Raw genomic sequence first — 61,445 nt, 5'->3', positions numbered from 1 at the left:
ATTCAAACTTACCTTCCAATTTACTTGTCCCTCAACCCTACTGAACCTAATAACCTTGCTCTTATTCACATCTACTCTCAGCTTCCTTCTTTCACACACTCTACCAAACTCAGTCACCAACTTCTGCAGTCTCTCACCCGAATCAGCCACCAGCGCTGTATCATCAGCAAACAACAACTGACTCACTTCCCAAGCCCTCTATTCCACAACAGACTGCATACTTGCCCCTCTTTCCAAAACTCTTGCATTCACCTACGTAACAACTCCATCCATAAACAAATTAAACAACCATGGAGACATCATGCACCCCTGCTGCAAACCAACATTCACTGGGATCCAATCACTTTCCTCTCTTCCTACTCATACACATGCCTTACATCCTCAATAAAAACTTTTCCCTGCTTCTAGTAACTTACCTTTCACACCATATACTCTTAATACCTTCCACAGAGTATCTCTATCAATTCCATCATATCCCTTCTCCAGATCCATAAATGCTACATACAAATACATCTGTTTTTGTAAATATTTATCACATACATTCTTGAAAGCAAACACCAGATCCACACATCCTCTACCACTTCTGAAACCACACTGCTCTTCCCCAATCTGATGCTCTGTACATGCCTTCACCGTTTCAATCAATAGCCTCCCATATGATTTTCCAGAAATACTCAACAAACTTATACCTCTGTAATTTGAACACTCAATTTTATCCTCTTTGCCTTTGTACAATGGCACTATGCATGGATTCCTCCAATCCTCAGGCTCTTCACCATGAGCCATACATACATTGAATATCCTCAACAACCAGTCAACAGCTCAGTCAACGCCTTTTTTGATAAATTCCACTGCAGTACCATCCAAACCCGCTGCCTTGCCAGCTTTCATCTTCCGCAAAGCTCTCACTACCTCTTCTCTGTTTACCAAATCATTCTCCCTGACCCTCTCACTTTGCACACCACCTCGACCAAAACATCCTATATCTGCCACTCTATCATCAAACACATTTAACAAACCTTCAAAATACTCACTCCATCTCCCTCTCACTTCACCACTACTTGTTATTACCTCCCCATTTGCCCCTCTCACCAATGTTCCCATTTGTTCTCTTGTCTTATGCACTTTTTTTACCTCCTTCCAAAACATCTTTTTATTCTCCCTAAAATTTAATGATATTCTCTCACCCCAACTCTCATTTGCCCTCTTTTTCACCTCTTGCACCTTTCTTTTGACCTCTTGCCTCTTTCTTTTATACATCTGCCAGTCATTTGCTTTATTTCCCTGTAAAAATTGTCCAAATGCCTCTCTCTTCTCTTTCACTAACAATCTTACTTCTTCATCCCACCACTCACTACCCTTTCTAATCTGCCCACCTCCCACCTTTCTCATGCCACAGGCATCTTTTGCTTAAGCCATCAATGCTTCCCAAAATACATCCTATTCCTCCCCCACTCCTCACACAAGTCTCCAACAGATAGCATCACAGAGACACTTGCTTGTCCTTTTCACTGTAACTGATGCATGACCCAAAGCTAATACATACATATTCATCCTGAAACACTTTTCCAAGCTCACTTACTCTCACCACTCTCTTCCCCCCAACATTCTCTCTTCCTTTCTGAAAACCTCTACATATCTTCACCTTCACCTCCACAAAATAATGATCAGACATCCCTCCAGTTGCCCCTATCAGCACATTAGTATCCAAAAGTCTGTCTTTCATGCGGCTAACAATTAACACATAATCCAATGACGCTGTCTGGCCATCTCTCCTACTTACATACGTATATACTTATGTATATGCACATACTTATGTATATCTCTATTTTTGAACCAGGTGTTCCCAATCACCAGTCCTTTTTCAGCACACAAATCTACAAGCTCTTCACTATTTCCATTTACAACACTGAACACCCCATGTACACCAATTATACCCCCAACTGCCACATTACTCACCTTTGCATTCAAATAGGACTGTTGTTCTGGATTTCCTGAAGCTACCTCACTGATACAGGAGAGACAAATAGGTGAAGAAAGAATTCCCAAAATCTTGTTCTTACTTCCACAAAGTATTATGTAGATTGAAGTAGTGTTGGCATGTGCATAAAAGTTGAAGTACTAGGGGTGGTATCATTCAAAGCTCATGCTGAGGAAACAGAAGGCAGGCCTTTCATTTAACCCATTGTATGAGTATGTGTCAATTTGCATAGAGGATCATCAAAGAGAAGTTATGACTCCATTAGTAGCACAGATCATGGGTGTGGTGAAAGGGTTAGAATTGTACTTTTGAAATGTTTGCAACTTTTTTCTTGAGTTGTAGATATAGTACTCTTTATTTCTTTCTTTGATCAGTTTGTTCTGTAAGCACACAGGGGTTAAGACTTTAGCTCTCGACGATTTCACTGGGAATACACTGGCACTCTTTGGCGTTTCACAACTGATCACGGGTGGTATCACCTGGTCTCATTCACTAGAACCTCTTAGCCAATTCACAACTGCCACAGGCTATGACATTACGTTTTTGAAGGGGTTTGCAGCTTGAGCTGCCTGTTTACTGAATTTGTGTGAATCAATTAATGTCAGCACATTATCACTAGGTTACCTATGCCTCCACCTTCTCCTGGCTCTGCTTCTTCATTGATAGGTGTCCTTTTATTTTGTTAGTATTTTATACTGTATACTCCATGTGTTTTCCATTATTTAGTGTTGGGGTAAGCCTACTGATTTTACTGAACTTAGTTTTTACCCTTTCTTTTAGTCATTGCATAGACATCTAATTTTTAAGAATGTTTATCTCCTCTTCCTCATTTTCCCTTAATCTTTTTTTTCAAAAAGACCCACTTGGTAAAGACAAAACGTGCCCCAATTAAGAAAAAGGCACGAGGAAATGAAAGTAGAAATTAATTAGGGCTCTTCAGGTGTTTGTAGACCTGACTCGTAAAGAGAGAAAGGTTATAAAAAAGGGGGAAAGAAATAAGGAAGAGAATTCCACAGGTTAGCTGTTTAGGGGAAGAAGGTAACAGAAACTGTGGAAGCAGTAGTCAGATGCCTGCCACAGGTCCATCCATTGGACATCCTGTTAGAACATAAACCAAAATGATACCTGTAAAATAGAGAGCAGCAACATCATGGCCTGCAAAAATGAAAATTTCAGAGAAGTGATGCCAAGTTAATCAATGAGACAGAAGGCTTTTGCCTATGTGTGAGCAGTATTCTTTCATTTCAACAAATAAAACCAATGTATGAAATAGCTGCTCACAAGAAAAAAAATATGGCATCTATACAACACTCATAGCTTTTGGGAAGTAGACTTTTATAATGCTGACTATATGTGGTTTCCAAGGTAAATTGGAGGGCATAGTTTTGCCCAACATGTTGATGTTATCATATGGTTGGTGAAATTTTAACTGAAGCTAAATATAAAGTAATGAGGATGGAACAACGTGAAATAAAGCCTTGATATAATTATTACCAACCCGTAAATATGTTGCAGGATTCTGTGTGTGACAAGGTCTTGTGACTAAACATTAGATCCCTAACCTGTCAAAACAATGCCACATTAAGAGAATTGTAAAGGAGAAACTCTGTCTTCAGGCATGAAATTATGCACAGGTCCAAACTGAGAGAGGAAATATGATAGAATAAGCGGAAAAGAACATGTATTAAAGGAAGTAGAGGAGGAAAAGTAAGTTGAATTATGTAGCATGGTGATTGGGTTAGAAGAACAAGAGAGAAGAAAAAAGTGTAGGTGATTGGACAGAACCCGTGAGGAATAGCATTAGTAATAGGATAGGTGGGAGATGTAGCATGGTGATTGGGTTAGAAGAACAAGAGAGAAGAAAAAAGTGTAGGTGATTGGACAGAACCCGTGAGGAATAGCATTAGTAATAGGATAGGTGGGAGATATCACTTATTTGGTGATTGCTGTGATAGAACAGTCAGAGAGGAAACTATGCATTAGAGAACTGAGAGAGTCAGTGAAACCAAAGGAAGGAAGTGTAAAATGCAATGACTTGTGCCACACCTTTTCAAGTGCTCTAGAAACATCGAGGGTTACATCAAAAGTTTCACCAAAAAAGAGATGAAGACCAGAGGTGAGCCACATATGAGAGATCACCAGTAGGCCTTAATGTCCATACTGGTGATCTTAAAATGTTTGTGAAAGCGAAAGTTTAGGGGTTTCAGACTTAGGGGATAGCAGAAGTGAGAGCAATGGACATAAGTTGGAGGGGTTAGGGCATTCTCCTTTCTAGAGATAGGATGCACCAAGGTATGCTTCTAAGCAGAAGGGAAAGTGTGGGTTTTTAGACAGGCAAAATAAGTGAGCAAGGCTTGGTGTTAGCTAAGAGGCACACTTCCCTACCAATTGAAGAAGAATGCCATCTTCGCCATATTCCTTGTCCATCTGAAGCTAGGAGAGTACCTAGAAGACCCTGATGACGAGAATATAGGAGATGGCATAGGTTCAGTGGGAAGAGATGTGGGTAGAGGATTAGAAGCTCAATCATCTAAAGTTGAGCTAAAGGAAAACAAGTTACCAAAAAGAGCAGCTTTATCAGAAGTAGAGTTAGCATCAGACTGATCAGATCTGAAAAGAAGAGGAAAGGTAGAATTACTGAAGTTATTGTGGATGTTTTCTTTTAAGGACCATAGATATTTATTAATATAAAAAGAAGTCAAGTTGACACTTTCTTTTTATGTGATATCCTTAGCTCTCTGAATAACAGCTTTGCAATGATTCTGAACAAAAATGAAAGTGGTATGGGTTTCAGGGGAAGGAGGAGTTTCATGGTCTGCAAGGCATCATCCCTGTTTTGAATAGGCATCAAAGCAGGAGTAATCAAACCTTGATTGAGGAAGAAATTATTTAGAAAAAGATGGAATGAAGGACTTCAACCCAACCAAGATAACCTCTGCCATGCACTCAGCACAACACAAGGTACCCCGACCAGAGAAGTAGCTCCCATCCCAAGGAAAGTTAATAAAGAAACCACAGGGATTATTCAGTGCTCCCAAAATGCCAAAGTTGGCATTTTGAAAGGGGGACATAGGATGGACATGCCCAAGCAGAATAAACAGAAATAATATAGTGTTCGGAGAACCCTAAGAGGGTAGAAATGTATTAATTGTGGCAAGGTTCAGAAGCAAAAAAAAAAAAAAGAGGTCAAGAAGACTGTTTATGGTGGTCAGGAACTTGGGCACGGTGTTTACTTAATTGTTTCAGATCGTTAAGAAGAGGAAAAGAAAAGGCCTTGATCCTACCAAGATTGTCCTGGTTATGCCTTGTGGTGTACAGAGAATTCCCTGCATAGAGTATCTCAGCACTTGAATATGAATCGAGCAGAGCTTCATGGCAAGAAGTCAATAGTCAAAGGGTTGTATTTATTTAGAGAAATTGGGAGGAAGCAAATGAAAAAAAAAATCAGTAGTGGGCTGAGATATTTTGAACCAGATGACATTGAAGTTAGGAGACTCAAGATCCATGAGACAAACAGTAAGTACGATTGTACTACAGTAGGCACAAACTCTACCCTTGGAACAGAAACAATGATAAAGAATACAATTGGAAGGATGATAGTGCAGGGGAGAAGTGGCCTTGGACAGATGGATTTCAGAGAGAAGAGAAAGATCAGAGGAAGAGGTAAACAGGTGATGTTCAACAGAAGGGAGGTTGAAATTAAGACTGTGAATGTCACAGAAAGGGATAGAAAAGAGCCGAGTCTACAAGCTGCAGCAGTGGAAGTGGGATGGATCCCAGTTACATGATGATAGTCAAGTGGACCCTGGGATATGCCCAACCCTTCTTGACAAGTAGCTTCACTCAGAATTAGTGCTAGAAAATTACTTACTGTTGTTCTTGTTAGTTGGATAAAGTTATTTCCTGTATTATAGAGCATTAAGTGTATGGGCACCAGGAGGGTAGCTACACCAGAGGTCTAGTTGATGCAATGACACCGGTTGAAACTCAGGGTAAAGAGAAGCCCAGGGTTGAACATCACCCAATGACCCTCCTCTGTCTTTGGTTTTAATGTTTGACTTCTGCTGGTATTTTGATAGACGAGTTGCTCCTAAGAGTTGGTCAAGGTAAGAAGAGAGTGATTTGATCCATGAAACCTTCTTTTTTTTTTAATTAGGGCCTCGGGAGCAACTTGTAGAAAAAGATTGGCTCCCCCATGTCACAGTTATGTAAAAAGTCACTGAGCCTGTACACAGCTACTCCAAGCCTTAGTCTTTACAGTTCTGTGGAATACCAGGGGAGGGGGTGCTCTCTCCAAGATTAAGATATTTGAAGAATCGTCTTTTTCTTTCATACATGTTCACCATTTCCAAAATTAGCGAAGTAGCACCAAGAACAGATGAAGAAATGGTCTTACTTGCTCACTTCCACTCTCCGCTGTAATGAATAATGCACTGAAACCAGAATCTTAAAGGATTGAAATTTCTATATGAAAACAAATATTCTGAGGCATCTTTGGTCACCTTACTCAAGCACACACCTTATGCCCTTAATAGAAATACACTGCTTATCACAGCTTCCCTCCCACATCATATATTCTAAAGACCTTCTCCACATCCATGAATGCCACATACAAATCATTGTTTCTCCAAATATTTCTCACATTTAAAGCAAACATCCTCTGCCACTTCTGAAACCACACTGTTCCTTCCAAAATTTATGCTCTCCACCTGCCTTCAATCAGTCAATCACCACTCTCCCATACAATTTAACAGGTATCCTCAACAAACTTATTTGTCTGTAATTCAGATACTCGCATTTGAGTGTACTTAACCTGTATGTAATAGCACTCTACATGCATTCTGCCAATCCTTGGGCACCTCCTTATGATCCATAGGTACTTTGAAAATCCTAAGTCACAGTCACCCATTTCTTAAGAAATTCAACAGCATTTCCATCCAGTCCAGGGGCCTTTCCTCACTAGATCTTTTGTAAGGCTTTCACCACCTCTTCTCTCTTTACCAACCACTTTCCATAACTCTTTCACTAAACATAATTCCCTGACCCAAACACTGTATATCAGCCACCTAATCATCAAACACATTCAACAGTCCTTCAAAATACTCATTTCCTCATTTTATCTCTTCCTGTTACCACTTTCACATTTGCCCCTTTCATTGATTGTTCCCATTTGTTCTCTTGTTTTTCTCATTTTAATAACCTCCTTCCATAACATTTTATTCTAGGAGTTTACTGATAATTGCTCATCACAACTCTCATTTTCCCCTTTTTCATCCCCTTCATCTTCTTCTTGAACTCCTGTGATTTTCTTTTGTATATGTCCCAATCATTTGCACTCCTTCCCTGTAAGTACCACCCATACACCTCTTTTCTCTTTCACTAGCAATTCTGTTATTCCAACACTCACTACCCTTCCCTGCCTGCCCACCTCCCACTGTCTGCAGGCCACACACTACTATTGCTTCCTCACACGTTCCCCTTTGCTTACTCTCACTTTATGGCATTCTACACCCAGTCTCTTAGGGTATTTCTTCATACGTCTCTTTTTCCAAGCTCATTCACTTTCACCATCCTCTTTACACATACATTGCCTTATTGTTTTTGGAAACCTGTACAGACCTTTAACTTTGCCTACACCTTGTAATGATCAGACATCCTTCCTCTCACAGTTTATTCACCCCCAAGAGTCTATCTTTTGCATGCCTACCAATTTGTTTTTCTTCCAGTAATGCCCCCTTATCATATTTCCTGCTTGCATATATATATATATATATATATATATATATATATATATATATATATATATATATAGGGTATAGGGGATTAAGAATAAGAATTAAGAATAAGATTAAGAATACTTCCCACGTATTCCCTGCGTGTTGTAGAAGGCGACTAAAAGGGGAGGGAGCGGGGGGCTGGAAATCCTCCCCTCTCGTTTTTTTTTTTTTTTTTTTTCCAAAAGAAGGAACAGAGAATTGGGCCAGGTGAGGGTATTCCCTCAATGGCCCAGTCCTCTGTTCTTAACGCTACCTCGCTAATGCGGGAAATGGCGAATAGTTTGAAAGAAAAGAAAGAATATATATATATATATATATATATATATATATATATATATATATATATATATATATATATATACTTATGTATGTCCCTCGTTTTAAGCCAGGTATTCCCAATCACCGGTCCTTTTTCAGCACACACCTCATCAAGTTGTTCATCATTCCTATTCATCTTACAGAATATCCCATGTCCCTCAAATACACCCTCAGCGGTCACATTTCTCATGCTTGCATTTGAATCGCCCATCACTTATACCCTATCTCTAGCATCAAAACTGTTGACATACTCAGCAGCTCCCAAAATGTTTTTCCTTCTCCTCCTCCTCTTCCTCCTCATGTTCAGAAGCTAAAGCACCAATAATCTCCAGTCTTTCGCATCTCACTTTCATTTTTACTCACATCAATATGGAATTCATTTCCCTACACTCTTACATTCCCACAGCTCCTGCTTTATCAGTAATGCTACCCATTCCTTAGCTCTTTTCCGCACATCAGCACCTGACGTTACCTCTAAGACATTCCAAAACCATTCCTCACCTTTACCCTTGACTCAGATTCAGAACATCCAGTTTCCTCACTTCAAACATACTACGTATCTCTCGTTTTTTATCTTTGTTACATCCACACATTTAAACACCCCAGCTTGGGCCTTTGAGGAGGATGAGCACTCCCTGCTTGGTCCCTTATTCTATTCCATCTTTTAGAAATTGAAAAATAAGAAGGGGGAGGGGGCTTCAGCCCCCCATTTAGTCACCTATGACACAGGGAATATGGAGGTAGAATTAATTTTCCCCTATCATGGGGATGTGTGCATGTCTTTTGTCAGCGTTATATTTGTTGGGGATGAGGGGATTTGAGAACAGAAGTTGTTAAAGGATGAGGCAGGAGTAAGCTTTTTATTTCTTCCTAGGGCTTGGTACTTAGTTTTGTAGTGGTTTGGGAGGGAGGGGTCTAGTGCTATTTAGTGAAATTGAATTGGGAGCATGTTTAAGCGAGATCTTACTAGGGGATCTTCTTTTACTTTGTTTCGGTGTTTAGTGTTAGTGGTTGTTGGGCAGCCAGTAACTGCTCTGAGTGCACAGTGTGCTGTGCTTCTAGCTTTGTTACATTTGCTTTTGAGAGATTGGAAGATCAGGCAAGTAAGGCATAGATTAAAATTAGCAGACGAATTGTCTGTAGGGAGATGGTGAGGGATTCTATTTCTTGTCCAAAATGTGGTGCCAATTAGTGTGCTGAGGGCATGTAGCTTGTGGTTTGCATTGATGTTATTTTCTTGGGAAGTGATTATCACTTGTGTGTCGTATGTGGTGCCTAGAATGGTTGGTGTTTATTGCACAGAGGGAGTGGTTGTTCAGTTAAAGTCACAGGAGGGTGTGACTTATATTCTTTTCTGTCTGGGGTTAAAAGGATGTTTTAAGACTATTATGGCGATACAGAAATTTTGTCCGGAGTGTAATGTAATGCTACATGTTTGTTGTGGCTGATGTTGGTAGTGCCAGGGTGTTGTGGTTGTGAGGTTGTCTGCATATGAAGGGACCTTCATGTTGTTGAATCCTATAGATTTTGGGGGGTCATGTAGGACAAGGTTGAAGATGGTATGAGAAAAAAAAATTCTAGAGAACTCCATTATAGAGTTAGAGTATGGTAGAGTTGAAGCAATAGCCAGCCGGCTGTATCAGAAATGGTCAACCACATTTGGTCTTTGTTGTGGTGGGTAGAACCAAGGTCTGAGAAGTGAAGGCGATAAGTTGGACCCTCGCTGATGTACCCACACACCCATCTGATAAATATGCTAATCGTTATCTCAAGTGTTACATTTCTGATAAAGATTAATGTTGTAATATCTACCGGGCGACCGTACCAAATCAGTCATGAGCCAGCAAAAGAAAAAACTATTGCCATTTCTTTAGTAATATGTATGTATATATATATATATATATATATATATATTTTTTTTTTTTTTTTTTTTGCTGTCTCCCGCGTTTGCGAGGTAGCGCAAGGAAACAGACGAAAGAAATGGCCCAACCCACCCCCATACACATGTATATACATACGTCCACACACGCAAATATAGGTACCTACACAGCTTTCCATGGTTTACCCCAGACGCTTCACATGCCCTGATTCAAACCACGGACAGCACGTCAACCCCGGTACACCACATCGATCCAATTCACTCTCTTCCTTGCCCAACCTTTCACCCTCCTGCATGTTCAGGCCCCGATCACACAAAATCTTTTTCACTCCATCTTTCCACCTCCAATTTGGTCTCCCACTTCTCGTTCCCTCCACCTCCGACACATATATCGTCTTGGTCAATCTTTCCTCACTCATTCTCTCCATGTGCCCAAACCATTTCAAAACACCCTCTTCTGCTCTCTCAACCACGCTCTTTTTATTTTCACACATCTCTCTTACCCTTTCATTACTTACTCGATCAAACCACCTCACACCACATATTGCCCTGAAACATCTCATTTCCAGAACATCCATCCTCCTCCGCACAACTCTATAGCTCACGCCTCGCAACCATATAACATGGAGCCACTATTCCTTCAAACATACCCATATATATATATATATATATATATATACATATATATATATATATATATATATATATATATATATATATATATATATTTAATTTTGTTTAATTTTTAAGACTGTGTTTAATTCCATTCAAGTAAGTTTGACAATGATTATGCCCATTGTGATTATTTTGTGAAATGCCTGGGGATATAAATGCCCCTCTTACCCCCCATCTTCGGACTTTATACATAGGATATATTATTATTTTTTTCATGGAGTACATAGTTGGATGAACAGCCTAGGTAACGGATGATCGAATTTCTTTCGGCATTTTTATATTTAGGGTAAAACTTTATACTGTAAAGAATTTGGTATATATATATATATATATATATATATATATATATATATATATATATATATATATATATTTATATTCATATATATATTCATATTTATATTCTAATGTTTACGTGGCTCGACTTTTATCCGAAAAAAATAAAATTATTTGTATGACTTCTGATATCACAGTAACTCACATAGAAATTGTATATATACTTCATGATCCATGAAAATGGTTTTAATTTTTTCATTAAATATACATAGTGCAATAATAGTATGTTTAAGTAGGGTATTGTTTGACCCTGTAGCCAGTCGGCATCTGGCCATCGACAATATAGGTGTTAAGAGGAAGAGAAATGGCGAGTATTCGTGCTGTCGGGGCCTTGTGCCGGCTCAGTGCCACACAATTAAGACAATGCCAAGGTGAGGATGTTGTGATGTACAACCCAAAGTAAAAATATGTCGATGTTTTCTTTCTTTTTCACAGATTCAGGAGGGAAAGTAATTAGGGCACTACGTGGCTTAGCCGGTGTAGCTTATTTTTGTCGAGTAAATCACTTCCAACTCAAGTACTTGAACAGTACATTACATATTTGAGAGCCAACTTTACTTCTGTGGTATTGATCGGTCTTTCATGTGTCTTTAGGATTCATAGGAAAGTGTGGGACAAGCAGAGAGAAAAAAAAAATATGTGAATGAATACACGAACCGTAAACCACATCCAGTTGTTGGGTACAAATGTTATTTTTAGAGTAGTACACCAGCATCCATATATTGGGGGAGAAAAAGAAAAGATATTATGCATATGGGAGCGAGGAAAAAGGAATCAATAAGTTAAAGGTACAAGGTCAAAGGTTATGGTTGGGGTATTGTATGATTGGAAGTTCTCGTACGCCATCATGGAGGACGAATTGAGGTTGATGAAAAATATTTAATCTTAGCCCTATCATTTACTAATACTCTTCACCTCTTCATTCATGAATGGGTCTTTTTTTTTTTTCTTCTGGCTGCCTTATCAGAGTTTGGTTGATAAGAGAGAGATAGACTGGGTGTGGCCGGAAAGATGCTGCCATTCCTAGATCTGGTGGGAATTAGGGTTAACAATATGTCCATAGGAAGAACCTACTCCACACATCTTACATACTACTCCTGAAAGCAAATTATTTCTCCCTAATCTGATAAACCTACACACAACCACCCTCTCGGTTACCCCACTCTCTCGCACACCTTACCAGTTTAGTGGTATCGTGCCATTACCCTTAGCAAATGTTATCTGTAGTCGTTCATTTTTAGTAAAACTTGAGTACTTGTTTTACAAGGGAAGATAAGGTGTTGGTGTGAGGATTGTGAGGGAGGGGAAACATTTGTAGGTATTGGTAAAATTCTGTGTACACTCTCTTGTCGCTAATAGTCTCTGAAATGTGCGAAAAGCATAATATTAAACTTTCCTGCTTTTGGGGATGGCATGACTGCTTGGTGTGTCATGGTTGCTGTTAAATTTTCCATAGTACTCAGTCATGGGTTTAATTGGTGGGTTTGATTAGAATATTGAACATTAAAGATCAGTCTGGACTACTAGCAATGTGTTAGAGAAGGTTTTCATTTTTTCATATGTATTGCTAATTAATTTGAAAACCCCCACAGTTTCCCTGTTATGCTAATAATGCCATGTTAAACAGCTTTCATTAAAATGAACAAGTACATGCATTGACATTGTTGTATTTTGTAAATACAGCTCTAGCATTGCAGAACAAAATCTTATTATATCCTAAGCTATTAGCACATAAAGCATATATATATATATATATATATATATATATATATATATATATATATATATATATATATATATATATTATACTTGATTGCCATTTCCCATGTCAGTGAGGTTGTGCCAGGAAACGGATGAAGAAAGACCCATCCAATCATATACACACATATATACATTTTTTACTCCATCCCTCCACCTCCAGTTTGGTCTCCCGCTTCTTGTTCCCTCCATCTCTGACACATTTATCTTTTTTGTCAACCTTTCTTCACTCATTCTCCCCATATATCCAAACCATCTCTCCTACTCTCATCATTTACTCAATCAAACCACCTCGCACCACATGTTGTCCTCAAACTTTTCATTTCCGATTCATCACCCATGCCTCACAATCATATAACATTGTTGGAACTACTATTACTTCAAACATATCCATTTTTGCTCTTCAAGATAATCTCTCCTTCCACACATTCTTCATCACTTCCAGAACCTTCTCCCCCAAGGGAAAGGGGAGGAAGAATACTTCCCACGTATTCCCTGCATGTCGTAAGAGGCAGCTAAAAGGAGAGGGAATGGGGGGCTGGAAATCCTCCCCTCCAGTTTTCACTTTTCCAAAAGAAAGAACATAGAAGGGGGCCAAGTGAGGATTTTCTCTCTTAGGCTCAGTCCTCTGTTCTTAATGCTACCTCACTAATGCGGGAAATGGCAAATATATGTATGAAAAAAAGAAAATATATATATATATATATATATATATATATATATATATATATATATATATATATATATATATATATATATATATATATATATACACACACATACCGGGGTCGACGTGCTGGCAATGGATTGAACCAGGGCATGTGAAACGTCTGGGGTAAACCATGGAATGTTTTGTGGGGCCTGGATGTGGAAAGGGAGCTGTGGTTTCGATGCATTATACATGACAGCTAGAGACTGAGTGTGAACGAATGTGACCTTTGTTGTCTTTTCCAGGCACTACTTTGTGCACATGTGGGGGAGGGGGGTGTCATTCCATGTGTGGCGGGGTGGCAACGGGAATGAATGAAGGCAGTAAGTATGAATTATGTACATGTGTATATATGTATATGTCTGTGTATGTATATGTATATATTGAAATGTATATGTGCGTGTGTGGATGTGTATGTATATACATGTGTATGTGGGTGGGTTGGGCCGTTCTTTCGTCTGTTTCCTTGCGCTACCTCGCTAACATGAGAGACCGACAAAATATAATATATATATATATATATATATATATATATATATATATATATATATATATATATATATATTTTTTTTTTTTTTTTTTTTTTTTTTTTTTTGTCGCTGTCTCCCGCGTTTGCGAGGTAGCGCAAGGAAACAGACGAAAGAAATGGCCCAACCCACCCCCATACACATGCCTTGATTCAATTCACTGACAGCACGTCAACCCCGGTATACCACATCGATCCAATTCACTCTATTCTTTGCCCTCCTTTCACCCTCCTGCATGTTCAGGCCCCGATCACACAAAATCTTTTTCACTCCATCTTTCCACCTCCAATTTGGTCTCCCTCTTCTCCTCGTTCCCTCCACCTCCGACACATATATCCTCTTGGTCAATCTTTCCTCACTCATTCTCTCCATGTGACCAAACCATTTCAAAACACCCTCTTCTGCTCTCTCAACCACGCTCTTTTTATTTCCACACATCTCTCTTACCCTTACGTTACTTACTCGATCAAACCACCTCACACCACACATTGTCCTCAAACATCTCATTTCCAGTACATCCATCCTCCTGCGCACAATCTATCCATAGCCCACGCCTCACAACCATACAACATTGTTGGAACCACTATTCCTTCAAACATACCCATTTTTGCTTTCCGAGATAATGTTCTCGACTTCCACACATTCTTCAAGGCTCCCAGAATTTTCGCCCCCTCCCCCACCCTATGATCCACTTCCGCTTCCATGGTTCCATCCGCTGCCAGATCCACTCCCAGATATCTAAAACACTTCACTTCCTCCAGTTTTTCTCCATTCAAACTCACCTCCCAATTGAATTGACCCTCAACCCTACTGTACCTAATAACCTTGCTCTTATTCACATTTACTCTTAACTTCTTCTTTCACACACTTTACCAAACTCAGTCACCAGCTTCTGCAGTTTCTCACATGAATCAGCCACCAGCCATTAATTTTTTTCAATGTTTTTTTTTTTTTTTTTTTTTTTTCCAAAAGATGGAACAGAGGGGGGGGCCAGGTGAGGATGTTCCCTTGGGCCCAGTCCTCTGTTCTTGACGCTACCTCGCTATCGCGGGAAATGGCGAATAGTATGAAAAATATATATATATATATATATATATATATATATATATATATATATATATATATATATATATATTTATATTCTTTCTCCCCTATCCCTGGGGATACGGGAGAAAGAATACTTCTCACGTATTCCCTGCGTGTCGTAGAAGGCGACTAAAAGGGAAGGGAGTGGGGGGCTGGAAATCCTCCCCTCTCGTTTTTAATTTTCCAAAAGAAGGAACAGAGAAGGGGGCCAAGTGAGGATAATCCCTCAAAGGCTCAGTCCTCTGTTCTTAATGCTACCTCGCTAACGAGGGAAATGGCGAATAGTATGAAAAAAAAAAATATATATTATATATATATATCTATATTATGATAGACAAAGAATAACAATGAAAGTACAAAAATACAGTTGAACTAGATAAAGAATGGATTGATTTCAGAATGACTGAAAAGTAATGATAAAGAGCTAAGCACAGTTATGAGCCCAGTGTAGAACTGAAAATTAGGCACGTGTTTGTAATAAATATTTATTGAAAATAAACCAATCAGGATCATTTTAGTAGAGGCATTATACTTTGGTCTCATGTACAATGCATTCTAATGCAAATATTATGCACATATTTTATGCCAACTATTAGAGGTTAGATGAATGCCCTGATAGCCTGGGCCTTGAGCTTGTAGGCAGCACCTGTAACATGGGTCCTTGAGAAAATTGAATATCTAGGTGATGATTGGCTGCAAATTATTTCTTGCTCAGGGTGAAAACAGCAATATGCAGGGGCCAGGGGAAGGGGAGGAGAGATGGCATGGGATTACTAGGTATGTCATAACAGAAAATGAGAATCTGAGACTAGAAAAAGGGTTAGAAGAGAAAATGCAGTGTTTGGTAGAAAGAAGCTGAGATATGTATAACTCTAGTTACAGTTTGGTACTTGCATTTGAAATCCAAAATGAAATGGAAACCCCATATTCAAACAGAATTAGGGACTGAATGTATATTTGGATACAGTATGCAAGCTTTAACTTAACTGCCATATGCAGTATGATAAGGCTTGTCAGTATTGCATATGATTTATCTGTTTTTTTGGGGGGAAGTTGGTAATCTAATACCCTCAAAACTGGACTGTCCAAACAGTCTGAAATGGAGGTGCACTGATAGTACACATTTTCCTGTTTACAGAAACTGTTAATATTTCTTATAAGTTTTATTTGTTATATGCCCTTGCCTTTCTTCAATTAATTGGTATGAATTTGCCATGGCTTGAAAGAAAGATAAGTTGTATTTTTGCTGTTGATCCAGAGTATGCGCTGATAACTTTATTTTTGATATTATTTGTTCTGAGAGAGAAACTAAGATATTCATATTTTGCTATTTTTGTTATTATTTGTTCTGAGAGAGAAACTAAGATATTCATATTTTGCTTTTCAGTGCCTGTTTTGAGCAGAAGACTCCTGTCAACAACGGTGAGAGCCATGGGTGCACATGCTAACCTCGCAGTAAAGGATGGAGTGGGTGTGGTCACCCTTGACTCGCCTGGAAAGGTCAATGTTTTAAATGAGGCACTTATGAATGAGATGGAGGAAATAATTAATGAGATTGAAAGCAATCCAGATATTCAGTCAGCTATAGTGATATCTGCCAAGCCTGGCTGTTTTATTGCTGGAGCAGACATCACAATGATAGAGAAGACTAAGTCAAGTGAAGAAGCTTCAGGATTAGCCAAAGCTGGTCAAGACATGCTTCATCGCATTGAGAAGAGTAAAAAGCCCATTGTGGCAGCAGTAATGGGGTCATGCTTGGGTGGTGGCCTTGAAGTTGCAATGTCCTGTCACTACCGTCTGGCTGTAAAGGATAAATCTGGTCTTGGTTTACCCGAGGTGATGTTAGGCCTGTTGCCTGGTGCTGGTGGTACTCAGCGCCTTCCCAAGCTTGTAAGTGTCCCTAATGCATTAGATATGATCCTCACTGGAAAAACAGTTAAGGCAGACAAGGCGAAGAAAATGGGTTTAGTAGATGGACTGGTCAATCAACTTGGTCCAGGCTTGGGAGCATCTGATGCATCTACATTGACATATTTAGAGGGGATAGCCATAAAAACAGCCAAAGATTTGGCAAGTGGAGATATGCATGTAAAGCGTGGCCCAAAAAATTTAATGGAGAAGATTATGGGAGGAGCACTTCAGTATGATTTTGTGAAGGATCAGGTCTTCAAAAAGGCAAAGTCAACTGTAATGAAGCAAACCGGTGGTGTATACCCAGCTCCTCTAAGAATCCTCGAGGTTATTCGCACTGGTTTGGATAAAGGACCCAAAGAAGGTTATGCAGCAGAAAGTAAAGCTTTTGGTGATCTAGCAATGACTTCAGAGTCAAGAGGTTTGATTGGTCTTTTCCATGGTCAAACAGAATGCAAAAAAAATAGATTTGGGAAACCGGAGCTACAGGCTAAAAAACTGGCTGTACTAGGGGCTGGATTGATGGGTGCTGGAATTGCACAAGTTTCAGTAGATAAGGGTTACCACACCATCTTAAAGGATATGAACCATGTGGGTCTTGGGAGAGGAATTAAACAGGTTCAGGGAGGGCTTGATAAGGCTGTGAAACGGAAGAAGATCTCTAAGTTTGTGGCCGACCAGCATATGTCTAACTTAGAACCATCTCTATCCTATGATAATTTCAAGGACTGTGACATGGTGATAGAGGCAGTGTTTGAAGATTTGGCCCTCAAGCACCGAGTAATTAGAGAGGTTGAGCCCCATCTACCTGATCACTGCATCTTTGCTAGTAACACCTCTTCACTGCCTATCGCTGATATTGCAACAGCAAGCAAACGCCCAGAAAAGGTTTGATTATCAGTACGCATTATTTTAGTTGTTACTTCATTGCTTAACTTGTTACCTACTGTAATCATTGATTGATAAAGCATGGTTCAGTGTCAGTATCCTCAATTGATGATTTGATGCTTCCTGCCTTCATTCAAATTCCCAACTAATGTTTGATTCTACGACTTAAACATATATGTCATTTAGCTATTTCGAACCATACCTCAGAAAGAAAAATCACTTGCCACTTTCGCTCATATACCTATAGTCATAGATGGTGTATATTAAATAACCTCGTATTCTTTTCCCCAAATTAAACATCAATTATCTATATCTGATGCCCATTTCCTCCAGGAACTCCCATCAAGGAGGTGACCACAGTGGAAGAGCCTTCACTTATCCTTGTCCTTACATGCCTCCCTCACATATACCTTTCCAACTATTCTTGCCACATTTCTCTCCCTCCAGTACTCTTCCACTGTTTTTCCATGTCACAGGTGGTGGTCCTCACACACCAATCCTTTTAATTGCACTTATCATGGGCAAGTATGAAGTCTGTTGGGGATGAGAGAGCTTGGGAAGTGAGTCAGTTGTTGTTCGCTGATGATACAGCGCTGGTGGCTGATTCATGTGAGAAACTGCAGAAGCTGGTGAATGAGTTTGGTAAAGTGTGTGAAAGAAGAAAGTTAAGAGTAAATGTGAATAAGAGCAAGGTTATTAGGTACAGTAGGGTTGAGGGTCAAGTCAATTGGGAGGTAAGTTTGAATGGAGAAAAACTGGAGGAAGTAAAGTGTTTTAGATATCTGGGAGTGGATCTGGCAGCGGATGGAACCATGGAAGCGGAAGTGGATCATAGGGTGGGGGAGGGGGCGAAAATTCTGGGAGCCTTGAAGAATGTGTGGAAGTCGAGAACATTATCTCGGAAAGCAAAAATGGGTATGTTTGAAGGAATAGTGGTTCCAACAATGTTGTGTGGTTGCGAGGCGTGGGCTATGGATAAGTTGTGCGCAGGAGGATGGATGTGCTGGAAATGAGATGTTTGAGGACAATGTGTGGTGTGAGGTGGTTTGATCGAGTAAGTAACGTAAGGGTAAGAGAGATGTGTGGAAATAAAAAGAGCGTGGTTGAGAGAGCAGAAGAGGGTGTTTTGAAATGGTTTGGGCACATGGAGAGAATGAGTGAGGAAAGATTGACCAAGAGGATATATGTGTCGGAGGTGGAGGGAACGAGGAGAAGAGGGAGACCAAATTGGAGGTGGAAAGATGGAGTGAAAAAGATTTTGTGTGATCGGGGCCTGAACATGCAGGAGGGTGAAAGGAGGGCAAGGAATAGAGTGAATTGGATCGATGTGGTATACCGGGGTTGACGTGCTATCAGTGGATTGAATCAGGGCATGTGAAGCGTCTGGGGTAAACCATGGAAAGCTGTGTAGGTATGTATATTTGCCTGTGTGGACGTATGTATATACATGTGTATGGGGGTGGGTTGGGCCATTTTTTTCGTTTGTTTCCTTGCGCTACCTCGCAAACGCGGGAGACAGCAAAAAAAAAAAAAAAGAATCATGAACTATCCTTGTAAACTCCCTGTCTTGCATTCTGTCCATATGCTCAGACCATCCCAAAGCATTATGTTTCACCCATTGTGCCACTTCACAATTCACACCAAATCTCTTACTGCCCTTCATTACTTTCTTCAGTCCTTCTAGTTGCACCACATGAACCTCTCAAATAACTCATTTCCACGGCCTGGATTCTTGACCTCAGTTAAGGGACCCAATGACTCTTTTACCTTGTACTGCACTCTCCCTTATCTCCCCTTCCATATCACCAAACTTTCTCAAGATAGCTCCCAAATACTTTACATCTGTCTCCTCTTCCAGTCTTTCTTCTCTTGTATCTTTAAAACAGTTCAGTACACTTTCCTCTCTCTCACTATAGAATTTTTTAGATCTATGATTTTACTGTTTCCTTTCAGACACCTTAAGTTTATTATTACTTACTTTTACCTTTAATCACTTACATTTAGATGCATCTAAAAAACACAAAACCTTCTGCAGCTTCTCTTTGCTCTTGGCAAACAGTACATTATCATCTGCAAACAGGCATGTCATTAGCTACCATACCTTACCACCACATACCTGTTTCCTTGTTTTGCTTTCATCTCTCTTATCACACCATCCATGTATATGTTAAAAAGCCATGGTGACATCACACACCCCTGCCTTACACCCACATATATCCTGAAACTTTAGCTCAGCTCTCCATCCACCCTTACACGTGCATATGTGTCTCTATAAAAGGCTTTCACACCATTTAATAGTTGTCCCCCTATCCACTTGAGTGTCATATGGCTTCTTTAGAAACATAAAAGCTGCATACAGCTTCTTACCTTTTGCTAGATACCTTTTCACTGTCATTCTCCCTGCATAAATCTGGTCCACTTATTCCCTACCTTTCCTAAAGCTCCCTTGCTTTTCATGTTTCTGCATTGTCATTTCCATCACTCTTGCATACACTTTTCCTGGTGTACTTAACTGACATATTCCCTTATAGTTGCGATGTACATCTTTGGCACTTTTTCCTCTGAATGAAGGAACAGTAATAGCTTTCACTGAATCGTCAGGCACAACCTTCTTCCATGATAAATTATTAATCGAATGCATTCACTCTCATCACACTTTCTCCTCCGTGCTTTAGCATTTGAACTGTAATCCCATTCACTTCATGTGCCTTTCCTGCCTTCAACCTCATTTTTACCCTTCTTAATATAGGCCCATGCACTTGTAACAGCCTTTTTCTTTCATCTTCCATATCCATGTGTGTATCAACTGCAGCCTCACCCTCTCCCACATTCATCAGTGCTTCAAAGTACTCTTTCCATCCTCTTCACTTCCTTCTTATGATTCAGTAACTCCCCATCCTTATTTCTCATATTTACATTTCCACTCTTATATCTACCTTTTTCACCTGCTTCCAGTACATTTTCTTATATTCCTTCAACTTTTCTCACAACTTTCTTCCAACATCTTTATCATCTCTTTGTTTGCTTTCCTCTGTCAATCAGTCTCCTAACATTCTGCTTACACATCTTACATTCTTCCCTCGTTCTCTGCTGAATTTTCACTGGTTCGTATTTTTTGACTGGTTTACCATATGCCTTTTCTCTTCCGCAACATTTCTGATATCCTCCATGTACAGTGCATCTCTGCTTTTATTCATTTATCTCACAACCTTTGTTTCCAGCTATTAATTCAACAACCTTAACAGTCTTTACACATTTTAAACACTTAGTTTACACATGACTGCATCCTTACAATTACTGCACTGTCATCTGAAGTTTCTGACACCCTTCTTTCATACTCTTCCTTGCATTATTTTTTATACATATTCTTCCCTACCAACACCTACCTCCCCATTCTTCCCTATGTCATACCTCCACATCTCCCTGATCCTCACCTTTATGAGAACTGCAAAATGGTCAGAATCTCCAAAGAATCCTCTTTCAGACTTCATCAACTTTTCAATTGTTGTCACACAATTAGTCCAGCGCTTTTGTTCTTTCCCATTATATCTCCTCTACATATACCTGTGAATAGTCTTAAGCTGAAAAAAAGCGTTTGCAAGGAATAAACCCCTCTCCATACAGACATCCATAAGATATTGCTCATTCTCATTTATTCCAGCCACTCCCCATTTATTAACTATCTCACCAATTTCACCACCTCCCACCTTCGCATTCATATCTCCCATTAGAACCACCTGTCTCTTGTTCTTAAACCCATTAATACAGTTATTAAGATTTTCTATAGAAATGCTTCATTTCATCCATACCTCACAGTCTTCATATTCGTACTGTATATCTTTATACGTAGAAATTTGTAGCTTTTCTATATTTTTATGTTTTATGAGTGACATATCCATTTTTTTAATCCACCTGTAAAGTCAAACTTATGAACAGTAGTGAGCAATTCTATCATAATTATGACCATGCCATGGAAGGAAAACGAAGGAAAGCAAGAAAGTGGAAGTTTGTCAAGATTTGACCTGTAACAGCTACAAAGTTTTTCGAAATATTGTATAATGCATCTTACACTGTGTGGGAATTAGTCTTCTGATTGTAAATTAACTGTCTGTTTATTGTTTCCTAGGTTATTGGAATGCACTACTTCTCCCCTGTGGATAAGATGCAACTGTTGGAGATCATTACAACAAATAAAACCTCCCATGACACAGTAGCCTCAGCAGTGGATGTGGGACTGAAGCAGGGCAAAGTGAGTGTACTACATATGTTAATTTTCTAATTTGGGGTTTCGGTTGTAATTTGATGACAAAATATGTAGGGGTAGGGAAGAAAGAATTCTGTCTCCATGTCTCCATGTTCCCTGCTTGTTGTAGAAGACAACTAAGAAGGGGGATGAAAATCCTTTCATCCTGTATGACTTTCCAAAAGAAGGATTTGAGGTTAGAGCTGGATGATATTTTATCTTCAAAAGCTTGGTTGTCTGTTCTGGACCCTACCTTGCTCATGTGGGGAATGTGATTGAGTATGGAAAAAGAAATATGTATGAGGCTCCCGACTTACGATAGTTTGACGTATGATTTTTCAACTTTATGATGGTGCAGTATTCAACACTTTATTATAAAATGGGCTTTGTGTTTGATGATTTTGTCTACCTGTAGGCTAATGTAAGTGCTCTGAGAATGTTTAAGGAGACTAGGCATGGCAATGATGTTTGGTAGATTAGATTTGTACAGTATTAAATATATTTTAGACTCAAGATATTTTCAACATGTGATGGCTTAATTGGAACATAACCCCAATGTAAGTCAAGGAGCTTCTGTATATACTTGATCACCATTTTCTGTGTTGACACCAGGAGGTAGATGAAGAAAGACACACCCACTCAAATACACATATGTATACTCATACATGTACATATGCATACATATATATACGCTTTTATATGCAAACATACACATATTCATGCTTGCATTCATCCATTCCTGATGAAGAAAAGCCACATTTGCTCACACTGATTCTTTAGCTCTGTCCTTTGCTGTCTCCCTCACACAAACCTTATATTTAACTCCCTGGACCTTTCCAAACTTTTCTCTTCCCTTGTTCTTCAGTTTTGTTTCAGTGAGTTAAAACAGTTGATCTTGGTTACATCCCCTCCTTCATCCCAGCCTGAGCCTTTGAGGAAGATGACCATTAATTCATTTGTTTTAGCTTTTAGAAATTGAAATACAAGAATGGATGGGTTTCTAGCCCCTCTTCTGCAACATGCAGGAAATGCATGAGAACTATTCGTTTTCCCTATCCCCTTGGCATAGATATGTGTGAAATCATGTCTAGAAAGAAAATAATTATGCTCAGGATACCTGCCTACCTCCACATGGCCCATTCAGAACAAAAAGTAGTACACTAGTATAGAGGAAATTGTGATACTTTTCTAGGGATTTTCTCTGCTTATGGAGAATATTCTTTCATTCTGAAGGGACAAATATTTTTTGCCCACATGGGTTAATTAAAGGCTGCCGTTGCTTTCCACTTACCTGAGAGTTGAGCTTTTGTAGGATGTGGTTGACCAAAAGAAAATATAAAAGGAAGAGATGTGGTGTTTTGGGTGCACTGCCACAGAAATATAGAGCTACAAGAAATGTTTAGTATGTGTGTATCAGAGGACAGCTTTCAATCTTTTTTATTTTTTCTTACTATTTGGGAAAGAATAAGATTAGGCATTTGAATGCAGTGGCAAAATTTCAGACTATCGTTTTAGTTTATAAACATCAGTGGATAAATAGCCATTAGAATATCAAAATGAAAGATTTAAATCTTACAGGTGGTGATTGTAGTGAAAGATGGTCCAGGGTTTTATACTACAAGAATCTTAGCTGCCATGATGTCTCAAGCTCTGTTGCTGATCCAGGAAGGTGTAGACCCCAAGAGGATGGATAAAACCACTAAGGCCTTTGGTTGGCCTGTAGGGTCTGCCACTCTCATAGATGAAGTTGGTAAGAAATTAGTACTTTCAGGTTTGCTGGAGAAAGATGATGCTGATTTGACATTTCAGAAGTGCCCAAGGACTGGCTGAATGCATGTATAGTGCCCGTATGTAAAGGCAAGGGGGGACTAAAGTTAATGGCTTATATACATAGGTTTATATCTGGTTGGTGGTGTTCGGGTCTGGCTCTGTGCCTATCATAGAATATTATTATTTGGACAGGACAGGTAACTGTTTACAAAGTTTGCCTGTGGCAAAGCCATTCAATTTGTATAGACCTTCACTAATGTTCATATTACAATTTTTTGTTGTCTTTTCCTAGCACTACCTTGTGCACATGCGGTGGGAGGGGAATGAATAAAGGCAGCAAGTATGAATTATGTACATGTTTATATATTTATGGGTCTGTGTATGTATATATATGTATATGTTGAAATGTTTTATTTTATTTTTTTATTATACTTTGTCGCTGTCTCCCGCGTTTGCGAGGTAGCGCAAGGAAACAGACGAAAGAAATGGCCCAACCCCCCCCCCCATACACATGTACATACACACGTCCACACACGCAAATATACATACCTACACAGCTTTCCATGGTTTACCCCAGACGCTTCACATGCCTTGCTTCAATCCACTGACAGCACGTCAACCCCTGTATACCACATGACTCCAATTCACTCTATTTCTTGCCCTCCTTTCACCCTCCTGCATGTTCAGGCCCCGATCACACAAAATCTTTTTCACTCCATCTTTCCACCTCAAATTTGGTCTCCCTCTTCTCCTCGTTCCCTCCACCTCCGACACATATATCCTCTTGGTCAATCTCTCCTCACTCATTCTCTCCATGTGCCCAAACCATTTCAAAACACCCTCTTCTGCTCTCTCAACCACGCTCTTTTTATTTCCACACATCTCTCTTACCCTTACGTTACTTACTCGATCAAACCACCTCACACCACACATTGTCCTCAAACATCTCATTTCCAGCACATCCATCCTCCTGCGCACATCTCTATCCATAGCCCACGCCTCGCAACCATACAGCATTGTTGGAACCACTATTCCCTCAAACATACCCATTTTTGCTTTCCGAGATAATGTTCTCGACTTCCACACATTTTTCAAGGCTCCCAAAATTTTCGCCCCCTCCCCCACCCTATGATCCACTTCCGCTTCCATGGTTCCATCCGCTGACAGATCCACTCCCAGATATCTAAAACACTTCACTTCCTCCAGTTTTTCTCCATTCAAACTCACCTCCCAATTGACTTGACCCTCACCCCTACTGTACCTAATAACCTTGCTCTTATTCACATTTACTCTCAACTTTCTTCTTCCACACACTTTACCAAACTCAGTCACCAGCTTCTGCAGTTTCTCACATGAATCAGCCACCAGCGCTGTATCATCAGCGAACAACAATTGACTCACTTCCCAAGCTCTCTCATCCCCAACAGACTTCATACTTGCCCCTCTTTCCAGGACTCTTGCATTTACCTCCCTTACAACCCCATCCATAAACAAATTAAACAACCATGGAGACATCACACACCCCTGCCGCAAACCTACATTCACTGAGAACCAATCACTTTCCTCTCTTCCTACACGTACACATGCCTTACATCCTCGATAAAAACTTTTCACTGCTTCTAACAACTTGCCTCCCACGCCATATATTCTTAATACCTTCCACAGAGCATCTCTATCAACTCTATCATATGCCTTCTCCAGATCCATAAATGCTACATACAAATCCATTTGCTTTTCTAAGTATTTCTCACATACATTCTTCAAAGCAAACACCTGATCCACACATCCTCTACCACTTCTGAAACCGCACTGCTCTTCCCCAATCTGATGCTCTGTACATGCCTTCACCCTCTCAATCAATACCCTCCCATATAATTTACCAGGAATACTCAACAAACTTATACCTCTGTAATTTGAGCACTCACTCTTATCCCCTTTGCCTTTGTACAATGGCACTATGCACGCATTCCGCCAATCCTCAGGCACCTCACCATGAGTCATACATACATTAAATAACCTTACCAACCAGTCAACAATACAGTCACCCCCTTTCTTAATAAATTCCACTGCAATACCATCCAAACCTGCTGCCTTGCCGGCTTTCATCTTCCGCAAAGCTTTTACTACCTCTTCTCTGTTTACCAAATCATTTTCCCTAACCCTCTCACTTTGCACACCACCTCGACCAAAACACCCTATATCTGCCACTCTGTCATCAGACACATTCAACAAACCTTCAAAATACTCATTCCATCTCCTTCTCACATCACCGCTACTTGTTATCACCTCCCCATTTACGCCCTTCACTGAAGTTCCCATTTGCTCCCTTGTCTTACGCACCCTATTTACCTCCTTCCAGAACATCTTTTTATTCTCCCTAAAATTTACTGATAGTCTCTCACCCCAACTCTCATTTGCCCTTTTTTTCACCTCTTGCACCTTTCTCTTGACCTCCTGTCTCTTTCTTTTATACTTCTCCCACTCAATTGCATTTTTTCCCTGCAAAAATCGTCCAAATGCCTCTCTCTTCTCTTTCACTAATACTCTTACTTCTTCATCCCACCACTCACTACCCTTTCTAAACAGCCCACCTCCCACTCTTCTCATGCCACAAGCATCTTTTGCGCAATCCATCACTGATTCCCTAAATACATCCCATTCCTCCCCGACTCCCCTTACTTCCATTGTTCTCACCTTTTTCCATTCTGTACACAGTCTCTCCTGGTACTTCCCCACACAGGTCTCCTTCCCAAGCTCACTTACTCTCACCACCTTCTTCACCCCAACATTCACTCCTCTTTTCTGAAAACCCATACTAATCTTCACCTTAGCCTCCACAAGATAATGATCAGACATCCCTCCAGTTGCACCTCTCAGCACATTAACATCCAAAAGTCTCTCTTTCGCACGCCTGTCAATTAACACGTAATCCAATAACGCTCTCTGGCCATCTCTCCTACTTACATAAGTATACTTATGTATATCTCGCTTTTTAAACCAGGTATTCCCAATCATCAGTCCTTTTTCAGCACATAAATCTACAAGCTCTTCACCATTTCCATTTACAACACTGAACACCCCATGCATACCAATTATTCCCTCAACTGCCACATTACTCACCTTTGCATTCAAATCACCCATCACTATAACCCGGTCTCGTGCATCAAAACCGCTAACACACTCATTTAGCTGCTCCCAAAACACTTGCCTCTCATGATCTTTCTTCTCATGCCCAGGTGCATATGCACCAATAATCACCCACCTCTCTCCATCAACTTTCAATTTTACCCATATTAATCGAGAATTTACTTTCTTACATTCTATCACATACTCCCACAACTCCTGTTTCAGGAGTATTGCTACTCCTTCCCTTGCTCTTGTCCTCTCACTAACCCCTGACTTCACTCCCCAGACATTTCCAAACCACTCTTCCCCTTTACCCTTGAGCTTCGTTTCACTCAGAGCCAAAACATCCAGGTTCCTTTCCTCAAACATACTACCTATCTCTCCTTTTTTCACATCTTGGTTACATCCACACACATTTAGGCACCCCACTCTGAGCCTTCGAGGAGGATGATCACTCCCCGCGTGACTCCTTCTTCTGTTTCCCATTTTAGAAAGTTAATACAAGGAGGGGAGGATTTCCGGCCCCCCGCTCCCGTCCCCTCTAGTCGCTTTCTACGACACGCGAGGAATACGTGGGAAGTATTCTTTCACCCCTATCCCCAGGGATAATATACATATATATATACATATACACACACACACACACACACACACATATGCACATACACACACACACACACACACACATATATATACATATGAAAAATGTAAGAACAATTTAGAAACAAACTTTTAGCTTGAAATGAATGAAAAAAAATGAATGTCACATAATGGTTCAACCTCTGGCTATGGAAATGTATGTTGAAATGTATAGGTATGTATATGTACGTGTGTGGACGTTTATGTATATACATGTATATGTGGGTAGGCTGGGCCATTCTTTTCTGTTTCCTTGTGCTACCTCGCTAACGCGGAAGGCAGTGACAAAGTATGATAATGAAAAGTATAAGAACAAACATTAGTGGGTTTTCTAAATATGTTAAACAAGTTTCCAACCCTATCGATCATGCAATCTTGAAAATGGTAACACAAATATTTTCCACTTCCTTGGTAAATTTGATAGAAGGTATTAAATTGTTAAGCAAATATTTGCTATTTGCCAAACGCAAAGAACATTATCTACATAACTAAACCAGATTGCCTTAAAGGGTGAGGTATCCCTTAGTGATTTTGTTTCAAAGAATTCCAAGTAGAGATTACTGAATACTGGTGGAAGAAGGTTACCGATCACCAGTACTGGTGGAAGAAAGTTACCCATCACCATACCAAATTTCTGAGCATAACATTATCCATTGAATTGAAATACACAGTCTTTTATACACATTTTTATCAGTTCAAGAAACACAGAATTTGAAATGGGTAAATTAAGATTATCCAAGGCATCAACCAGATATTCTAAAATGTCATCACCTGGAACTTTTGTGAATAAGGATGACATGTCAGAACTTACCAGTTTGAAATCAAAATCGCCCAGGGTATCATTGTGTTAGTTAACTAAATCTACATTGTTCTTGATATTAGAATTTGATGTAGTAGCAGCTAGTGAGCTTGCTAAAGAACCTAACCATTTTGATAGCTTATTTTTGGTTGAGCCTACTGAACTCAGTATGGATCTTGCTGGATAGTTTGGCTTTTGTGTTTTGATAAGTCCATATATTTATAAATTTTTTATTTTTTTTCATACATATTTGCCTTATCCCACATTAGCAAGGCAGTGTTAAGAACAGAGGACTGCACCTTAGAAGATGTGGCCACCGCGCCACACATGAAATGAAAACCCCCTCCCCCCGCATGTGCGTGAGGTAACACTAGGAAAAGACTACAAAGGCTACATTCGTTCACACTCAGTCTCTAGCTATCATGTATAATGACAGTGTGTAGGGGATTTCTACTCAGTTTAAAGTATGTTGTATCATCACATAAAAGATCATTCATTTTTTACAAATAATCAGTTTTGTCCATAATCATAATTGTGTTAGCCTTATCTTCAAATTGTAAACGGCACTGATGAATCTTTTTGGACAAGGCTATAGCACAAGTGTGATTATGGACAACATCACTGGTGCTACTTCACTAATGCAGAAAACAGCAATCAGGTATAAAAAAAAGTAATATTATACACTTGATTACTTACCTGTTTATGGCAGATGCTATAAGATACTAAATACTTAACCTGTTTATGGCAGTTGCTAGAAGATAGTGAATAGTGGGAATGAATGCAGTAGAGCCCCCTGGTGCTATGCTTGATGACTGTGCATAAGGCACCAAACAATCAGAATTGACCCTCTGTTGCTTCTAGTGGGATTCTGAGTGCTTTAGGGTGAAGCATGTTTGAGTATGAGAACTTGATGTATGGCTCTAAACAAGTAAGTTAGTCAAGTGTTCTGGTGTGATTCAAATACCAGGCATCAGTTGATGTAGACCACAGTCCCCCAATTATACAACAACTGATATTGACTGCAATTCAAGGAACATGTGGGAGGAGAGGTCATTGGCAAATATGGATGTGTTTGAAGGTATGATAGTCCCAGCAGTGTTGTATGGTTGTGAGTTAGATTTACATGAACGTTTCAGTAAGGCATTTGAGGTATGATCTTACAAGTAGAAATGTGAAAAAGGATGACAGGGAATCTTGAACGTGAAAAAATGTAGGCACTCATAAAGAATGACTGATCAGTGGAGGAGTAAGAAAAAGGCAATTAAAAACTTGTTGAAGGGGGAAAAGAAAATTCAGAGATGAGATGAATTTACCCAGAACATTAATGCAGGATACTAGGAATGTGAGAGTAGAAGACTAGGTCTAAAAATAGTATATATGATAGTAGATGGAATAGTAGAAATTGGCAAAAGTGTGATGTTTCAGAACTGCAGAGAAAATATTATTTAGAGTTGAAATATGACTCTCCAATGTACAGAAACTTTATTCTTTTGTACATTTTTACATTAAACTTCTCTTTTTAATATAAGATGAAGCATTTGAATGGTTTAATTTTATTACAGGCGTTGATATTGCCATGCATGTGGGAGAGGATATGTCCAAAGCCCTTGGTGCACGACTTTTTGGTGGTGAAGTTGGTCTGCTGAAGGATATGGTGAATGCTGGGTTCTTAGGTGAGTGTAAAAAGTCTCTTTTCTTTCTGTAAGTTCTGGTGTAGTCATAAGATTGGGCATTTGTCTCATATTTATTCTTTATGTTATTTTACTTGATTTGCATTTCTCTTTCAACATCTCCCCTTCCCTTTACTGTCATTTCTGACATAAATCCTGTGCTAGTTTTTTCATTAATGCATTCTTCCCATATTTCCAGACCATTGCTGCACCCCCTGGTCAGCTCTATCATTCAGGCTGTATATACCACTTTCTTACTTTGTCATACCTTACACAATCAGTTGTCTTACACCATACATTGTCCTCAGGCATTTCATATCCAGCACATCTGCTCTTAAAACTCCAAAAAACTTGTCTTTGTCTCACTTTTCAGCAGTCTCTAGAGACTCACAGATTCTTTCTCCTTAACAAACTTGACATTACTGAATCACATGGACACAGTAATGACTAGATAAGCAAAAAGGCACCTGCCCTCCCAACCCAAACAACCCATTCAGTGCACTGTTGATTTTTTTGCCACTGTGCAGTGAGGTTTATCAATAGAGTAAGGCATGCTTGTGAGTATGAGAGGAGAGTGAATGGTTTCAAATGAAGGTGGGTCTGTGGCAGGGGTGTGTGATGTTAACATGGTTTTTTAATCTGTATGTGGATGGGGTGCTTGGGGAGCTGGATGTAAGGGTCTAAAAGAGGCAAGGTCTGCAGTGTTGGTAGGGTTAGGAGGTGTGTCAGTTACTGTTTGCTGATGACATGGCTCTGTTGGCAGATTCAAGCGAGAAACTGAAGAAGCTGTTTTCTTAGCTTGGGAGACTGTGTGACAGGAGTAAATTGAGAGTTGTGAATAAAAGTAAGGTTATTTAGGGGAGAGCATGCCTCTTAGTTAGTTCCAATCCTTGCTTACATATGTCAATTTTGTTTCAGATCTTCTTTATGGAAGTATACCTGGTGCAGCATATATCTAAAAAAGTCAGATGCAGAGTTTTCTCCCTAGGTCATCTTATTCTGTCAATTTTTGTGTTCCACGATGTTCTGTGCTATTGTCCACTCCATATGTTTATGTCTAACCCTACTTGCTCTTCAGCTTATAATTCCACTCTCTGTACTTCAGTCCATTTCCTCTCCCCTCTGGACTGTAAGAATTTCCTTTTCATATATTATGCATTTTCCTTTATTGGGACCTGTGCAAAAACTTACATTGGGTATGCAATAATCTAATTAAGTTCAATAGTTCTAAAATTATCCCTGGAGATAGGAGGGAAAGAATACTTCCCACATATTCCCTGTGTGTCATAGAAGGCGACTAAAAGGGGAGGGAGCTGGAAATCCTTCCCTCTTTTTTTTTTTTTTTTTCCAAAAGAGGGAACAGAGAAGGGGGCCAGGCGAGGATATTCCCTCAAAGGCCCAGTCCTCTGTTCTTAACACTACTTTGCTAATGCGGGAAATGGCGAATAGTTTGAAAGAAAAAAGAAAGTTCTAAAATGCAATTGCTATCCAGTTCTCTCTTCAGTGACACTTGTTCCCCAATATTCAGTTATGAAACACCTCTGTGACCTTTTAGTAAATAAATGTGTTGGGCATAACCAGAAAATTAACATAATAAGTATTATATAACCTGCTTCCCAAAAGATGTGGGCATTGTTTAGGTGCCATAATTATCTTTATTAAGATTTTTTTTTTCATATCAAAAGAGTTCTAAGTTGCCCCAATTGCTATTCATTTAGATGGCTTTTCCTCCATGTCTTTATTAGCAAAGGTGGACTTAAAAACTCTGTCTTTCATTAATTCTGCAGACATCACCTCTCTCTAACCACCATTTTTGTCTACTGTGATGATGCTTCCCTCTCTCTATTCTCTAGGTATTATTTTAGCCTCTGCTGTCTTGCGCTGTCTCCATATCTTCTTGCCACCAAGGCTTGGACCCATTAGATAGTCCTGATTCCAGCCTCTCAAAGTTTGTGTGGCAACCATCGACATATGGATTGACCTTTATGATACCTCTCTTGTTCCTTGAACAGTAAAGTGATAGAACTCTTCCTTTTTTCATCTTTTTTCTTATAAACTTTTTTATGTTGAATCAGGTCAAGAAACACCTTTTTTTTTTATTCATTTTTTTCACCTGAGATGGTCATGATTTTTCTATGGCATGCCATTCTGTAATAAAGGAAAAAATGTAGCAGGCGTAAGAAATACTGCATTTCTGATGAACTACCTTTACTCAGATAGAAAAGAATAAATGTTCTCAGTTCTTTCACCTCTGAATTTGTTAAAGGCTTGTTGGTCTTTAGTAACCTGTTTGTTTTTTCTTCTCACATTTTCTTGAAGGAGTTAGTTCCAGTAAAGGTGAAAAGTATCTTAAAATTGCAAACTTCTCTTAGCTGAGTGATGATAGATATGTTTGATGAAATATCTCTTTAGTGTAAATACAGTTCATTTGGTAAAGTTATATTATTCAATTTTAACCAAACATTCACTATACATAATCACTCTTCCATTCTCTAATTTTAGGCCGGAAGTCAGGAAAGGGGGTGTATGTATATGAACCAGGAGTGAAGGACCGTAATGTCAACGAAGGTGCTGTGGAGATAATGAAGAAGTATTCAGTTGAACCAAAGGTGATTTATTATTTTATATTAGATACTACTTCAGTTTTCTGTGGTTGTCATTGGTAGCATTGCTGTGGTAGAAGTGATAATCCTTCCTCCCATTATTAGTTTTGTAACCCCATTTATGTAGCACCCCTATTGCTCGTGTCATATTAACAAATGCAGACCATTCGTATTTTTTTTCCTTACTGTACAGAATTTAGGCCTCACCCTAAACTATGGCTTACCTTCCCCTGAATCTGTCATTCCCAAGATGCACCTTCCATAGGAAGACTCTAAATAATTATTCCCTAGTTGTCTTGCTCTCATCCTTTAAAGACACCCCTACCATCACATTTCTTAACCTCTCAACCCTTTTCAGTGGACATGGCCATCTTTTTGAGCTCTACAGAAAGTTAAGTTAGGTGTTACTGGCCTTCAACTGCAAGTGGTAATACAATTAATGAGAAGTCACTGGCAAGGCCTTATGAAAGTCAGTGAACAGAAAGGAGTGCAGTTTTGTCAAGGACTTGTTCCAAAGGAGTCCTTATTTCCCTGATCCTACATGAAGACCAGCTTCAAAGCTGCAGGAGCCCGGTAAAGGGTTCTGGGGCTGTCATATAGTTTTTTGTTTTTATACCAGTTTGCCATTTCCTGCTTTGTGAGGTAGCCTCACAAACAGATAACAGCCTTCAAGAAAAATGCTTTCCTAATTATCAGTCTTTTTATGTCATGCATCATTATAGGGGTGTGGCACCATCACAACCCAAGTTTTTTAAATATAAACCCTTTGGACATTAGTTGATTTAATTTGTTAAGGTTTTCTATGCCAAATGAGACCATTTTCACTCTTAATTTTGTTAGATTTTTATAACATTAATATTTTATATTCGTATATCATTCATATAATTTTATTTTTCCTTTAGATTCCAGTGACAGATGAAGGAATCCAAATGCGGCTGGCTAGCAAATTCATCAATGAGGCATGCTTGTGTTTACAGGAAGGAATACTTAACAACCCGGTTAGTATATATATAGGAGTGGTAAGAGTTGTATTTTTGTCTTTTTTCTTGTAGGGATTCTTATGCTCTTTAGTATTGTCTGATTCATTTTTATATATATTTTTTTATTATTATACTTTGTCGCTGTCTCCTGCGTTGGCGAGGTAGCGCAAGGAAACAGATGAAAGAATGGCCCAACTCACCCATATACACATGTATATACATACACGTCCACACGCACATGTACATACCTATACATTTCAACGTACACATACATATACATACACACATTTTTTATTTATTTTTATTTATTTGCTTATATTGCTTTGTCGCAAAGTATATTCATTAATTTGAAATGAATTTTTTAATTAAAAGGTAAGGGAAATCTTTCATTGGCCTTAGTGATTTGTATTCAAAAGGCTCACTCCCCTTTTGGATGATGGTGGAACATTCATCTTAACAGTTCATACAGCATTGCTACAATTTTTTTTTTTTTTTTTTTTTTTGCCGCTGTCTCCCGCGTTTGCAAGGTAGCGCAAGGAAACAGACGAAAGAAATGGCCCAACCCACCCCCATACACATGTATATACATACGTCCACACACGCAAATATACATACCTACACAGCTTTCCATGGTTTACCCCAGATGCTTCACATGCCCTGATTCAATCCACTGACAGCATGTCAACCCCGGTATACCACATCGCTCCAATTCACTCTATTCCTTGCCCTCCTTTCACCCTCCTGCATGTTCAGGCCCCGATCACACAAAATCTTTTTCACTCCATCTTTCCACGTCCAGTTTGGTCTCCCTCTTCTCCTTGTTCCCTCCACCTCCGACACATATATCCTCTTGGTCAATCTTTCCTCACTCATTCTCTCCATGTGCCCAAACCATTTCAAAACACCCTCTTCTGCTCTCTCAACCACGCTCTTTTTATTTCCACACATCTCTCTTACCCTTACGTTACTTACTCGATCAAACCACCTCACACCACACATTGTCCTCAAACATCTCATTTCCAGCACATCCATCCTCCTGCGCACAACTCTATCCATAGCCCACGCCTCGCAACCATACAACATTGTTGGAACCACTATTCCTTCAAACATACCCATTTTTGCTTTCCGAGATAATGTTCTCGACTTCCACACATTCTTCAAGGCTCCCAGAATTTTCGCCCCCTCCCCCATCCTATGATCCACTTCCGCTTCCATGGTTCCATCCGCTGCCAGATCCACTCCCAGATATCTAAAACACTTTACTTCCTCCAGTTTTTCTCCATTCAAACTCACCTCCCAATTGACTTGACCCTCAACCCTACTGTACCTAATAACCTTGCTCTTATTCACATTTACTCTTAACTTTCTTCTTTCACACACTTTACCAAACTCAGTCACCAGCTTCTGCAGTTTCTCACATGAATCAGCCACCAGCGCTGTATCATCAGCGAACAACAACTGACTCACTTCCCAAGCTCTCTCATCCCCAACAGACTTCATACTTGCCCCTCTTTCCAAAACTTGCATTCACCTCCCTAACAACCCCATCCATAAACAAATTAAACAACCATGGAGACATCACACACCCCTGCCGCAAACCTACATTCACATTATGTAACTTGTTTGGGACCTGGCCAATTTTAAATGGGCACAGAATTTGTATCGTGGGATGTTCCTTTTAGGGAAAGTTTATGTGTTTAAAGTTCCAAAATAATGTAAATTTGTTGCACTAACCTTTTTGGAGGTCTTTTTTGGTCTTCTTGGATTAGATTAGTTATTTTGTGGCTAAGCAGTAGGTATATTGGGTAAATTTGACGGTAATCATTGAAAGTAAAGATAAGGGAGAGAGCAGTACAGGGTACAAGAGTTATTGGGTCTCTTGATAGAATTAGGAAGGGTAGTGGTGTAAGTATGGAAGTTGAGAAGGATTAAGGGACGGCATAGTCCTTCCATCCCTAACTTATGCAGCCGAAACTTTGACATGGGATAAGTCACAGAGGTTAAGAATCCAGGCTGTGGAAATAAGTAATTTGAAAGGATTATTTGGTATGACCAGATGGATTGAAAAATGTAATGAGGGGGTGTATGAGAGATATGGTATGGCAGAGAATGCAAAGTGAATGAATTGTGGTGTGTTATATTGGATGACATAATGCTTTAAGATGGTTTGGGCATGTGGAAAGAATGTCGGACAGGGAGTTTACAAAGAGAGTGTATGATTAAAGGGGGTTGATGTAAGAGGAAGACCACCTGTGATGTGGGGAAATATAGTGGAAGAGCACTAGGAGAGAATGGGGAAAAATGTGTGGAATGGTGTATGCAAGGGAGGCATGCAAGGACAGAGATAGATGGAGACTCTTATCACGGCCACTTCCTTGATGGGAGTTCCCGAGGGAATGGGTGTCAGTATGAATAGATAGATAGCAGTAGTTGAAGATGACCATGAGGTGAGTGTTGGGACTTACTCATTTCTTTTCTCCATTTATCTGCCAACTCTCCTTTTTTCCCTTTTACTTAGATAATCTTCAGTCCTGGTAACCAGCTCCTTTGTCAGCCTCCCACGTGGGCTAGTGTCAGATTCGAATTTTCTGGCAGTTGAGGTACAAACAGTCCATCCATGTAATTTCCTGTTGTCCTCTGTTTGTATGGCCCTGGGTCTGTATCTATTTAACAGTTGTTGAAATTGCTCCTTCTGTACCTTCCAGCTCATTTTTGTCAAATAGATTTATTTTGCATCCCCTTTCCTACTATTGCCAAAAGATTCAATGTGTGGTTTAGTCATTTCTTTTATTTAAACACCCTCTGGGACATCTAGTAAGGGCCCATCAGACCTTATTTGGCTTTTAATGAATTCACCTCCTTTTCTCTGATTATGTAACTTTCTGAACCCCCACAAAAGTGAATTTTTGTTCATTTCCAGTTGTCATATTTCTTGGATCTGAAAGTTCCTCACATATCACATCACATAGCATCCTTCATGATTCTTGGAATTATTCCTCAGTTTCTTTAACTCCTGCTCTAGTTATGCAACTTTTTTTCCTTTAAAAAATTTCTGTTATCTCTAAATATTTGTTCTCTGGTTGTTTCTCTTCATTTTTGTCTTGCAAATCTCATAAGTGATTGGTCTTTGTGCAAGAGGTCTTAAACTGATTCTCCAGAGCAATACAAGTAACTTGCAAAAAATAGCCTCAGTCATTAGAAGAATTAGATCTTCAACCGAGTGTTGCCCTTTGGTTACATTTAAAGACTGTTTTAACTTTAGTCAAATCAGAGCTGTAATTTTATACAGTGACTTGGCTTCATTTGTTCATTAATGTTGGCCAGTCTGTGTTAAAAAGATATTGGTTCTCCAATGTTATGACTCCTTGCTTCTATATTGGAAGTGCGTTCACTTAAGTGGTATAACCCTCTTTTGAGCGTGTGTATTTGATGAGTATGTATGGAAAATTTTTTTTTTTCCTCCACAGAGGCAATAAATTTACTGCATTCCCACCCATCCCATGAGGGTTGCTGCTAAGGAAGATGAAAGTGCACTGAATGTCCAGGATCTAAGTCACACTGATTGAACTGTTTATCTAGTTATGTAATCAGTCAATTTCTTAGTGTGCAATGTTAGGATTCCTAGCAATTGTTGGGGCAAATCTTCACTAAACCTGAAATGCTTGTAGACAGTGAAGAATTATTGATGTTTGCAATCTTTTTAAGCCTGGTATATAGCTTTGTAGGTTATGAGAGTAATTCTGCTGGAGAAGTTTACATTTTGTCTGCTTAATGTCAACAGCAGGAGCAAATTCTCATGGATTCCTACCCCAGCCCGAGTACAGACCCAATTGGAGATGGATGGATGGCGTTCAAATGGTTTTCAGTGATTGGGCTCAAACATGCAAGAGTAAAAGGTGTGCATGGAATGGAGTGAATTGCAACTGTTATTTCATGTGTGGAGGGCTGGCAATGGGAACGAATAAAGGCAGACTATGAATTATGTACATGTGTATATATGTATATGTCTGTGTGTGTATATATATGTATACGTTGAGATGTATAGGTATGTATATTTGCGTGTGTGGGCGTGTATGTATATACATGTGTATGTGGGTAGGTTGGGACATTCTTTTGTCTGTTTCCTTTTGCTACCTCGCTAACGTGGGAGACCGACAAAGCAAAATAAATAAAAAAAAATATATGATTGAAAAACTTGGTGCCAGTTGGCCTAGATTTTAGTCCTCAAGTCTTTAGAGGCATAAAGTTTAGCAGCACTTGCATTTTTCCTGTTGTGCCTTTTGAGCCCAGTATGTAATGAGAGAGAGAATACCCTCAAAATTCAATATGGATACTGTAGTTCATTTCTAAATTTATAACCATCACAATACAGGTCTGTTGAAGGTAATTTAATGATTTTTGTCCCTTAAACCGTAGCCACTGGAAGACCTGGCTTCCGATGTATATGCAAGGGAAACACTGAAAAATCTTATTGATATATATTTATAAAAAAAACATTTAAAAACCTTTAAAGAATACATTATAATCTTACAAAATTGAATGCTGCAGTATAAAGAATTATAAAACAGATCATTGATCTACTTTTGTTTGCCATGGTGGACTGTTAAAGTGTATGATTCCATTTCTGAATGTTTCAAGGCATGAAACGTATTCCCTGCGTGTCGTAGAAGGCGACTAAAAGGGAAGGGAGTAAGGGGGCTGGAAATCCTCCCCTCTTGTTTTTTTTTTTTTTTTCCAACAGAAGGAACAGAGAAGGGGGCCAGGTGAGGATATTCCCTCAAAGGCCCAGGCCTCTGTTCTTGATGCTACCCTGCTAACGCAGGAAGTGGTGAGTAGTGCGGAAAAAAAAAAAGAACAAAATGCTTGAATAAGTATGATCAGTAATAAGAATTTATCTACCTTTGTGTTGCCATGGTGGTGTTAATGTTTATGAATACATGTATATAAATGCTACACTTGATGTACAGTTTAAAACAATGGTGGCCTGGAAATCTTGTTCCAGGAGATGTATGTCCCGGATGTTTGTGTAGCCACAAATTATTTGTGTTAGTGGAAGGATTACTAAAGACATCACTCACTCTCAGACTGTGAGAATTGAAAACTTTATTTTGGAGAGTGGATGATCAGTCCTTGGTCTAAAATTACCCAGTTCTTGTTAGGAACTGTCAGTGTGGGAATGGTGCTGTTTTTATCCTCCTCCACCCTATCTCTAAGGTTTATGGTATTGGTATAGTTATGTTTGGAGGAGTGCTTGATAATGTAGGTTTTTTTATTCCAACAGCTTGAGGGAGATATTGGTGCTGTATTTGGCTTGGGTTTCCCTCCATTCAGCGGTGGACCTTTCCGCTTCACTGACACCTATGGAGCTGACAAACTAGTTTCCAAAATGAGGGAATATGAGGCGGCATATGGAGAACCATTCACACCATGTCAGTTACTAGTTGACTATGCTGCAGACCCAACAAAGAAGTTCTTCAAGTGAATTTACTCTCAAAAGAGTAGCAAATTGACTGTCTGTGAAGTGTCTTATTTACCTTAGGGGTAAAAGAAATGCCCAGGTGCCAGGTCTGCATAACTTGCATTGTGGTATTCAATTTTTATTTTTTTTATTTTTCTGCTTATGTATATCCTTAGAAACTGTTTCCCTTACACTGATTATAAGTGTACATCCCCAGAAATTGTGTGAAAGACCTCTTCCTCTTGACTGTGAAAGATTTTCTTTTCTTCTGTGCCTTGCATGCGATCATAAATGTATATTTTTATAAATATAGCAGAGAAATATATACACGACTGTATCATGCATATGCACAGAGTTGATCAATGCAATTACATAGGTTAGGTTTTTTTGTAAATCTCATGATAGGCATATAAGAGTTTTTCAATGCAATTATGAAAATAAGGATTTCATAAATTTCTTGTATATAATTTTTAAAATGGGAACAAGATTAGATATTTTAGTCTCAAATGTATTGGATTTGAATTTATAAGAAAATTAATCCCTTCCTTGTGCTTCATTTCCTCGCATTTTTTAAATGACAAGCATTTGTGTGTACCCAGTGTCTTCAGACAACATTGCACATTTTTGGAAAAAAGCTTTGTGCTGCAGTCTTCAGACTAATTATGTCTATTTTGCCCTGCAATTTTAATGTGTACATGTTAGCCATGAAATTTAATGTTTAGCACATGCTGCATTCAAAACTCTTGATAATGGCCTGAGTTTAATTTGGAGAGTTGTCCATAAGTGCATGTAGCTTAAGTGTGAACTTCTCTGCAAATGTATTTATCGAGAAACTACCCAACCTCCCTTTCCGAAATAATGACACAGTCGTTTATTCAGAAATACAAAAGCAATATCAACATCTGGCAAACCTACTTATCATTCAGATCACAAATTTTGTCATATTTCAATTTAAGACATACTGGAGATGGTCCTACATACCTTAGGATGGTCTGTTAATGAAACCTAAGCCTGATCACAACTAAATTTCTAAAATATGGACTCTCTTAGAAACTAATAAAGTTATGCAAAAGGTTAAGGCCCACTTCACTGTTCCTCAGACTCCTAGTAAAGTCACTGGAACATTGTAGTAATGGCGAGATTTTTTATGCTAAATCTACTGCCACTTACAGCCTGTGATTTGCTGCTCTAATGAAAGGACAATTATCAATGCTCAGCTTAGGCATGAGATCAAATATAGCTGTTTATATCAAGATAATGAACTCTTCCAACTGCATGTGGGCTGAGGTCAGTAAATGAATTAATACATACAAATTGGACTTAAAACAGAAAATGAGTTGTAATACATTTCCAGCAGTAGCACATTAGAATATACAAAATAAAGGGAGGGGGAAGTTGAATCCAAACTTTGTAATTTGTGATATTCTCAAAATTTGGGATGGGGCTGTTCTTTTAGCAGGGATAATGACAGCTGCATGGTAAGCCGGAACTTCAGTGACTGTAAAGTTGCCCTTCTCTGACCCAGGCAGCTGTCTTATCTTTCTGCCTCACCCACATGTGAAATCTGTTCACAAACATAAAATCTCTCCTTGTCAAAGTAAAAATTCAGCCTTTGCCTGCGAGAAGGGCCACCATTCAACCACATTGGTTTAGACTGCCAAACAAAAGCATATTACAAGGCAAACTGTGTGTGCCAAGTTTGATAATAGTTAAAATGCATACAAAGGCTGAAAATACAATAAAATGTACAAAATAAAGTCAGTGGGACAGTAATGTGGGAAAGGAGGGAAGTTAAAATCTTTACACTAAAAAAAAAAGGAATTTGATATTCTCAATGGTGCGATGAGGCTATTCTTATAGCAGTCTGTACAACCTCCATTTTGGCACCACATACACACTAGTATGTGGTGCCAAAATGGAACTTGAGAACAAATGATCTCATGGCTGGAATGGCACAGCAGCTTCCCATAATACTGATGGATGTCCAGATGAAGGACGGCAAGAGTTGAGACAAGTGTTTTTATTGCCTCTTATAATGATGCAAAAAGGACCATGCATGATGACCTCGTGCCCTTACTGCATCTTTCTGATTAATCCTGCTGAGTCATGGACGGGAAGCATAGGTGAGTTTGGAAAGAACCAAGGTTGTATATATCCTCTTTTAAGCTCAAGTGCTGAACTCCATACTCTATGCATCTTTGGACAAAAGTTGAGTTTCTTTTTTGTCTCATCAATGTTTTACGGTAATATCAAACAAATTTCTTGCATGATCTTGGTAACTCCTTATCAGTGTGGCTTCCAAGTAATTGTATTAAGTCCTTGGAAAGCTCGATGAAGATGGTGGTTGTCTGCCCAAGGAGAATTTAGGTATGAATCATCATCATCTTCCTGCAGATGCTGTGAGGAAAATTTAAAATTTTAATTATTGTTGGGTATGTACATTCTGAAAATATTTTTTTTCATTACACTGCCTTTAACATCCTCTCATAAGTAAAGTGATTTACATACATATGAAACTGATAAACATAATCTGTATAAATTGGGAAAAGATAATTGAGTCTTGAGGGAAAATCCTGACTTGGCTCCTATGACTCCTAAGATAAACTTATCAAAAATAGCTTATATTTATTTTGCTTTGTCGCTGTCTCCCGCGTTTGCAAGGTAGCGCAAGGAAACAGACGAAAGAAATGGCCCAACCCACCCCCATACACAATGTATATACATACATGTCCACACACGCAAATATACATACCTATACATCTCAATGTACACATATATATACACACACAGACACATACATATATACCCATGCACACAATTCACACTGTCTGCCTTTATTCATTCCCATCGCCACCTCGCCACACATGGAATACCATCCCCCTCCCCCCCTCATGTGTGCACCACAGCTCCCTTTCCACATCCAGGCCCCACACAACTTTCCATGGATTACCCCAGACGCTTCACATGCCCTGATTCAATCCACTGACAGCACGTCAACCCCGGTATACCACATCGATCCAATTCACTCTATTCCTTGCCCTCCTTTCACCCTCCTGCATGTTCAGGCCCCGATCACACAAAATCTTTTTCACTCCATCTTTCCACCTCCAATTTGGTCTCCCACTTCTCCTCGTTCCCTCCACCTCCGACACATATATCCCCTCGGTCAATCTCTCCCCACTCATTCTCTCCATGTGCCCAAACCATTTCAAAACACCCTCTTCTGCTCTCTCAACCACGCTCTTCTTATTTCCACACATCTCTCTTACCCTTACATTACTTACTCGATCAAACCACCTCACACCACACACTGTCCCCAAACATCTCATTTCCAGCACATCCACCCTCCTGTGCACAACTCTATCCATAGCCCACGCCCCACAACCATACAACATAGCTTATTTTGCTTAAATTTAACCCTAGCTATGGCATCTAAGACATATGAGAGTGTCAGTTGTGGTGTCAAACGTAAACATCAGTCCATATCAATCCAAGATAAAGAAGAACTGTTGAAAAAAATGGACTGTGGTGTTTTGGTGCGTAAGCTGTGTGACATCTACAGTATTGTTTCATCAACTGTTTATGATACAAAGAAGCAATGGGAGAAATTATTGAAATTCTATGCAGACTGCGATTCCAAGAAGCAAATGACGATTAGAAAAACTATGAAATATGGTAAGAGTACTTAGCATGATCGAGTGATGATGGAATGGTTTCGACAGCGTCGAAGTGATGGAGTGGACTTGTCAGGTTGCATGATAATGGACCAGGCTAAGTTATTCCATAAAGAACTTAAATTACAACATGGATTCAAAGATTCAATAAGCTTAATGGGATTTCCATGAATAAAGAATGTGAAGAAAAGCGGTCTGCAAACCAAGAAGGAGCTGCTGACTATGTGGATGAATTTGCGAAACTTGTAGCAGACGAGCACCTCAGTCCTGAGCAGGTGTATAATGTATTTCATTTATTTATTCAATTTACACTTAGTATTTGTTTAATTTAAATTTCTAGGGGTCCTTGGTATACTTTAGACACATGAGAGATGTATAATTAGTGGGTTAGAGGTATGTTGATAAATTATTATTACATGACCATGGTTGGCCCGGCAAAATGGTTAATATGGCAAGGCTTTGGAACCAAGAGTGCCGGGAAATTGGTGGTGTACCTGTATATGATGCATGATGGTATTCAAGTATATCTCTTTATATTTTAGCAGTTTACTGACTTACTTGAGCAATTTATGCACTACTGGGAAAACAAATCTTGACATATTTTTGCATTCTTATGTAAATTATGATTTTTCTCTAATCATTATTGATTTCAAAGAATTTCACTCTCAGCAAAAACTATATTTCCTTTTGATTTTGAACAAGGTTGTTACTGAACTCCACCTGCATGAGGTTACACTGTTAATGAAAAGTGACCTGGGAGTACAGTCTCATCAAAGACTTCTCACACCAAAGGAGTCCACATTTCCCTTCTACTGGAAGGATAGCAGCCTTTGGACTACAGTAGCCTCTGAAAGGACATCCTGAATAACACCAGACCATTTTCTTAGAAAGAGATGTTGGAGTCATACATAATCATTGGAAAAGGAATAGAAAATGTCAAATTAATCATTTCTTATTTTTCGGTGAATTATTGACACTTCAGGGCCCTTGTGAAAATCAATTATGCAGTGAAAGGGATTAGAGGTGTGAACTCCTGATATAGGAATACAGTATGGGAAATTGTTAGAAAAAATATGGAAAGTAAAAACGGATTGACCAGGAACATGAACTAACACTGTTAGGCAATATGTATGCAAGAACAGTGCAACTGTTTAAATTCACCAAGCGAGATGGATTATTTCTTGTAAATGATTTGTAAATAATAAAAGGAAGGACCTTTACACTTACACAGCCCCATCTCTAAACTTTGTACCTCTTAGAATAAAAAGATCAAGCATGGATTCTGCAACTCATCTAGAACCCATCACAAGTTACCCCCTCTAACTAACTTCACTGTTACTAGTTGAACTCCTTGCAAGCAATGGACAGCATGAATAACACATAATGGTCAGTTTGCATGGCTGGTAATAATACTACCTAAAGCAAGCAAAACTACTAAATATTATGACAGTGCCTAAACAATCATTACTAGCACGAATGCTAAATGGGTACTAGAGAGAAATTATGCTGACAGCTGTGAGATCTGCACACAAGGAATTTACTTTCATGAAAATAACATGTAAGTCATGAAAAGGAATGGCTATTAATAAAAGGATTTAAATAAAAAATGAGGAAAATTACAATACTTGTGATAATATTCTCACCTTTAACTCTTCTCTTCTCTTAAACTCTTGAGCCATTAGAGTCTTTTTTTGCTCCTCTGTCAGTACTGGTTCTCTGCTTGGAGCCCCCTGACCCCGCCGTTGAACTTTTATTATCACCTGCAACATTCAAATCAAGGCATTCATTGTATCATGTACACACTGTTATATCTATATCTCTGATGCCTGTTTCCTTTGGAAACTCCCTCAAAGGGGTTGCCATGGCAAAAGAGTCTCCATAACTGGTGAACTCTAGTGCTACGTCTTAGCCTTTCAGTATCTCACCCTTAACAGGCCACTAGCAGAGGGCAACTTTAGTGCATTATTTCCAAAGGCTCATGCCTAATGTTCAAATCAACTACTACTTAGAGCTCACACTTAAATATTCCTACCTACTTCTACCTATTGCTCTTCTAATGTTCAAACCTACTAATCCTACCTATTGCTTCTACCATTTTGCCAAAAGGCAGGGACAGAACATATCACTCACGGCAAGAAAATCTAGAATTAGAAGAATGAGTTTAAGTGTTGTCAAGAGCTATGCGAGACAAGGAGAGATTGAATGTTTGTGGACAGAATGCCAACAGTCCATGTATGGGTGAGACAGAAAAAGAAAGACAGCTACCTGTCTCAGAAAAGTGCCACTTGACGACCACTGAAATGCTGGCTCACTAAGCAGCCATCAATAACCTTGCAATACCCAGGTGGGTAGTGCCAGTAATATATACCTCCCTGGTCAGTACTAGCCTACCAATTAATACTTACCTACATACTGTTCGTGTGACCACATTGAGGTGTCAAGTGTGCTTTACCACAAAAGTTGAATGGATCTATGATCATCATTTGAAAAACTTAATACTTCGAAAGTTAGAAAACTCTGACATCACATAAAATGCAGCTCAGAATTAGCATTTGTGAGTCAGGATGTATGTGTAAATTTCTCTGCAGCTGTGTAATCATTGACTTAGAAGTAGAGAATGACAGTAGAATAACTTTATAAGTTGGAAGAATTCTTGGTAAAGTGTAATAAGGATAAGAATCTATATGTTGATCACTCATGATTTTAGGTTTTATTGTAAGTGTTAACATTTTACCTTCATTCATGATTAAGATAAAACCAACAAATTCTTCATCAAGTGACTGTGAATGTAATTGTGTTTGGTTGTTGCCATAATGATCTGACATGTATCGTTAAAGAATATGAAAGATAGAAGATAATCTATCACGTCTGTTATCAATGTTTTGCATCCAATGCTTGGGAGGATTTCATGCAGTAATGGCAAATATTTTTCCCTTTTGTACTGTCCATGAATGAAAAAAATTCCTCATGTCAAAACTTTAACTCTGGATGAAAAGAAAATCAGAATCTAGATCTCCCTCATCAATGGAGCTTATTTCAAGGCAGTCATAGTTTTCATGCCACCTGAGAGAACTGTATATTTCAGCAATTTTGATTAAAGCTGAAACTGTTGAGATACTACATTATGAAAAAAATAATTCATTCTGAAATTTTCAAAATGTTAAGCAATAGCTATATTACTTTTCATAATAAGGAATCAGCAGAGGGATGTGTTAAGATATTTGGTTAAGAGTGGTAATGAAATACACTGGCATATAAGAGAATACTGACACATTTAAAGAAGTAACAGAGACTTCCGAGTGTACAATTTGCCAATATATATATCATTTTCAATAGGTGGTAGTTGGCAGGCAGCCAAAGACTACAGAGGTATATTATCAGTGCCACCTGCCGGGGTACTGGGAGGGTTAATGATGGCTGCATAGTGTGCCAGTACCTCGGTGGTTGTCAAGCTGCGCTCCTCTGACCCAAGTGGCTGTCTTTTCTTTCTGCCTCACCCACACATGGACTACTGGCATTCTGTCCACAAATATAAAACCTCTCCTTGTCATACATACCACTTGGCAACACTTATATCATACAGCTCATTCTTCTTGACTAGATTTTCCTGTGGTGATCATTATGCACTAGCCCTGCCTTTTGGCAAAATGAGAGCAGTAAATATAAGTAGAAGGTAGGAACATTTAGGCAAGAGCATGAGGTAGAAACATAAGGCAGAAGTAGTAGGTAAGAACATAGGGTAGGAGCCTCTGCAAACACTGCTCCTTCAGTTGCCCCTGTCAATGGCCTATTAAGTGTGAGGCACTAAAGGCTAAGTGAACATAGAGTTCACTAGTTATGGAGACTATTGGCATGGCCACTCTATGAGGGAGTTCTAGGTGAGAACAGGAATCAGAGATACAGAGAAATGGATAGACTGATATCACTTCAAAACTGTACTAAGATATCAAGGAAGCAAACTTAGGAGACAAGAAAGAATGTAAAACAAAAAAGTATGGAAAGTGTTATAAGCAAAGTTAAAACCAACAAACAAGCAAGAGATTCAACTCTAGTATGACGGTTGTCAGGATACCTCCAAAAGGTCATCTCTACCAGATACCTTAATTATAGTGAGACCTGTTTCTCTAGCTGCAACAAAATGAAGATGAGGAAAGCCTTAAAGACCTACATCTAAATACTGTCAGCGAAAAGAGAGTATCATGGAAAGCAGATGGCAAAATAGTTAATACAGGAACCATGATTATAACATTCGACAGACAAGAAATCCCTTACAAGATAAATATAGGAGAAAGTCGTTGCATCATTGATTTGGTACTGGTTGGCTCCTCCATCCCTAGCCTACTCCCTTTTTAAATTTCAAGAGCCACACTTTAAATGGTAGAGCTGCATGCAGCTTGCAAGCTGCTGTTGATCCAACCCTAAGCAGAAGAGTCATAATATCACACTAAGTAATACTCACCCAAAGAGGATACATTTCTAGGAAGTTCAAGACCATATCACAAATGTCAAGCTTTTTCAGCTAAATGAAATTACTTAATTGGCAACTATACATCATCTAATTCCAATTAATACCAAGTGACTTTTACCTTCGATTTTTCATTTCTTCCCACGTAATCAAGCAATTTCTTTCCATTCTGCATTTCTTTGCCAGCAAACCACAACTGTGTCATAGGTGCCTCCAATACCTGAAAAGGGAATTATCAAAATTAACTGATTTCTCAATACAATTACTCTATCTACCTAGTTCCAATAAGCCATTTACTACCATTTCCACATCTAGGCCCCACAGACCTTTCCATGGTTTACCCCAGATGCTTCACATGCCCTGGTTCAATCCACTGACAGCACATCAACCCCAGTATACCACAAGTTCCAATTCACTCTATTCCTTGCATGCCTTTCACCCTTCTGTATGTTCAGGTCCCAATCACTCCATCCTTCCACCTCCAATTTGGTCTCCTGTTTCTCCTTGTTCCCTCCACCCCTGACACATATATCCTCTTTGTCAATCATTCCTCACTCATTCTCTCCATGTGTCCAAACCATTTCAACACACCTTCTTCTGCTCTCTCAACCACGCTCTTTTTATTACCACACATCTCTCTCACCCTTTCATTACTTACTCGATCAAACTACCTCACACCACATATAGTCCTCAAACATTTAATTTACAACACATCCACCCTCCTCCACACAACCCTATTTATAGCCCAAGTGATACAAAGCAGATGACACACAGACAGAAAATGCCATGACAATACCCCTCCAATTAATGAATGAGGGGAATAAAACTAAACTGAAAAGCAGATTATGTAAAAGACTTAATTTCATACTTACCCATTTTTGGTCCTGTGTTCCACTTAAAGACTCCCGGTTCTCCAGCTCCTCTCTGATGGGGTCATGAGGAGGAAGATTCATGGGGTAGACAATCATAATGGCTCCTCGTAAAATATCAAGTGCATCACAAACGTGCTGCTCTGTTAGGCAAATATTGCTCTTCACCTGTTCCTGAAAATTTACAAAGTAAATTATTTGGTTACAAGTACATAAAGACATGATTGACTGTGGAAAAAAAATGCTACTCAAAACTAAAATTATTTAGTTACAAGTACATAAAGACATGATTGACTGTGGAAAAAAAATGCTACTCAAAACTTCACATTCAGAATGAAAAATACTACTGATACAGAGCTTTACAAGCAAATCTATTACGTTTATAAAAATAAAATAAAAATTGCAGGTTATTGTACAGGGAATTTTTAAGCCAAAAAACTTTTTTGTTTGTAAGATGAAATATGACATAAAGGAATGATTATATACTTCAATTAATCACAGAAAATATCTCATGATGCTTCCCAATGCCGACACATACCCAATAAATACAAGCCGAATAATCACACAATCCTCCAAAACAGCAACCATTATTTACAAGCCTTAGTGTCCCCTAATATATGCTACAACCCCAGATTGAAATTCAGCATTAAAAATACTACTAATACTGAGCTTTTCAAGCAAATCTATCACCCTTACAAAAATACCAAAAATTGCAGGGAATTTTTTAGCCTAAAAATCTTTTTGCTTTGAAATTGAAAAATGACATACTGAAATAGTTCTCATTATTATCTTATTATACTTAATCGCCATCTCCCGCATCATAGAGGCAGTACAAGGAAATAGACGAAGAATGGCCCAACCCACCCATGTACACATGTATAAACATAAACGCCCATACGCGCATATATACATACATATACATTTCAATGTATACATAACATATACAAACACAGACATATACATATACACACATGTATATATTCATACTTGCTGCCTTCAACCATTCCCGTCGTCACCCCACCACACATGATATAGCATACCCCCCCTAGCAAGGGAGTGCCAGGAAAAGACAAAAAAAAAGGCCATATTCATTCACACTCAGTCACTACCTGTCATGTGTAATGCACCAAAGCCACAGCTTCCTTTCCACATCTAGGTCCCACAGACCTTTCCATGGTTTACCCTTGACACTTCACTTGCCCTGGTTCAATCCATCGATAGCATGTCGACCCTGGTATACCACATTCTAATTCACTCTATTCCTTGCATGTCTTTTACCCACCTCTATGTTCAGGCACCGATCGCTCAAAATCTTTTTCACTCCATCCTTACATCTCCAATTTGGTCTCTCACTTCTTCTTCCCTCCACCTCTGACACATATATCCTCTTTGTCAATCTTTCCTCACTCATTCTCTCCATGTGTCCAAACCATTTCAACACACCCTCTTCTGCTCTCTCAGCCACACTCTTTTTATTACCACACATCTCTCTTATCCTTTCATTACTTACTCGATCAAACCACCTCACACCACTTATTGTCCTCAAACATTTCATTTCCAACACATCCACCCTTCTCTGCACAACCCTATCTATAGTTCATGCCTCGTAACCATATAACATTGTTGGAACCACTATTCCTTCAAACATATCCATTTTTGCTCTCCAAGATAACGTTCTTACCTTCCACACATTTTTCAACGCTCCCAGAACCTTTGCCCCCTCCCCCACCCTGTGACTCACTTCTGCTTCCATGGTTCCATCTGCTGTTAAGTCCACTCCTAGATATCTAAAACACTTAACTTCCAACAGTTTTTCTCCATTCAAACTTACCCCCCAATTAACTTGTCCCTCAACCCTACTGAACCTAATGAACCTTGCTCTTATTCAATTTTGCTCTCAACTTTCTTCTCTCACACACTTTACCAAACTCAGTCACCAATTTCTGAAGTTTCTCACCTGAATCAGCCACTAGCGCTGTATCATCAGCAAACAACTAACTCACTGATGATATAACGCTATTGGCTTCTATACTTGAAATAATCATAGAAAAAATCTCACAATGCTTCCCTAAGATGACAGATACTCAGTAAATATGAACCGAACAACCACAGAATCTTCTAAAAGATTAGCCACTAATTACTCACTTACAGGCCTGAATTTCCCCTGGAAATCCTCCCCTCTCATTATTTTTTTTTAATTTTCCAAAAGAAGGAATAGAGAAGGGGGCCAGGTGAGGATATTCCCTTAAAGGCCCAGTTCTCTGTTCTTAACGCTACCTTGCTAACGCGGGAAATGGTCGAATAGTTTGAAAGAAAAAGAAAGAAAATATATTTCAAATCCAGATTTGAATTCAGTATGATAAATAGTTCTTAAATTGATCTTTTCAGGAAAATCTTTTCTTATAAAAAATCATCAAAAATTTCTGGAATTATTTAATTTCTTTTAATTACAATATAACAATGGAACAATTCTATACTTGAAATAATCATGGAAGATATCTCACATTGCTTCCCCAAGCTAACGTACACCCAATAAATTATCTATTTATATTTTATTTTGCTTTGTCGGTCTCCCGCGTTAGTGAGGTAGCGCAAGGAAACAGACAAAAGAATGGCCCAACCCATCCACATACACATGTATATACATACACGTCCACACATGCAAATATGCATACCTATACATCTCAACGTATACATATATATACACACACAGACATATACATATATACACATGTACATAACTTATACTGTCTGCCTTTATTCATTCCCATCGCCACCCTGCCACACATGAAATAACAACCCTCTCCCCCTCATGTGCACGAGGTAGTGCTAGGAAGACAACAAAGGCCCCATTCGTTCACACTCAGTCTCTAGCTGTCATGTAATAATGCACCGAAACCAATAAATATAAACCAAATTATATCACAGAATCTTCCAAAGGAGTAACCACTAATCACTAATTTACAGGCCTTAATGTCCCTACAACATATATTTCAACACCAGATTCGAATTAAGCATGAAAATCGGTCCTTGTAATAAGCTTTTCAAGCAAATCTATTACCCTCCCCAAAACACCAAAAGATTGCAAGTCATACTTCAAGGAATTTTCTCGCCCAAAATATTTTTTTTTAAAGTGAAATATGACATAATGAAATGATTCTATACTCAAAATAATCATAAAGAATATTTCATAATGCTCCCTAAAGCCAAGAAATATGCAATGAATACAAACTGAACAATCAAAGTATCTTCTAAAAGAGTAAACAGTAATTACTTATTTACAGGCTTTAATGTCCTTAAACACAAATTCATTATCTGTACAAAAATGCCAAAAATTGCTGTCTGTATTTACAGAGGACATTGTAACAGCATATGTGCAGATGAAAATGTCGTTTCAAATACTATTCAATTTTGTGTACAAAGTGAAAAAATACAAAAAAATACAAAGTACTTGGCAGATGTCCCTATCTAGCATGCTAGACATGGGTTTAGAGGTAATATATGACCATCCAACAAATAGTAAACTGCATATCTTTTTATATTTACCTTTGATATAATCCCTCTGGCTTCTGAAACTGTCTTATGTATTACCTCCTGCATCTTTTTTAATGGCTGGCACCCATTTCTTCTTCCGCATGGATCTCTAGGGAAAAAATCATAATCATAACAACTAACCATGCATGACTGAGCACAGAAATTTTATAATACAACAAAAATTCAAGCAAATTAATCCAAAGTATAGAGTAATGATATTTCTTTTACTTTTAAAGGTAATGACCAGCTGCCCCACTGTAGACAGTTGCTGGGAAATGTTAACAATGCAGTTTGTTGAAATTGTGAGGGCTCCTATGACATGATACAACTCCTTTGATTAAAATGGTAACCAGGCATGTATCCTTTGTGCTATCTTGAATACAGAAAATGTAACTCAGTAAGTTTGAAGAAAATGGTCTAGGAACAGGAAAAAGAATAATCACAACTTTACATGAATACCAGATGGCTTTCAGTCAGGTTAACATTTTGTGATTGTAAAGGTGCCAAAGATCAAAGAAAAAAATGGATAATGCTGGATGAGACCTTATGAGTTCACTCAGAGACTACTGTTAAAAGATGAAAACAAAAGACTTACTTATTACTCTTAAAGCCACCAGTGGCTATGCATATTTCAGCCCATTCATCTTCCAGTTTCAGATCTTGCACTTGATCTTCGGTAAGTCCATGCATCTCATGTGGGAGTAAAGGTCCATGTTCAGCTAACAACTCCATTTCTGTTATGTGCAGCCAGGTTATATAAAAAGAATCTAAACAACAGTAGGTTTCCATCTTATGTACTGAATAACAAAATAATTTAAAAACAAAAGATACATACTATTTTCAAGTAAAGTACAAAGTTATCTAAAACTTAATTTATTGTAGATCTTCACACTGCAGTTAAGACTGTGGTTAAGACTATCACTACCCACTTAGGGTCACTCCTTGAGTGGTGTAAGTAAACTCTTAAGTAATAAAGTGAGCTACAAACAAGGCCTTGGTACATACCACTACAGATCCGTTGCACCTTTAGCCTACCATTGTGAATCATCACAACTCTCTTAACAACTTCTTCCACTTGTGCTTGTACTGACGTTTCCAACAAAAAATGGCTTTCATCACCACGCTTCACATGAAGGACCACCATACTGTTTGGCTTCTTTTGTTAATCTATCTGCAGAAAGGTTCATCTTTATTCCTATGATCAGAATTCCCTCTTTATTTGTACAAAAGGAAAGGTTTTATGACATCTAGAACAAGATTTTACATACAAATCATATCATGAGCAATAGAACGATCAATAGATGTTAGAAATATACAACATAATTCTTGACGAGAATGAATTATAAATTCTACAAGTCCTGTCTAGATCCTAATTATGTCTCAGGAGTCATTAACATCTGGAAGATAACACTCATAGAAGATAAAACAGAGGCATAGGTGGATTGTGTGTTCTTGGACTTCATAAAGGCATCTCATACCATTCCAAAAAAGAAACTGATAAGAAAAATTAGGTTTTCGGTTGGCATATGAAAAACATTCCTTGAGTGGCAATGAAAATTATCTTAACTAAAGGGAACAGAAGACAAAACAGAAGTATTTCTGATACAGTATCTCTTCTATTTGGGTATGAATAACCAGTAGCATTCATAGGGTTTGTTCATGGGGATGGTTATATTCCTAATCCATGTAAATGATTAGCTAGCAGGACAAGAATTATACCTGAACATGTTTGGAGATGATGTTAATATCATGAAAGTAGTTGAAGCGACCTGGATTGTGCCACCCTAGAAGGTCAGACCAGCTCGAGAACTGGCCAGCTACCCTGATTAATTTTTTTTTCTCTGTAATTTTTTGTCATCTGAGATGCCTTGACTGAGGAATATCTGCCCATGCCATGTTGGTCATTATAAAAAATAAGTACCATGACCAATAAGGTTGGTCATTTTTGGGAAAAGTTTGAAATGTTGATCTCCAGCCTCTTAATATCCTAATGCCACTGTTTCAAACCTATTTGCTAAATTTGAGGTCAGATGAAAAAAATTTATCCTACTCCTACAACTTGAAAATACTGCATAAATTCTATTGAATTTTGCAATTTTCATAATAATTCTACCTTTTTTACTCAAAACTTTTTGTTACTACAACTGAATAAAAATGATGCTGCACATCTCCACTTACAGATAGCAAACTTTTCTTGGAGATGGTCTAGCCTGAACGATATATAATAAATAACATGAACACAACTTTGAATAATTAACCTCAAACCCCATGGTGCGCATATTTCAGCCCAATAATCACTCAAGTCCAGATTGTTACTATCTTCGTCAGTCCATGCATCTATGTGGAGTAAAGGCCAGTCCATACCACATCCATGCCTATGCACAGTTTATTATAAAACAAGAAACTTCCATGTTCCATCTTTCAAACAAAATATTAAAACAAAGTATACCTATTTTCCAATCAATTACAATTCCTTGCAACGACTTAATTATTAACTCTTCATGCTTCAGGTCGACTGTCGTTAAAATACTTTTTACCCACTTATCACCCTTGCAGATTAAGTACCTTACGTATATACTATCCACAAGCCTTGTAACATACCCTACAATCTTTCCCCCTTTAGCTCTCCATTGTGAATACCAAACATTCTCTAAAACCTCTTCCCTTGTCTTTACACACTTTTCAAATCACACATCTCCCCTTACTCTTCTTAAACCACCTTCCATGAGACCACCATACTTGTCCTCTAATTATTTCCTAATCCTCAGAAAGGCACTTAATCCTATCAAATCCCACGTCTTTTGTAACAAAAGGAAAGTTTTGGAACATCTGTACAAAGATTTACATTCAATCATTTCCGATGATCAATGATCCGACATCAAATTCAAAATAACCCAAATTTCGGATGACCTTCCCCACCTATGATTCACCCACTTCCTGGTCATACTCCTAATATGTCTCATGGCATTAATCTGAAGATAACACACTTCAGATAATAACAGCATGTGGATTTTGTTAAACTTGGACCTCAAAAGGCATCTATCCATTCCAACAAAGAAACTAAATAACCTAGCTTTATCGTTGCAATTATTAACATTCCTTAGTGAACAAAATTTACTAACTAAAGGACAGAACAAAGCGAAGTATTTTGAACAACATCCTGTTCATGGGTAGATAACCAGTACATCTCACTTCGTCTTGGATTTACAATACTCATACTTGTAACTCTTTACAGCAGATCAGAATTCAACCTCACCTGAGATGATGTTAATCATAAAAATTAAACGACCTGGAGCGCACCTAGAAGTCAGACCACCAACCTACATCACTGGACCAGCACCTATTATTTCTTTCTCTCGAAATTTTTCATCTGAGATCCTTGACTAAGAATATTCTCCCTGCCAAACTTGTCTATAAATAATACCATACCAATAAGGTTGCATTTGGAAAGTTTGAAATTTATCTCCGCTCTCCTAATCCTAAATGCCACATTCAAACCTATTTGCTATTTTGAAGTAATGTACAAATTTTATCTATTCCTATAAATTGGGAATGACTGCATAATTCTATTGAATGCAATTATCGAATAATTGGGAATAGCATTGTTTGCTCAAAGTGGTTAGGACTGTAAGAATACAGTGATGCTTGAATACTCATTACAGATAGCAAACTTAAACTTGAAGTCTAGCCAAACATTAAATAAACAGCCAAAACAAAACTGAAACAAGAAACAGCTACTGGATCCAACAAAAATACCTGCATTTGTTCATATGAAAAAATAAAAATGCAAAGGAGGTGGGGAAACCATCTTTTATCCTTGTCTTCAAAGCAATATCTACAAATATATACAAGATGTGTATTGTAATACCTTATTTATTTATTTAAGCCATGACAACACCAGTAAGTCAAAACAATCTCTTAATGTCCAACCCACCCACACACACGTGTATATACATAAACGCCCACACACGTACATACACATACCTATACATTTCAACATATACATACACAGACATATACATATATACACATGTACATATTCATACTTGCTACCTTCATCCATTCCTGTCGCCACCCCGCCACACGTGAAATAGTGGATTGAACCAGGGCATGTGAAGCATATGGGGTCAACCATGGAAAGTTTTATGGGGCCTGGATGTGGAAAGAGAGCTGTGGTTTCGGTGCATTACACATGACAGCTAGAGACTGAATGTGAACAAATGTGGCCTTTCTTGTCTTTTCCTAGCGCTACCTCACGCGTGCGTGGGGGGACAGGGGTGCCATTTCATGTGTGACTGAGTGGTGATGGGAATGTATGAAGGCAGCAAGTATGGATAGGTACATGTGTATACATGTATATGTCTGTGTATGTATATGAATGTATACATTGAAATGTATAGGTATGTATATGTGCATGTGCAGGCATTTATGCATGTATATGTGTATGCGGGTGGGTTGGGCCATTCTTTCATATGTTTCCTCGTGCTACCTCACTAATGCGGGAGACAGCAACTAAGTATAATAATAATAAAAATAATAATAATATATTCTGGCCTACACCAAGTCCACTGACCAATACTAAAGGAAGGACGAACAGCTGAGGGAACTGCAGCCTGACTACCCCACCCAGGATTCAAACCCATGCATACTTCAAGGATGGTAACGGTAAACACTAAACAGAAGAAAAATTGAAATGCAAATATTACATAAAATATAACTATTATGAAAAATAGCCTAAATCCAGCATGCATATCACTGAGTTACAGGGGGTCACATTTTCTGCAATCAAACTAAGAATTGTTAACTAGATTTGAGTCAATGATATTCATAATATTAAAAGTCCTGAACATCATCTTTTCAAAACTTTCCAAAAAGTGGCCCTCCTTTGATGTCAAATGATATAGCTTTTGATCTGAAGTACTGGTGTATATAACTAGCATTGTGATGCTAAGAGGTTTAAGACACTAAGAGTTGGAATGAATGCTGAAATCAACAAAAAGTTCAACAAAGAGTGGCCATTACATTCTCCAAAGTGTGGTCAGTTTTTATTAGTATGTTCAGTTACTGCTTGGTTAAGTCTAAGTTACTTTAGTTTACTTTACTGTTAAACTATGTTAGGTGTAACTTTATCCAGTTATTTGTGTATCTCCAAAGTTAGGTTGTTGCTATGTTATCCTTTGTTATATTTCTCCTACACTGACTTAGGTCTAGACTGTGGTATGTTATATTTGGTTAAGTCCGGCTATGTTACAATACATTTCTTTTAAATCATCTTTACATATTTCAACCCAACTGCCTCAAAGCTAAGCCTACTTTCTAAGAATGCAAGACTTGTATTTGGAGTTCTTTAAGATCATTTCCACACCTACAAATGAACTGCATTGTTTTGAGTCACCAAATATCTATTCTGTGCACTTATGGCCATATATAATGATGCTAAATTAAACTAATTATTACTCCTATAAGGTGGGTTAGGGCAAGTTCGTGTGTTTTCATTTATGCCTGGTATGACAAAACACCAAGCTCTGATGTAACGTATCAGAATAACAAAGTGTACACCATCTGAACTGTTTATTAGAGGATGGTAACAAACTGTAAAAAAAAAAGGGAAACATTTTTTGGCAAAGGTAATTATTTTTTCTTAACACTTACAACATCCACATTATATGCATTTATTCATTCATAATCATTACTGATCTCGCCCCATCCTGATTATTACCATTATTCAGCATTTCTGCTCCATACGTTCTTCCTGCTTAATGAAGTTCAACATACTCTTCCCTTTGTGTATGTCAATATCTGAGGTGCAGCCATGTCATTCATATGATTTTTTCGTATCTCATCCATTTCAAAAACCATGCAGTGTTGAAGTTTCTTTTTTTATGAATTACTCAATTACCAAATTTTGCTCTCGACCAGACAACTAAATTGCACTAATTCCTGTTAGCCTTGCAGTTACATCATGGCAATATGGAGTCATAACACACATTCACCAGATACACATTGTTACAGCCAAACTAACTTACCCTAAGGCAAACACACTGAAGAAATCTTAAATAGTGTTGTTGATTTGTTAATAAGCCCAGGAGACGACAGCCCAAATTATCATTCCTATTTGTCCTCAAATCATCTTGGGTTGGATTTTCAAATCCTTGATTTGTCGAGATACCTGGAAATATTCCCGGCGTCGACCTAGTGCATGGTGTCCCTAAAGTGGGTCATATCCTGGTAAGCCAAGTCTTATTGAGATGATAAAAGGTTTTTTACCTGCAGTCTTGGCTACTGGGTTTGTTTACTGTTCTTACCCAGCAGCGGCGTAGGTCATACAGCAGGTGTTCTAAAGTTCCTGGGTCGATTAGGGCCACCGAGGACACTATGGGGAAACTTGTGAGTCCTATTCTGAGTAGATTTGCTCTCAATCAACGCACTCATATACTTCAGACTGGTAAATGCGAAGTTTAATCTGCGATAGAAGGAACTTCCGTCAGGCCAGAGCCTTCCAGAGCGTCCTGTTGCCATGGCAGCAACCTTGGCCTCCAAGGGAAGAAGCGAGAGATGCGCAACGTGTCTCCCTCGGCCTCAATTCATACTATTCATTTTCACTGGTTTAGTCATAGTCCTTTGGAAATCACATTACAACAGTAGATATCTGTGATTTCGTCAAATGTTCAACGATGAGATCATGTGTTTCTTTCCCCTCATGTTTGTTCACGATTTCCCTGACTCTCCTTGACCAAATGCTGGGTACATTCCTGGTCTGTAGATTATGAGACCGTGGGCTACATGCCAGGAAATATGATAACTTGCATCAGTTGTAACTACTGACTGCCAGACGAGGAAATGGAGTTAGTAAAGGTGGTGCAGGAGTAGCCGGGAGGAGGTATAGCAAATGGGGATGTAAGAAGCAGAACACATCTGGGAAGGTTGTCAAGAGTTAATACGACTTTAATCCATAATTACCTTTTCAGGTAGTGGATAAATTGAGACAGAACTTCAAAGACAGATAAGCAGCAAAGGTCTATTTGACATCCTGGAGAAGCTACTATGTACCTTATTGTGCTGTATTGCACATGTGTTTACCTGTCATAATATACTAGGGTTCATGAATAAATTTAGCCAGTCAATCTATCAATCATTTGATGGACAGCGTCAACTGATCAAAGAGGTCTAAGCCATAGCACATGTATACTCAGCCACACTGGTGGCTAAACCATGGAGCAGCTTCTACTGAGCAGAAAATGAGGGCCCATAGGGGTTTTGTCCTTGCAGCAACTAAGATAAAGTGTGTCAAAGGTAGAACTGGACTGTGATTTAGTCCTGTCCTCAGATCAATCCCATGTGAAGAAAGTGTAATCCCCTACAGCAGTATATTGAAACACTAGAGTACAAAACAGACAAAAAAAAAAGTCACCATCAAGGACAGAAGCCTTAGAAATTGAGTGCCTTGATTTTTTTTCTTTTTCTGAATTAGAAACAGAAAAAGCTGTTCTTAAATGGAAGACTCAATCCAAATCTAAATGTAGGCAGCAACTATTGAAATAACAGTTACAGAGAAGTGATATGCTATAAACACAAGATATAGAGTTTGATGTTATTCGATTTGCTTATCGTTAAGTAATGGTAAAGTTTCAGTAAAAACTGTATTTAGCTACTGCATTGATGGATCAATAAATGTTTTAGGATGACACAGTGCTATTCCCACAACTGATCATTCACCCGCTTGTGGGTTATAGGCACCAGTTTGGTAATTTCATGTTCCTTGCCTGTTGTTTACTTCATTGTTGTGAAGAGGTAGAGTTGGCAGAATTGCACATTTTCCTCAAGGGGTAAGATACATATAGGATGAGCCCTGATATAAATCAGTAAGTTTTATAGTTTGTACCAAAGTACATGTAGCAAGCACTGCAGTCAAAAGACAGCAATTCACTCAGTGATTAACCTTAAGGGGAACTGTGAAGATTGTGACGAGGCTTGGACTAGTAAGTGACTGACTTCCCAACTGAACTGTGATTGTATATACCGTACCTACTTTTTATGCTTAGATAAAGCTAAGGGTTGTTTTTATGCAGTGGTGTATAACACAGCCTCATACTCTGCTTCAAGGAGAACCAAGCTTTACTCCTCAGTGAACTTGGTTGGACCCCAGTTGCCCACTCGAATGCAGTCACCAAGACCCCAGTCTCACACTTTCATATAATCACCTGGAATCCAGCCCCACACTTCCATGTAGTTACCTGGACACCAGCCCCACACTTCCATGTATTCACCTGGAGCCTAACCCCCACACATCCTTGTAGTCAGCTAGACCCCAATCCCACACTTCCATGTACCCAGTCGGACCCCATCTCCATACTACCATGTAATACTTGCTAAACTATAACCCCCATTACCATGTACTTGGCTGGATCCCAGCATTTAGCATTGTCTTTACTGAGAATGTATGAGAATCTTATACTATTATGATATATTTTCCATGATTATTTCAAGTATAGAAATGCTTGAATATGTTTAATTTCAGTTTTGAAAAAAAAAAAATTTTTTTGCGAAAATATACTTTGCAAGTTTTTGCATTTTTCTAGGAAAAATGCATTTCCTTTATACCTAGAGTATAAGAAGTATTTTTCATCCTGAATGAAAATATCGCATTAAAATATCATTAGGTCATCTTTATAGATATTAATTAAGCTTTTCAACAAAGTCAAACTTAAAATATAATTTCATTATTTGCATCACCTTTACTGAGAATGTATGAGTATCTTGGAGCATCATGATATATTTTCTATGATTATTTCAAATATAGAAGTGTTTCAATATGTTATGTTTCTATTTTGAAACAAAAATTTTTTTGAGCTAAAAAAAACCTGCAAAATTTTGTATTTTTCTCAGAAAATTAAATTTTCTTTAAACCCACATTATAAGGAGTAGTTTTCATGCTTAATCTAAATATATCATTAAAATATCATTAGGTTGTCTTTATGACCGTTAAGATGTTAATTGAAGCCAATTTTAAAATATTTATAATTAGCATTGTCTTTACTGAGAATATATCAGTATCTTGGAGCATTATGATATATTTTCCATGATTATTTCATGTAGAGAGTGCTTCAATATGTTAAGTTTCACTTTTGAAACAAAAAGTTTTTTGAACTAAAAAATGCCCTGCAATTTTTTGTATTTTTCTCAGAAAAATAAATTTTCTTGAAACCCATATCATAAGGAGTATTTTTCATGCTAAATCAAAATATGTTATGAAAATATCGCTAGGTTGTCTTTTTGACCCTTAATTATGCTGTTAATTAAAGTAAGTTTTAAAATATTTCATGATCCGCATCGTCTTTACTGGGAATGTATGAGTATCTTGGAGCATTATGATACAATTTCAATGATTATTTCAAGTATAGAAGTGGTTCAATATGTTGTGTTCCTATTTTGAAACAAAAATTTTTTTGAGCTAAAATAAACCCTGAACTATTACCTGCAATTTTTTATATTTTTCTCAGAAAATTAAATTTTCTTTAAAGCCACATTATAAGGAGTAATTTTCATACTTAATCTAAATATGTCATTAAAATATTATTAGCTTGTCTTTAGGACCCTTGATTAAGCTGTTAATTGAAGCCAATTTCAAAATATTTGATAATTAGCATCGTCTTTACTGAGAATATATCAGTATCTGGGAGCATTATTATATATTTTCCATGATTATTTCATGTATGGAAGTGTTTCAATATGTTAAGTTTCACTTTTGAAAGAAAAAGTTTTTTGAGCTG

The 61,445-nt window shown here is 38.4% G+C and overlaps 2 protein-coding genes across 7 annotated transcripts; one reads left to right on the top strand and one right to left on the bottom strand.

Annotated features, from left to right (window-relative positions):
* Positions 1 to 11,199: 11,199 nt before the first annotated feature.
* LOC139749591 (trifunctional enzyme subunit alpha, mitochondrial-like) lies at positions 11,200 to 39,676 on the top strand. Its single transcript, XM_071663678.1, has 8 exons — positions 11,200 to 11,337; positions 16,434 to 17,845; positions 21,972 to 22,094; positions 23,667 to 23,838; positions 29,985 to 30,095; positions 32,595 to 32,701; positions 33,598 to 33,693; positions 38,957 to 39,676. The coding sequence occupies exons 1-8, from the start codon at positions 11,271 to 11,273 to the stop codon at positions 39,155 to 39,157; spliced, it is 2,289 nt and encodes a 762-aa protein (XP_071519779.1). The 5' UTR covers positions 11,200 to 11,270; the 3' UTR covers positions 39,158 to 39,676.
* Positions 38,139 to 58,213, bottom strand: LOC139749592 (cilia- and flagella-associated protein 298). Of its 6 annotated transcripts, none has more exons than XM_071663679.1 (8): positions 57,943 to 58,213; positions 52,681 to 52,846; positions 52,271 to 52,409; positions 51,688 to 51,784; positions 48,145 to 48,315; positions 47,394 to 47,492; positions 44,451 to 44,567; positions 38,139 to 41,530 (listed from the first exon to the last, which is right to left on the bottom strand). In XM_071663679.1, the coding sequence occupies exons 2-8, from the start codon at positions 52,817 to 52,819 to the stop codon at positions 41,420 to 41,422; spliced, it is 873 nt and encodes a 290-aa protein (XP_071519780.1). In that variant the 5' UTR covers positions 52,820 to 52,846; positions 57,943 to 58,213; the 3' UTR covers positions 38,139 to 41,419. The 6 variants fall into 6 exon arrangements, with proteins under 6 accessions (XP_071519780.1, XP_071519782.1, XP_071519784.1 ...); XM_071663681.1 differs by having other exon boundaries at positions 39,432 to 41,530; positions 57,981 to 58,176; XM_071663683.1 differs by having other exon boundaries at positions 41,279 to 41,530; positions 52,681 to 52,842; positions 57,943 to 58,081.
* Between the last annotated feature and the right edge of the window lie 3,232 nt (positions 58,214 to 61,445).

The sequence above is a fragment of the Panulirus ornatus genome, chromosome 7 (assembly GCF_036320965.1).
Source record: "Panulirus ornatus isolate Po-2019 chromosome 7, ASM3632096v1, whole genome shotgun sequence".
In the NCBI taxonomy this organism is placed as follows: domain Eukaryota; kingdom Metazoa; phylum Arthropoda; class Malacostraca; order Decapoda; family Palinuridae; genus Panulirus; species Panulirus ornatus.
The sequence above is the reverse complement of the archived record's forward strand: the minus strand, read 5'-3'. Positions and strand labels throughout refer to the sequence as shown.

What these genes read in the sequence shown, in the direction of transcription:
- LOC139749591 (XM_071663678.1), top strand. Translation starts at nt 11,271, where the DNA reads ATGGCGAGTATTCGTGCTGTCGGGGCCTTGTGCCGGCTCAGTGCCACA. An exon ending in TGGGACTGAAGCAGGGCAAA is followed by an intron (nt 22,095 to 23,666) that starts GTGAGTGTACTA and finishes TAAATCTTACAG; the next exon opens with GTGGTGATTGTAGTGAAAGA. An exon ending in CACTCTCATAGATGAAGTTG is followed by an intron (nt 23,839 to 29,984) that starts GTAAGAAATTAG and finishes ATTTTATTACAG; the next exon opens with GCGTTGATATTGCCATGCAT.
- LOC139749592 (XM_071663679.1), bottom strand. Translation starts at nt 52,819, where the DNA reads ATGGTGGTCCTTCATGTGAAGCGTGGTGATGAAAGCCATTTTTTGTTG. An exon ending in GAACACAGGACCAAAAATGG is followed by an intron (nt 47,493 to 48,144) that starts GTAAGTATGAAA and finishes TTCCCTTTTCAG; the next exon opens with GTATTGGAGGCACCTATGAC. An exon ending in GAAGAAATGAAAAATCGAAG is followed by an intron (nt 44,568 to 47,393) that starts GTAAAAGTCACT and finishes TGAATGTTGCAG; the next exon opens with GTGATAATAAAAGTTCAACG.